At 43.3% G+C, this 66,729-nt stretch overlaps 2 protein-coding genes across 2 annotated transcripts; one reads left to right on the plus strand and one right to left on the minus strand.

Moving 5' to 3' along the window:
- Positions 1-32,730: 32,730 nt before the first annotated feature.
- foxe1 (forkhead box E1) lies at positions 32,731-33,789 on the plus strand. The gene has a single exon (XM_078215315.1). It carries the CDS (start codon positions 32,731-32,733, stop codon positions 33,787-33,789), a length of 1,059 nt encoding a protein of 352 aa, XP_078071441.1.
- A 9,658-nt stretch (positions 33,790-43,447) lies between these two features.
- On the minus strand, positions 43,448-57,168 carry trmo (tRNA methyltransferase O). Its single transcript, XM_078213930.1, has 6 exons — positions 57,044-57,168; positions 50,829-50,974; positions 49,698-49,872; positions 47,470-47,627; positions 44,902-45,672; positions 43,448-43,981 (listed from the first exon to the last, which is right to left on the minus strand). The coding sequence occupies exons 1-6, from the start codon at positions 57,109-57,111 to the stop codon at positions 43,764-43,766; spliced, it is 1,536 nt and encodes a 511-aa protein (XP_078070056.1). The 5' UTR covers positions 57,112-57,168; the 3' UTR covers positions 43,448-43,763.
- Between the last annotated feature and the right edge of the window lie 9,561 nt (positions 57,169-66,729).

A 66,729-nucleotide genomic window follows, 5' to 3' on the forward strand; every position in this document is an offset into this window, starting at 1 on the left:
CTCCAAAGTGTATAACCTCGCATTTCTCAACATTATACTCCATTTGCCATATCCTCGCCCACTCACTCAGCCTGTCCAAATCTCTCTGCAGATCTTCTCCGTCCTCCACACGATTCACTTTTCCACTTATCTTTGTGTCGTCTGCAAACTTCGTTACCCTACACTCCATCCCCTCCTCCAGATCATCTATATAAATGGTAAACAGTTGCGGCCCGAGTACCGATCCCTGCGGCACGCCACTAGTTACCTTCCTCCAAACGGAAAAACACCCATTTATTCCGACTCTTTGCTTCCTGTCGGATAGCCAGTCCCCAATCCACTTTAACACACTACCCCCAACTCCGTGTGCCCTAATCTTCTTCAGCAGCCTTTTATGGGGCACCTTATCAAACGCCTTTTGGAAATCCAAAAACACCGCATCCACCGGTTCTCCTCCATCAACCGCCCTAGTCACATCTTCATAAAAATCCAACATGTTCGTCAAGCACGACTTTCCCCTCATGAATCCATGCTGCGTCTGATTGATCGAACCATTTCTATCCAGATGCCCTGCTATCTCCTCTTTAATAATGGATTCCAGCATTTTCCCTACTACAGACGTTAAGCTGACCGGCCTATAGTTACCCGCCTTTTGTCTCCTTCCTTTTTTAAACAGCGGCGTAACATTAGCCGTTTTCCAATCAACCGGCACTACCCCAGAATGCAACGAGTTTTGATAAATAATCACTAACGCATCCACTATTACCTCTGACATTTCTTTCAATACCCTGGGATGCATTCCATCCGGACCCGGGGACTTGTCCACCTTCAGTCCCATTAGTCTACCCAGCACTGCCTCTCTGGTAACATTAATCGTATTAAGTATTTCTCCTGCTGCCAACCCTCTATCGTTAATATTTGGCAAACTATTTGTGTCCTCCACCGTGAAGACCGACACAAAAAACTTATTTAAAGACTCAGCCATATCCTCATTTCCCACTATTAACTCCCCCCTCTCGTCCTCCAAGGGTCCAACATTCACTCTAGCCACTCTATTCCTTTTTATATATTTATAAAAACTTTTACTATCATTTTCTATATTAATTGCTAGCCTAGCTTCATAGTCTATCCTTCCTTTCTTTATCGCTTTCTTAGTCTCTCTTTGTTGTTTCTTAAATTTTTCCCAATCACTTGTTTCTCCACTATTTTTGGCCACTCTGTACGCAGCTGTTTTTATTTTAATACTCTCCTTTATTTCCTTCGTTATCCACGGCTGGTTCTCCCTTTTCTTACAATCCTTGTTTTTTGCTGGAATATATTTTTGCTGAGAACTGAAAAGGATCTCCTTAAAAATCCTCCACTGTTCCTCAGCTATCCTACCTGCCAGCCTGCTCTCCCAGTCTACCTTAGCCAATTCATCCCTCATCCTATCATATTTCCCTCTGTTCAAACAGAGGACACTGGTTTGGGACCAAGCTTTCTCCTCTTCCATCTGAATCAGAAATTCGACCATATTGTGGTCACTAGACCCAAGAGGGTCCTTCACAATAAGATCCTTAATTCTACCTACCTCGTTACACAATACCAGCTCCAAAATAGCTCGTTCCCTCGTCGGTTCCATAACATGCTGTTCAAGGAAACTATCCCGACAGCATTCTAAGAACTCTTCCTCCATTCCACCCTTACCGACTTGAGTCTGCCAGTCAATGTGCATGTTGAAGTCCCCCATGATTATTGCCGTTCCGTTTTTACACGCATCCCTTATCTGCTTGTTTACAGCAGGATCATATTTACAGAAGGATCATATACTTTTCATATATCTATTTTACATCCAAACATTAAACTTTTATTTATGAAAAATTTCCGATCTTCTCATTTCAACACTTTAAATTGCCATAACCAGTATGGATAGAGGAGGTTGTGTGCAGATTCAAGACCTGAAACTCCTTGTTGCAAAAGTCCAGCTGGCACAACTCCACATTTCCTGCTCTGACAAGCCATTCAAACTTTACACCCCGGCTGTTGAATATATCTTAACTTATAGATATACATATCAACTGTGCTCGAGTTGATTCATCGCTGAATCAGAACGCTGTCAATTAAAGTTCAGTTCCGCAACCTGTACAGAAAATTCAGGCTAAGACTTCAGTGTGCTACTGAAGGACTGGAGGTGTCGTCTTTTGGATGAGATGGTACGTTGAGGCCATGTCTACTTTCTTAAGCAAACATAAAAGATCTGAAGGCCAATGCATGGGCACCTCAACCTCATAAGAGCAATCAATTATTTACCAATACAACATTTTCATAGAAGAATCATGGAATCCCTAGAGTGCAGAAGGAGGCCATTGGCCCATCGAGTCTGCACCAACAACGATCCCACCCAGGTCCTATCCCTATAATCCCATATATTTACTCTGCTAATCCCCCCAACACTAATGGACAATTTATCATAGCTAATCCACCTAACTCGCACATCTTTGGACTGTGGGAGGAAACCGGAGCACCCAGAGGAAACCCACGCAGACACGGAGAGAATGTGCAAACTCCACACAGTGACCCAAGGCCGGAATCAAACGCGAGTCTCTGGCCTTGTGAGAGAGCAATGCTAACCACTGTGCCACCGTGCCGCCCTTTGATTTGCCACATCCTTATTATCCTTTCAAGTGAGATTGCAAATTTATGTTGAACAGGAACAGGAGGAGGCCATTCGGCCCCTTGGGTCTGTTCCACCATTCAATGGCTGATCTGTATCTTTACCCCACCTACCTGCCTTGGTAAAACTTAACATCTTTGCCTAGCAAAAATCTAGCAACCTATTTTGAAATGTTTTAATTGCTTCCGGGCTTGGATAGCTTGTTATTGGTGGGTAAGGCCGATAGTTCCAGAATTCCACAGCCTGGCTCTAATTTTAAGGTTCTGTCTTCAAGTTCTGAACTTCGTCAAACAATTTCTCGCTATCTAGCCTCTCAACTCCTTTAATCACCTTAAACGCCTCAATAAAATCACTCCTTAATCTCAATGCAAACAACATTAGGAACAGAAGAAGAGAAGAATCGCATTCGGCCCCTCAAATGTGTTCCATCCTTCAACGAGATCATGTTGTGTTATGAAACAACAACAATTGGTTAGATTGAAATTGTCCTAACATACTGCACATGGTTGGATCCTTACAACCAGAAATTTCAGAGTAGATGGCGATGGAAATTGGTGATGATCCTCTATGGGCGGAGACGGCCCAATCAGGAGGCTGGAAGCACAGTCAGAAACATTGAAACTAGAAGCAGGAGTAGGCCATTCGGCCCTTCGAGCCTGCTCAGCCATTCCTTATGATCAAGGCTGATCATCAAATTAAATATCTTCATCCCATCGTCCCCCATATCCCTTGATCTCTTTAGCCCCAAGAGCGAAATCTAATTCTTTTTTGAAATCACACAACGTTTTGGCCTCAACTACATTCCGTTGTAGTGAATTCCACAGATTCACCACTCTCTGGGTGAAGAAATTTCTCCTCACCTCAGTTCTAAAAGGTTTACCCCCTTATCCTCAAACTATGACCCCTAGTTCTGGACTCCCCCACCATCAGGAACATTGGCCGCGATTCTCCCATCGCGACCCACAACTTTTCTGGCAGGTTGGGGCAGGAGCTGCGCGTTGCCGACCTTGTTCCAGGATTTGCGCATGCACCGGGAATGCATCCGCATCTCCCAGAGTCGGAGAACAGTCGCCGGTCAGACCACACTGGAAACCTGCAGGAAGGCAGGTAAGTCATTTGAATCTTTTTTAAATGTATTTTAAATATGCTTAGCAGGTCATTATCGTGAAATTTCAGGTCCCGATTGAATCTCCCACTCTGCCAGGAGTATTTCATTCTGGCGGGGCTTAGAGTAGCTCCCCATGTTTGAGGAACTAGTGGGAGACCCCCAGAATGAAGGGGGGCAATCGGGGCCCCCCTGGGGGTCTGGCGGTGGAGGGATGGTGCCCCCTGGGCATGGGCACCCTGGCAGTGCCAACCTGTGCCCCCTGGCACTGCCCAAGTGGCAAAGTGCCCATGCCCATGGGGCACCTTGGCGCTGCCCATCGGGATTTTCCAGTGCCAAGGGGGCAGCGCCTATTGTGGGTGGGGCCTAGGGGCAATCGGTGGGTGTAGGGGGGTCCCACTGCCACCCTGCAGACATGATCGGTCTGGGATGGAGGGAGGGCAGCGATTGGGGGTGGGGGGGTTTGCCTCCAATTGGGTGCTGTAGAGGCACCAATGCAGGGGTCCCGGGCTGGCATGCGATTGGGGGGTCTGACAGATCGGGACCACTGCGCATGCGCAGAGTTCCAGAACTGTCAGACTCTGGCGTGAATAGGCCCCCTGGGTTTTTAATGAGACTCACGACTGGGACCTCTTCAATGCACAGAGTGCGGAGATTAAGGTGAGAAGCTGAACTGAGAACACAGTCAGGATTTAGAACAGTTCTCCCACTAATTCAGCACTTTTGGGAGAATCGCGGCCATTCTTTCTGAATCTACCCTGTCTAACCCTGTTAGAATTTTATAAGTTTCTATGAGATCCCCTCTCACTCTTCTAAACTCCAGTGAATATAATCCTAACCGACTTAGTCTCTCCTCATATGACTGACCTGCCATCCCAGGAATCAGCCTGGTAAACCTTTGCTGTACTCCCTCTATAGCAAGGACATCCTTCCTCAGATAAGGACTCCAAAACTGCACACAATACACTGGATGTGGCCTCACCAATGCCCTTTACAATGGCACTTGGCCTGTGCTGTTCCTGAGCAAACTCACTGGGGGTATTGAGAGGAAGGTGAGCAAGGTCAGGAAGGACACAACAATGGGATTTGTGTGACAACTACCCCTCCTGTCTCCAGACTAAATTTAAAAGGAATAGTTGTTTGCCTTCTTGGTGATGGCCGTGTGTTTCCCTGGCCCCAGAACGCCAGGCTGGGAGGTGGAACTCCCAGGGAAATAGTAGTGAGCAATGCTGGACAGGGCAAATCATAGAATAGAATCATAGAATCCCTACAGAGCCAAAGAAGACCATTCAGCCCATCGAGTCTGCGCCGACTCTTATCCAAACTTACTGTGTAACCTTATGTACTTATCCAGCTAATCTCCCAACCTACACATCTTGAGACACTAAGGTTCAATTAAGCATGGCCTAACCACCTAACCTACACATTTTTGGAGTGTGGGAGGAAACTGGAGGAAACTCACACAGACACTGGGAGAACATGCAGACTCCACACACACTGTCACACAAGGCCAGAATCGAATCCAGGTCCCTGGCGCTGTGAGCCAGCAGTGCTAAACGCTGTGGTACTGTGCCGCCCTAAAAATGGAAGCAGGCATCACATTTAAGCAGTTAATACCCCTATTAGGTCAATCTTTCAGGCCAGAGCGCTCAATATCACAGCATGAGGAGGCCACCAGCTTCACGGAAGCAGCTCCCCTGCATCGGCAGGGTTGCCAACCCTCCAGGATCAGCCTGGAATCTCCAGCAATTGGAGATGAATTCCCAGGACACTGCTGAGTGCGATTCTGGAGAAACATCATCGATATTAAAAAAAGATTGGATTTTTTGTGACTCTCTTTGAATATTTCTTATTATCAGATATAAAAATATTGAAAATGGGGGAATAAAAAGTTGTTTGACTGACAGTTAAGTGTCATCTAATTGGGCAATGAATCTTTTTGTTTTCCAATTGGTGTAGGACAGCATTGGATCACCAGAATAGATGTGTTGGTTGACTAATGGTTGGAGTGTTGGTGCAAGTCACATGATGAAATTTCCAGGAATACTTTTAATCGTAGTTGGCAACACTACATCCCAGGGCTAAATGGTCTCCTCCTATCCCTTTGATTTGAAATGGAGAGGCCTGAACTAATGACCCAGAGACATGGACTCAAATCCCATCGCGGCAGCTAGGAATCCAATTCCAGTTCATTAAATAAATCTGGAATAAAAAGCCAGGCTCCATAATGGTGACCATGACAACCATCGGATTGACATAAAAACCCATCTGATTCACGGATGTCCTTCAGGGAAGGAAATCTGCCGTCCTTACCTGGTCTGGCCGGCATGTGACTTCAGACCCACAGCAATGTGATTAATTTTTAACTGCCCTCTGAAATGGCCCAGCAAGCCACTCAGTTGTATAGGGATGGCAATAAATGCTGACCTTGCCAGTGATGCCCATGTCCTGTGGATGAATGATGATTTATTTATGCAAGAGTTTCCTCTTTAGATACTTTAATATATAATAATTATGTGAATGTACAATGCAACAGAAATTTCTAATGAAAATGGGAGTGTGTGTGTGTGGGCGGGATTTTATGACCTCGCTTGGATGAAACTCGTAAAATCCCACCCGAGGCCAACAGAGAATTCCGTTCTGCAAGCCTCGCCCGCCCCTATTCTGGGGCAGGTGTGGCTGAAAAATTCCGTCCTGTGTATCATTTTATGCAAATAATAAGGAAATTGTTCAGAAGCTACAAGCTGCGGAAGTTGTTTACTGTCTAAGGTGCAATTCATTTTAATCTGTCCTTTCTGGTTATGTTTTTAACTAAATTTTTGTCATTATGAATCTCACAAGTGAACACACTTAAGAGCAACAATGATATATGCGATGGGCGTTAATTTTGGTTTGTTAAATAGTGAAACAGCTTAGCTCTTTCTGGAAGTCCTGAGATCAGTACGCTACTATCAGATCAGTGGGGCAGTTTGGGCAGTTATATACCGGTATTAATTATAGACACTTGTGTGGGAACTTTACCGCCTCGCCCACCCGAAGTTTGTAAGATCCCCCCCCCCCCCCCCAAGGCCAATGGAGAATGCCTTCCTGCGAGCCTCACCCACTCTGATTCCGGGGCGGGCATGCCAGTAACATTCCAGCATTTGGGAGCGATCTTACTACTTGTTCATGCTGCAGCGAAGACGGAGAATTTGGCGACCAGCCAAGTCCCTGTTCACGGCAGCGGAATGGAAAAATCCCACCGGCATAAACAATCAGAAAACTCCATCCGTAATTTTTTTTTTCTGGAAATCAAGTGCTGCTTGCCTTTTGATGAATGTGCTGATTTCAACCTTTCACTGAAGCTGCCACGTCAAATGAAGGACTAAGTTGCCTGTCAACATTTAAATGGCTCAGGAATGTTGTTCACCCTTCGAAGGGAAGGTGATCATGTTCACCGTCTGGGATATTTGCTAGGGTTCCAAGGATACGACCAGTCCCCAGATGATTTCCCAATTTGTTATGATCCCGGACGGGATAGCCCAATTTGCTGTGCCTCGGGTGAGGAGGGATGAATTGGCTCCCTTTCTCTATTCAACCCCCCTGGGCTGGTCGCAACAAGGTTCATTTTAAAAGATTTGCTTACGATACCTTTCATAAGAATATAAGAACTAGGAGCAGGAGTAGGCCATCTGGCCCCTCGAACCTGCTCCGCCATTCAATAAGATCACGGCTGACCTTTTCATGGACTCAGCTCCACTTACCCGCCCGCTCACCATAACCCTTAATTCCTTTACTGTTCAAAAATCTATCTATCCTTGCCTTAAAAACATTCAATGAGGTAGCCTCAACTGCTTCACTGGGCAGGGAATTCCATAGATTCACAACCCTTTGTGTGAAGAAGTTCCTCCTCAACTCAGTCCTAAATCTGCTTCCCCTTATTTTAAGGCTATGCCTCCTAGTTCTAGTTTCACCTGCCAGTGGAAACAACTTCCCTGCTTCTATCTTATCTATTCCCTTCATAATCTTATATGTTTCTATAAGATCTCCCCTCATTTTTCTGAATCCCAATGAGTATACCCCCAGTCTACTCAGTCTCTCCTCATAGGCCAACCCTCTCAACTCTGGAATCAACCTAGTGAATCTCCTCTGCACCCCCTCCAGTGCCAGTATATCCTTTCTCAAATAAGGAGACCAAAACTGTACACAGTACTCCAGGTGTGGCCTCACCAGCACCTTATACAGCTGCACCATAACCTCACTGTTTTTAAACTCCATCCCTCTAGCAATAAAGGACAAAATTCCATTTGCCTTCTTAATTATCTGCTGCACCTGCAAACCAACTCCTTGAGATTCCCCAGTTCAAATATATTTATGTTTTAAAGGAACCATTTTACCCAGGCTTTCTTGAGTTAAAGAAAGAGTGAGTTTATTAGCTACTAAAATGTGAGATGAAAAATAATGAAATGTAACATGCAAACACAGATTCAAAGTGAGACTTGAATCCAAAAATAAAAGATTACAAAAGAAATATGAGGCAGTCTTTGGCTTTTCCGTGAATTGAAAAATGCAGGTACAGTTTGGCTCTGTGTGATTGAAAGGGGAACTGGCCAATTGTTCAATTATTTTAATCCTATGTTCCATAGAATCATATAATCCCTACAGTACAGAAGGAGGCCATTCAGCCCATCGAGTCTGCACCAACCACAATCCCACCCAGGCCCTATTCCAGTAATCCCACATACCTACCCTACTAATCCCCCTGACACTAGGGTCAATTTAGCATGGCCAATCAACCTAACCTGTACACTTTTGGAGTGTGTGAGGAAACCGGAGCACCCGAAGGAAATCCACGCAGACACAGGGAGAACGTGCAAACTCCACACAGACAGTGACCCAAGGCTGGAATTGAACCTGTGTCCCTGGCACTGTGAGGCAGCAGTGCTAAGCACTGTGCCACCCTGCCGCCCCAGAGAGAGAGAGAAAGAGAGAGACTGTAGAATTACAATGTATTTCGTTGCAAATTAGATCTATTTAGACAATGCAATGTTTTTTTAAAAAGCTTCAGAAGTCCTACATTTTGTTTCATTGATATTGGGCATGTGGATGGTTTTATTGGTATTAAGTCTCACTGCTACTGGGATAGAAACAGAAAATGCTCTAAATATACAACAGGTTCATCAGCAGATGAGAAGATAAAGGAAGGCTTGGCATTTTGAGCGGTCACCTTTCATCAATACTCAGTTATCATTCTTGGTTCTGCATGCTCGAAACTCAATCATAGAAAATCATAGAAACCCTACAGTGCAGAAGGAGGCCATTCGGCCCATCGAGTCTGCACCGACCACAATCCCACCCAGGCCCTACCCCCACATATTTTACCCACTAATCCCTCTAACCTACGCATCCCAGGACTCTAAGGGGCAATTTTTTTTAACCTGGCCAATTAACCTAACCCGCACATCTTTGGACTGAACTTTAGTTTTAAGGTGTTAAACTTCATTTGTAATTCACCGCATATGAAATTTCCCAGATTCATTTCCACAGCCGCCTAATAATAACTCTTCAATTCCACACTGACTGAGTAAATCCATAGATAATCATTTGCGCCTCGCCCATTTTAATGTAACAAAGACAGCACATATTTGATCAGTTATAAATAAAAAAGACATCAGGCGTGTCAAACCTGATGAAAAAGCCTGACATACAAATCCTGGTGTTTATGTTACCTGCTGAATGAATAGCATCAGATGTATCAGCCGTGACTGATACTCCCTTCTCTTGCAGGAAAGACACTGCAAAATTCATGGGCAATTTTCATCTTCATGTAGATTGAAGGAATCAAATGGCAAAGGAAGCCTGCAGGATAAATTCCTCGAGTATATTCGGGACAGATTCTTTTAGAACAAAACATTCTGGATCCAACCAAAGAGCAGATTATTTTCGATCTGATAATGTTTAGTGATGTGGAGATGCCGGCGTTGGACTGGGGTAAACACAGTAAGAAGTTTAACAACACCAGGTTAAAGTCCAACAGGTTTATTTGGTAGCAAAAGCCACACAAGCTTTCGGAGCTCTAAGCCCCTTCTTCAGGTGAGTGGGAATTCTGTTCACAAACAGAGCATATAAAGACACAGACTCAATTTACATGAATAATGGTTGGAATGCAAATACTTATGTTGTACCTGTTAATTCTCAGATACTTTCAACCAGTTTACTTACTCCAAGGTTTTACCCCGGTGCCCTTATTTGCAAGGTGGACAAAGGACAAACACAAGTAAAGATTCAACAAGTTTATTAAATAACACTATTAACCCTTAAATTACCCACATAAAACAAGAGGATACCCCAGCAGATTCAAGTATACTACCCGTAAAGATGGCTTGGTTAAACTGCAGGCCCGATTCTCTGAGTCCCTCTGGTCTGTTGTCACGAAGGTGAGTCTCGATGGCCGCTTCTTCCTTCCTTCTTTGTCTGGTCAGTCTTCTGAATGGTCACGGCTGTCTCCCCTGTCGAGTCTTCGCTCCTTGTGCCTCTGAGTGTGTCCCTTTATCCCCAGCCTGCTTGCCTTTCCAGAAACTTCTCTGGCTTCTGGCCAATGAGGTCCCAGGAGGGGGTTCCAATACCCAGTGGGTTTCTTGATGTCTGCCTGACAGGACACCAGGGTCCGCCCCCCAGGTGTCCACCTCCATGTTGTTAAACTTGTTATCAGGTAAGGTTTCTACAGGATCTCTTGGTGACAGAAAGTCTGGCCCGATCTGGGCTTCTAACAATAGACCGATGCATTTCAATGAGGTGCCATGATCTCCTGCTAAGTCTCAAGTAGAGTGTAACGACCTTTGATGGGTGGTTGATGGGTCCGGCCCAGACACATTTGTGTATTGTACAATTGGCCTGCCTGAGGTGTGACTGTGTTTGATTTCAATATGCCCAATTCTTTAATTTAGGATATCCAATTTTATCAGCCTTAAAACTAGGCCCTGTATATATCACCACACTTACAACTAATCAAGTCTTTAAGAAACAAAACAATGTGAGCGGAGAGAGCATCAAGACAGGCTAAAAAGATGTGTATTGTCTCCAGACAAGACTCCTGCAGAGTTTCACTGGCTGTCTTGTCTAGAGACAATACACATCTTTTTAGCCTGTCTTGATGCTCTCTCCACTCACATTGTTTTGTTTCTTAAAGACTTGATTAGTTGTAAGTATTCGCATTCCAACCATTATTCATGTAAATTGAGTCTGTGTCTTTATATGCTCTGTTTGTGAACAGAATTCCCACTCACCTGAAGAAGGGGCTTAGAGCTCTGAAAGCTTGTGTGGCGTTTGCTACCAAATAAACCTGTTGGACTTTAACCTGGTGTTGTTAAACTTCTTACAATGTTTAATGAGGCAGGATAGATTGATGACCTCATTAAAGGGTCCTTTAGCAATAGCAATCATAACATGATAGAATGCCACCATTTTTAGAGTTCTTTGAGGATGTAACAAGCAGACTGGATGAAGCGGACCCAGTCAATGTAGGCCCTCATTTTTAGTGTGGCAGGCAGGGTTTCCCCCTCCTGTGTCGGAGTGAAGTTCTGCCTCAGAGAGCTGCCGACCAATTTAATTTGCTGAGGGTACAAAGAACAAATAAAGGTTCAGCACAGAAACAGGCCCTTCATGGCCTTGTCTGCCCTCTCAGGTAGCTGTAAGATGTCCCCTGGCACTATTTTGAAGAGGAGGACGAGAGTTCTCCCTAGTTTTCTGGCTAATGCATACCCTTTGACCAACAGATTATCTCCTATTTTTGCATTGTTTCTTATAGGAGCTTGTTGTGTCCAAATTGGAGACCATTTTTCTTCCATTACACCAGTGACTGCATTTTGAAACAGCTCTGCCTTGTTGGCTTGCTCAGCCCTGCTGCAAATAGGCAGTGCACATGGCAAACACCTTGTGGAGCATAAACACCATTCCCTAAAAATGCCAGGTGATTTATATTGTTTGGGGGTCATGGACAGAATTAGTTTCAGCTATTTTAATGATCTTTGCTTAGTTTTAACATTTTAGAAATAGCAGTGAGCATATCTATATATATTTTATTTTTAAAAATATACAGTGTAAACCACTGGCCAGAATTTCCTGGCTGTCTGTGTCAGCAGAATATTTTGGTCCCCCCCAATGGCGTACTTGTGTTTCCCGGTTTATGGGGTGCAGTCAATGGAAACTCCCCATGACAGCGGCAGGTCCAGAAGACCCAAACACCAACGAACGGCACACTGCCTCCTGGGGGGGAAACATGCTACAGGGAGGCCAGAAAACCCTCCTGCCACTGTCTTTAGCCCCACGGCAAACTCCCTTCCCTACCTACTGGAGATCACATGGTCTGGAATGGGGGGGTGGGGGTGAGTTAATAGGTTGTAATGAACAAAGCATCGTAGCTGTGAGGGACAGCTCGGTGGATAGGATATTGGTATGTAGATAGGCTGGAAAATTGGGCGGGGATCCTGGATTCAGGATTCATTCCTGGACCGGGGAGCGGCGCGGGCTTGGAGGGCCGAAGGGCCTGTTCCTGTGCTGTTTTGTTCTTTGTTCTTTGTTCTTTGTTATTGACTCCATTCCTCTCCCTAGAAGACTGTCTGAGAATAAACTAGACTGTTCACAAACTGTGTGTCATATTTGTCTCTGAGATGAGCTTCCGACCATTTATGCATGACATCGCTAAGACCGCATATTTCCATCTCCATTGCCCATCTCAGCTGATGAAACCTCACTAATAGCTCTGTTACCTCTGGACTTCCACATTCTATCCTCCTTAAGCTTGACACAACCTCAAATGCTGCTGTCCATGTTCTTACTGGCACCAAATCTCATTCCTCAACCATTAACGCATTCGCTGATCTAGACTGGCTCCCAGTCAACATCCCATTTATAAATTTCATCTTGGTTTTCAAACCCCACCATGACCTCACCATTCCCTATTTTTGTTATTTCCACTGTCACCACCCCCCCCCCCCCACCCCGCCCACCACTACACCCCTCTGAGGTACCTGCCCTCATCTAATTCTGGCCGCTTGAGCCTTCCTAACATTAACCACTCCACCATCGGCCATCGGCAACTGTACCTTCAGCTGCCAAGGCCCTATAGTTCTTGAATACCCTCCCTCCGCCCCCTGCCTCTCTAATTCTCTTTCTACCTTTAAGACACTCCTTAAAACCTACCTCATTGCCCAAGCTTTTAGCCGTAATATCATCTTGTGAGGGTTAGGGTTAAGATTTGTTTGATGATCTTTCTGGTTAAAGCACCTAGCAATGGTTTATTATATTCAAGGTTCAATATGAATACAAGTTATTGTTGTTAGAACAATTGCAAATTCTGAGCCAAAGACTTGCCTGGTCTGACCATACAGATCGCTTAGAGTGCTGCCTCTTTCCTGGCTGTTTCCATTGAACTTTTCTTGAACATTGAACCTTCTTCTTCACTCACCTGATGAAGGAGCAGTGCTCTGAAAGCGCCTGCTTCCAAATAAGCCTGTTGGACTTTAACCTGGTGTTGTGAGACTTCTTACTGTGTTTACCCCAGTCCAACGCCGGCAACGCCACTCCATTGAACATTTGTCTAACAAGGGCTCACCCAGTTGTTCAAAAGTTAACCCACACCAGGAATTTCAGCAAAGGATTTTCCCATTTGTCCACTTTGATTTTTGACCATGGGATTTTCTTTGTAGACATTGCCTCTCCTAGGAAATTACAAGACTTCAGGGCGTGGAGGTGGGGGAGGCAGGGGGTGGCGGATGTAAGTATTTAGCCAGAATGTTCCAGTTATCACTGTGTGCACTTCAGGCTTGATGGACCAGCTCATATTTCCTTCTTCATTTAATCTGTGTCTGTATCTGATGATTATTCCCCAACAGTACATTTATTTACCAAAGGTTTCTTGTTCACTTGTTACAAGAATAACATTTGATGGTTATCAAGTACAGAAAGCAAACCATTTAAATGCCTGACGTTATAGTTATTTCCATGGAATTATAAATGTTGTTTGTACATCCTATAAAAAAATCTCAGTTAAGATCACTGGATCCATTCATATCCGAAGATCATTTTGATTGACAGGAGACATTCCCATCTTTTTATGCTATTATTTGCTCTTATTATTCACTTGCTAATCCCTTAAGGCCCACAGCCTTAAGTGTTTTTTATATTTTTCTTTTAAACATTTTGTCAGATTTTATCAGATTATTTCTTTCAAGCGGTTTGGTTACAAATAGGTGACAAGCAATCTATTATATCCAGGAGGGCTGGATGATCCAATTCATGAAGGTAGCTGTTTTGGAGCTGGTACCTGGGTTGGCAGGAAGCAATGGAGGAAGGGAGGTGAGGATGAAAAAGCGTTTCACGATGGTAGGCCAAGTATGGAGTTACACACCACCCCCACCCACAGCAACTCTGAGCACTGCAGCTTTTTTTTATTCATCCATGGGGCATGGGCGTCGCTGGCTGGCCAGCATTTATTGCCCATCCCTAGTTGCCCTTGAGAAGGTGGTGGTGAGCTGCCTTCTTGAATCGTTGCAGTCCACAATGGTTGACCCACAATGCTGTTAAGGAGGGAATTCCAGGATTTTGACCCAGAGACTGCGAAGGGATGGCGATATATTTCCAAGTCAGGCTGGTGAGTGACTTTAATGGCTGTGGCAGCCGTCAGTTTGTGAGCAAAACAGCTGAAAGGCAATGGGCAGGATTCTCCAGCCATGTGCGCCCAAAGACTGGAAATCCCCGCCCGAGCTCAACGGGCTTTTGAATGGTCCACCGAATTTTCTGTCTCGCCTGCTACGATTCCCGCGGTGGGCGAGACAGGAGAATTTTGTCCATGGTGTCCCAGCATGCTAATTCTTGGAACATAGAAACTAGGAGCTGGAATGGTCTATTGGCACTTCAAACCTGTTCTGCCATTCAAAAGATCATGACTGATCCCTTCCCTCATGATCCCCATATCCCTTAATTCCCTTAGTGGCCAAATTACATCTCTGTGCCTTGAATATACTCAATGATTGAACATCCAGAGTATGTTAAGATTGAGCATTCTGAAGATTAACAATCCTTTGAGTGAAGAAATCTATCCTCATCTCAGTCCTAATTGATTGACTGTCCTCTTAGTCTGAGACTGCAACCCTGCGTTTTGGATTCCCCTTTACCTTCAAGAAAACTGAGTATTTTTAACTTTGTTATATCCATTCTGATAACATGCAAAATAATAGAATGTCGTTGGATGAAAATTGAATTGTAAAGTTTGGTGGATAAAGTCAGGAAGATTCACTTTGCAATACATTTCCATTTAAAGAATAAATGCAACCAACAACAGCACCCCGGCAGGCCCAGACACAAAGGGAAAAGCAACCTATGCAACTGTCTGTACACAAAGTAGGAAGTTTAACAACACCAGGTTAAAGTCCAACAGGTTTATTTGGTAGCAAAACCCACTAGCTTTCGGAGCCTTAAGCCCCTTCCTCAGGTGAGTGGGAATTCTGTTCACAAACAGGGCATAAAGTGGCAGGGCTATAATAACATTCAAATGTTTATGTTGCTCAAATGTCTGATTCTCAAGAAACCTCAGCCAAGGGACCTCACGCCTTGTTCATCAGTGATTGTTGATTGTAGGGCACAGATGAATATGTTTGTTTGACAATTGGGTTATAGGTCAGCAAAGTTTCATTGACAACTTCAGGAATCGCATCTAAAAATAGTTTGATGGATTTTGTTACTATAGTAATGTCAGCTGAGCCTAACCAACAAAAATATACACATCTCATTTGTTGTGTAATGGTAATAACTTCTTACAAGGCGTTTGCTTGCAAAATAATAGTCCAGAAATTAATGCACACCAATTTAGGGCATGTGGGGTTTCATGGGGGTGGGTGGGGGGTGGAGATGATGGTCGGGGAAGAAAGGAATGGTGTGCAGTGTTAATTGCCTGCACAAGAATGGTGATGTCTGAGGCTCCTCATTTATTGTGTAGTAAAAGAGTCTGGTACATACAGGATTAGCGTGGGACTGATCACAGTGACATAAGATGACCCTCACCTAAGGACTTGTCTAGTGTTGGACAGAGCTGTGTGTACAAGCAAGCATGAAGACAGCTCCTGGCTTGAACCCTTTACTGTATATATTTCCGTAGCCCTTATAGTTAATAATTAAATATAGTTAACCTACTTAAGACTACGAAGACTTCATTGAGACCTACTGAATGGTACCCAATGCCCTATGAAATGGTAGCCATGAAAGGAAAACCCCAAAACATCAGAAAAATGCAGAGAAAATTAAAATGCTGAAGACTAAAGAGAAATTTGAAGAAGAACTCTGACCTGAAGAAAAGCTCAAGAAGCAGGCATGCAGAGGAAAGTGACCAGGGAAAAGCTCCAAAGAAAATCTTGGAAGCTGAAGGCAGAAATTGAAAATTCTTCACTGCAGCAGAAGACTCCATAGGATCTCTTAGAAGTCCAGAATTCAGAGTCAGCCGACCTAGGAGGGGTGAACTAAAACTTTTAAATTCCAGGATACAGCAAATTCTGAGGAACTTTTAAATAGTTCAGTGATCAGAAATTGCCATTTAAAAACTCTGAGGGAAAAATCAGGTTCCTGAGTCAGTAACTGAACATGTGCCATCTGAGTTCACTCCAAAAAGGGGGTGAAAACAATTCATTAATTTGGAAGAATCATAAATAAGAATCAGCTTTAAAGACCATCAAATGCCAGGATTCAACCACAAAGTATTTAGCTGAAATGGGGAACTCTGCAGCCAGTTAACCTAAGCAGCCATTGTTTTCCTTTTTTTTCCAAGGCAGAGCATAGGCACCATTGCAATGGGAGCCCTTTAAAATGAGCAAGCACTGGAAAATATTTGTCTTCATCTTTGTGCCATCCTGAATTTCTGCAACTTCATAAGGCTGAATATGCACTTTAAAATGTATTAACAATGGATCAAAAATCTAACTTACTAGATTGGTTTGGACTTATCCAAGGACCCAAATTTAATGTAAAATTGGGCATCCTGGAGAAGAGAATTTTTACATTACTGGAAAACATCAGGTCCAAGTATAAAGTCAGTAAAAGTCCAGATCAATACATTTTTGTACTGGTTTGGTGAACTTGCTGATGAAATAATCCTAAGGCAGTGCATTGATGAATCCTCAACCAGTTTCCATGAAAAATTAAAAGCCTTTGATAAATATTTCCATCTTAAAGGTGTGGAGAGCACGGAGAATACAGACTGGCACAAAAAAACCCAGAAAAGCATCAAAAGGACAAAATATAACATCTGAGTTAATGCACAATGGTTCCAGAGAGACAGAGAACTTCCTGGAAGTCCCAAAAATAGATTTTGTTTTGGAAATTATGAATTGTAACAGTAGGTGACAGTAGAGAAACAGCAGAAAGAAAAGTCTATGAATGACAGAAAGCAATCTGATGGAATCAAAAATAAACAAACCCTGTAAAAGGAAAATGAAATAAGGTTGGCAAACATTTGTATCAGAACTGAATTGAAAGATTTGAAACTCAAGATTCAAGCTGAGTATATGCTCTCAAAACATATGAGACACTAAAGTCATCAATGAACCAAATTACATTTGGAGGTGACACAGAGATACAAGAAAGAAACTACAGAGCTGAGGCAAATGGTTGGGCATTTCAGAAAATTTGGAAAAACATTAGGGGTGAGATTTTCCGGCCGCGCTCACCCCAAGGCTGGAAAATCCCGCCCGAGGGTAATGGATCTTTGCATAGTCCGTGTCCCACACACTACGGTTCCCTTGATGGGTGGAACAGGAAAATTTTGTCATACATTTCTGAGGAGATATATGAAGACATGGAAATCACAGCAAGAGAAAGTAAAAGTTCTCACAAAAGAGTGTGAGGAGTCTCAAAAACAATTAACAGAAGCACAATTACAGAATGTGAGCTTGATTGAGAGCACAGAAGAATTATACTCTGCCAAGGAAAAGCTGATGGGTGTATCAAATCACCTTTCATGTAGGAGAAAGGCTTTTGATAAGGAAAATGAGAGCCAATGAAAACACTGGAATGGCACTGGCAGGAAGTAGAAGGATTGAAAGAGGACTTTGAATAAATGATGGACTTGTGGAAACAAATTCAACAACAATGGATCTGCAATTAAAATCTGGTGAGCTTGAAACCACCGAAGTCCAGCAAGCATCATGCAAAATGTGGGAATGGAGATGCCATTGTCCTCTTTTTAGGTCAATGGAGATGCCATTGTTGAAACGTGGATTTCTATATGCATCATGGCAAGCCACATGACAGAGGAAGAGGAAGAAACGCTTTGGGGATGAGCACAGCATTTGTCCAAGCCGGGAATAATGGGATCAATTTACAACTACCTATCACCACAACTGTTGAATCGACAGAGTGGTTCAATATCAAGGAATGGAAAAAGAGGATGAAACAATACCCAGATTCCAAAAAGTCTTCAAATCAACAAGAGTTTATCAGCAACGGCAGAGCCTACCACTCCTCCAACAGTGCTGTAAATGAGATATGGAAATGTTACAAGAACCCCAGATCACCCTAACCTATGATGTAATTGTTACCTAAGCACTCGTGAACTAACAGTAGGATGTTATTTTAATACCGCTTTGGCCATGTATGGTGCTTAGTTTTATGTGTATCTATCACAGTCTATATGTGCTATTGCCTTTTTCCTTAATTTAAAACAAAACCTACTTAGAAAAAAAGGAATACAACTGTTCTGACTTTCTTAGAATTTTTATTATTTCTATCGTTACTAACAAAGGATCGAGATTCCGCTTTGACCGCAATCCGTAACGGCCGCGGGGGAGACACCCAAAATTGCACGTCTCCAAGAGTGTTTTTTTTCTCCCTTGTGGGGTGTACCACTCAAAAATGTACCTGTATCAAAAGCAAAACCGACCATGAACCAACTCAATCAATTTTAAAAATCTCCAAGAACAGTGCTTGATATATTTAAAGGTGGGAATTATACAGTAAAAAAGGAGGATTAATCAGAAAAAAAATTAAAAGCACATTGTCAGTCCACCACGTGTGAGCAACCCGACTTAAATCCATTAAAAATAAATTTAAAAACCATGCAAAGCTATTTCTCAGTTATATTGACTCACTGTGATCAGTTTCTTAGTAAATGTTTTTTTAAATCTATTTTTAAAAGTTTTTAAGACGTGTCCTTAAAAACCCGTCTTAAAAACTTTAAATGTTAATTTTCACATCCTCTGGAAGGGCTGTTGAGGGGCGCAATTAGTCATTAATTCGATAGGAGATGTGGCCAGTTTGCTGAACAATTTTTTGGTGCTCCTACTCTATGGCTTGATTGAGGAAAACTCGATTTGCACTGAATATAACTTGCGCTTAAACTTCCGCGATCTTTTGAGATCACCACACCGATTAAGAACAAATTGCACTTGGCGAAAATACAGTGCAAATGAGCAGAAACTCCGGGTTAGATTGTCCAGGAGAAACCAATTCAAGAAGACAGCGGAATCCTGACTGAAAGTGAAAGGTGAGAGACATGGCGGTTGCGTTCTTCAGACAGGTAATATCAGTCTCCAAACGCATGTAGAACACGTGTTTCATTGACTCACATGAAACTGTCATGTCGAGTTTACTTTGCGCCTAATAAGTGGGTAGGTTTACAACTCGGTTCATTATACGTAACGGCTGCGTTTGGTTGTAAAATGTAATTGCCAACAAGCACTGTCAGTGAAAACTGTTAGAATCACCTACTTGTGTGTCACTCCACCTTGATACATTTTGGCAGCAGCCTTATCCTGAAATAAATGAGGAGTGAACAGTGAGTAACTGGGAATCATTATATTCTCCTGATGATATGATAAAAGCAAAATACTGCGGCTGCTGGAATCTGAAACAAAAACAGGAAATGCTGGAAAATCTCAGCAGGTTCGACAGCATCTGTGGGGAGAGAATAGAGCCAATGTTTCGAGTCTGGATGACCCTTCGTCAGAGCTGAGAGCAAAGAGAATCAGCAGAGATTTAGACTATGAGGGTGGGCGGGGAGTGGGACAACGGGAATTTAAGTGAGGATACAGAAGGCTGAGAAGCTGCTAAAAGTGTCTATTTAGTGACCAGAATACGAGAATGGCAGAATAGAGGCACAGATTGTTAAAAGAACTGCCTGAGGAATGTGGCAGTTGCCCTGAAAGGGGGGGGGGGGGATGTGAGGGTGTGGAAAGAAGGAGAGCTGTAATGGAGAAGTGGGAAAATGGAAGTGAGAAAGAAGGATGATAAAATGGATGAATGAGATTAAACAAAATGAAATTTAAAAAATGGAAATGGGGTGGAGGGGGAGAGTTCACGCTCTGAAGTTGTTGAACTCAATGTTCAGTCCAGAAGGCTGTAAAGTGCCCAATCAGGAGATGAGTTGCTGTTTCTCCAGTTTGCATTGGGGTTCACTGGAACATTGCAAATGGCCAAGGACGGACATGTGGGCAGGAGAGCAGGGTGGTGTGTTGAAGTGGCAAGTGACAGGAAGGTCTGGGTCCTGCTTGCAGATGGACTGATTGTGTTCAGAAAAGTGGCTACGCAGTCTGCATTTGATCTCTCTGATGCAGAGTGGACTGCATTGGGAGCAGCAAATGCAATAGACCAGATTGAAGGAGGTGCATGTGAAGCGCTACTTCACCTGAAATGGGTGTTTAGGACCTGGGACGGTGAGCAGGGAGGAGGTCAAGGGGCAAGTGTTATGCCTTCTATGATTGCACGAGAAGGTGCCGTGGGCATTGGGTGACATGTTGGGTGAGATGGAGGAGTGGACCAGGGTGTCCTGGAGAGAACAGTCCCTGCAGAATGCTGACAGGAGGAGTGTGGGGAGGATGTGTTGAGTAGTGGCATCAGGCTGGAGTTGGAGGAACTGGAGGAGGATGATCCATTGAATACAGGGGCTGGTGAGATGAAATGTGAGGGCAAGGGGGACCCTATCCTGGTTCTGGGAGGGAGGTGGGGGGAGGGGAGGGTGAGAACAGTGATCCTGGGGATGGGTTGGATGTGGTTGAGAGCCCTGTCAACCACAGTGGGTGGAAAAGCACGATTGAGGAAGAAGGAAGACATATCGGCAGTGCTATTTTGGAAAGCAGCATCATCAGAACAGATGTGGTGGAAGCAAAGGAACTGAGAGAATGGGATGGAGTGCTTACAGGATGTGGGGTGTAGTCAAGGTAGTTGTGGGAGTCGGTGGCTTGTAATGGATACTAATGGACAGTTTATCACCAGAAATGAAGACAGAGAGGTCAAGCAAAGGAAGCAAAGTGTCAGAGATGGACCAGGTGAAGGTGATAGGGGGTGGAAATTGGAAACAAAATTGATAAAATTAATCCTCGTGCAGATGAGACATCAATAAGGAGTTGTGGAAGGGGCCGAAGGAATGCCAGCCTCCCATCCATTGACTGTCTACACTTCCTGCTGCCTTGGGAAAAGCACAGTAAGAAGTTTAACAACAGCAGGTTAAAGTCCAACAGGTTTATTTGGTAGCAAAAGCCACACAAGCTTTCGGACCAAAAGCCACACAAGCTTTTGTGTGGCTTTTGCTACCAAATAAACCTGTTGGACTTTAACCTGATGTTGTTAAACTTCTTACTGTGTTTACCCCAGTCCAACGCCGGCATCTCCACATTGGGAAAAGCAGCCAGCACAATCAAGGACCCCACGCACCCCGGACATACTCTCTTCCACCTTCTTCCATCGGGAAAAAGATACAAAAGTCTGAGGTCATGTACCAACCGACTTAAGAACAGCTTCTTCCCTACTGCCATCAGACTTTTAAATGGACCTACCTCGCATTAAGTTGATCTTTCTCTCCCTAGCTATGACTAACACTACATTTGGGCCGAAGGGCCTGTTTCCATGCTGTAAACCTCTATGACTCTATGACTCTACATTCTGCACCCTCTCCTTTCCTTCTCTATGAATGGAATGCTTTGTCTGTATAGCGCGCAAGAAACAATACTTTTCACTGTATACTAATACTTCAAATCAATTTTTAAAAAGGACTGGAACAGGAAATGCTCCACATCCGAACTAACACTCACTCCACATTTTGCAAGTTCATTTACCAAGAGTTAAATAATTAAATGGAATTTTATTACCGAAAATTATTCTCGAGAGCCTGACATGTTGGTCGAATAATTGTGGCGGTTAAATGCCAATCCGAAAGCAAAATACCGCAGGTGCTGCAAATTTGAAGTAAAGACAGGAAATGCTGGAAATACTCAGCAGGAAAGGTCATGAAACTGAGACATTTCTCTCTCCACAGGTGCTGCCTGACCACCTGAGTCATTATTCTCTGATTTTGTGTCCTGAATGTTTGGCAGTTAAATTCGTTTTATAATTTGAATTTGGATTCAAATTTTGCATAAAGCTCTCACAATTAAATGAAAGGGAATTTATTTGCGATAATCATGCCAATTTGCATTTATTTTCTATTGGCTTTTTTTTGCTGAATTAAAATTACCAAACAAAATGAGACATGAGGATATATAAAAGCCTGCAATGTTATGTAATATGACGCGGAAACTATCGGGTACACACTCTGGTCTGCTCGGTGCCTTTGGGCTACACGGTGTATTACATGGTGTAAATACACGGTGTATTACATGGTGTAAATACACGGTGTATTTGGCTGTTGTTATCAAATACAACAGTGTTAACTCAAATATTTTTCATTCAAAAATATTCCTTAAGAGCTTAATGTAAATAAAAGTCCCGACTCCCAAATAAACAGGAATAGCATTTGTCTAAATTGTTTTAGCGAAGGGCGTGTTCAGTTGTCGAATCACAGCAGGAATAAAATATGCTTCAACTTTAAATATGTTCTGCAAAACTGCGTTGCTCAAAGGGCATATTGAAGGCAATGCTGCTTAAATGATTCTGATGAATAATTACTCTTCAGTGTTCCTTTCTAACTTAATGCGGTTTTTAGTCTTTGTTACTTGGAGGAATTTACAGTGAAAGTTCAGCGTTGCTGCTAAAGAACTTTCCCTTCGTTTGGGAACCTCCACACTGATGCCCTGATTCGTTTTGTGTCTTTGATCTTTCTGGTCGAATCCAAAAGCAAAATGCGACGGATGCTGGAAAAAAAACTCAGCAGGTCTGGCAGCATCTGTGGGGAGAGAAAGAGTTAATCATTTCGGGTCCAAACTCTCCTCCAGAACTGATTCGGTTGAATGTAACATTGAAATATTGATCCAGCATAGAACAAGTTTGCAAATTACCCGTAAGAGACAACGAGCAAACCCACCAGACCTTAATTTTAGCATTAAGAGGGTAGTGATTAATGCATCTCTACTCTAAATATCTAAATTTTACTCCTCTGGGAAACCCCTCTCTCCTCTTACCAAAAGAGAAAATTGTGGAAAATCTCAGCAGGTCTGGCAGCATCTGTAAGGAGAGAAAAGAGCTGACGTTTGGAGTCTGGATGACCCTTTGTCAAAGCCCTCCAGGCTCATCCAGGCTCGAAACGTCAGCTGTTTTCTCTCCTTACAGATGCTGCCAGACCTGCTGAGATTTTCCAGCATTTTCTCGGTTTCAGATTCCAGCATTTGCAAACCTTTGTTTGTACCCTCTCTCCTCTTCCTTGGACAGGAGAGTTTTAAAGATGAGAGATGCTCATCTCGAGAAAGACATGTTCAGGAGTGTGGGGTTGGCTGTTTTGCAGAGGAGAGCTCCCTCCGCCCTACTCTTCCCCGCACCCTCCCTTCACCTCAGAGCTGCCTAAACCCCAGCTGCAGTTCTTGATTCCAGAGTCTGCAAAGTGCCTCCCCCCACACACACTGTCCAAGTGAATCTATGCTGAATTGATTAGAATCTGGCGCGGAGATAAATGTCTACACTTTCATTATTGCTTTCGAGTAAATGGTCTGAACTAAATGATCGATTCAAGTTAATAACATTTTCGATGGGGAGTGCGAGGGCAGCGAATCTCACAGTGAAACACATTCGTAAAATCCAAAAAAAAACAAGCTCTAACGAAGGGTCTTCCAGACTGGAAACATTGGCTCTATTCTCTCTCCACAGATGCTGTCAGACCTGTTGAGATTTTCCAGCATTTTTTTCTGTTTTTGTTTCAGATTCCAGCATCCGTAGTAATTTGCTTTTATTTTAACAAAATCCGTACAGTTAATTTCAGGGGAAAAAAGTATATTTGGGTCTCTGTCCTTGTGAGGTGAAAGCAGTAATTATTTATTATGCCAAATAGCCACTTTAAACTGGCAGATAAACTTAACGATTGGTTGTATGAAGTTTTGGTTTTGTCTGTGAGTTTCGAACTGGGTGGTCATGTTTATTCTTCAACTGAGCTTCAGTGAAAACCTGTCCGAGTGAACTGATTTACATACATTAACAGCGCGAGTTATAACTAAAATTCACGTTTTTTTTCGAGTGTGAAAATAAAAATGCCGAAACGGAAAAAGAAAATGCAAAGATGCGAGCGGCAAACGGAATGTAATAGTTTTGTTTTGAGATGTTTCTGCCAACTCAGATCTAATTTCACACCAACCAACTCGAAATAATCGTCCCATAGTTGGGAAGATAGATGCTGAATGAGTGAAAACAAGGCAGAAGAAAAGGTTCTTTTTTCTGGATTTGAATAAAGCTTCAATTGGGATTAGTCGCTGAAATATTTAATGTTGGGAGTTGTTACAAAAAATCATACAGAGCTTTTAACCTTACTTCCAAACGAAGTTGTTTATAACCCCCCTTTAACCACAATTTGGATCGAATCAATTGTAATACAGAAAATAATCCGCCCTATGGGTGGAGCTGAGAACCAGGAAAGGTATGACCACATTAATGGGGTTGTATTATAGACCACCCAATAATCAGCAGAGAGATAGCTGACAACTGCAAGAAATACAAAGTTGTGATAATAGGGGATTTTAATTTTCCACATATAGATTGGGACTCACATACTGTTAAAGGTTTAGACGGGGTAGAGTTTGTAAAATGTGTTCAGGAGAATTTTCTACATCAATATATAGAGGTGCCAACGAGAGATGATGCGATATTGGATCTCCTATTGGGAAATGAGCTGGGGCAGGTGATGGATGTGAGTGTGAGGGAACACTTTGGATCCAGTGATCATAATGCCATTAGTTTCAACCTGATCGTGGATAAGGATAGATCTGGTCCTCGGGTTGAAGTTCTGAACTGGAAAAAGGCCAAATTTGATGAAATGAGAAGGGATCTGGGAAGTGTGGATTGGCACAGGCTGTTCTCTGGTAAGGATGTAAATGGAAAGTGGGAGGCCTTCAAAGGAGAAATTTTGAGAGTGCAGAGTTTGTATGTTCCTGTCAGGATTAAAGGCAAAGTAAATAGGAATAAGGAACCTTGGTTCTCGAGGGAGATTGTAACACTGATTAAGAGGAAGAGAGAGTTGTATGAAATGTATAGGCAGCAAGGAACAGATCAGATGCTCAAGGAGTATTAAAAAGTGCAAGAAGCTACTTAAGAGGGAAATCAGGAGGGCTAAAAGAAGACATGAGGTTGCTTTGGCAGACAGAGTGAAGGAAAATCCAAAGAGCTTCTATAGGTATGTTAGGAATAAAAGGATAGTGAGGGATAAAATTGGTCCTCTTGAAGACCAGAGTGGTAGACTGTGTATGGAACCAAAAGAGATGGGGGAGATACTAAATGGTTTTTTTCATCCGTATTTACTGAGGAAACGGACATGGAGTCTACAGAAATAGGGCAAACAGGTAGGGAGGTCATGGAACCTTTACAGATTAAAGGGGAGGAGGTGCTTGCTGTCTTGAGGCAAATCAGAGTGGATAAATCCCCAGGACCGGACAGGGTATTCCCACAGACATTGAGGGAAGCTAGTGATGAACTTGCAGGGGCCCTGGCAGACATATTTAAAATGTCAGTATTCACGGGGGAAGGTGTCGGATGATTGGAGGGTGGCTCATGTTGTTCCGTTGTTTAAAAAAGGTTCCAAAAGAAATCCGGGAAATTATAGGCCAGTAAGTTTGACATCGGTGGTGGGCAAGTTATTGGAAGGTGTGATAAGAGATAGGATCTACGAATATTTGGATAGACAGGGACTTATTAGGGAGAGTCAACATGGCTTTGTGCGTGGTAGGTCATGTTTGACCAATCTATTAGAGTTTTTTGAGGAGGTTACCAGGAAAGTGGATGAAGGGAAGGCGGTGGATGTTGTCTACCTGGATTTCAGCAAGGCCTTTGGTAAGGTCCCTCATGGGAGGTTAGTTAGGAAGGTTCAGTCGCTAGGTATACATGGGGAGGTCATAATTGGATTAGACACTGGCTCAATGGAAGAAGTCAGAGAGTGGTTGTGGAGGATTGCTTCTCTGAGTGGAGGCCTGTGACTAGTGGTGTGCCGCAGGGATCGGTGTTGGGTCCATTGTTGTTTGTCATCTATATCAATGATCTGGATGATAATGTGGTAAATTGGATCAGCAAATTTGCTGATGATACAAAGATTGGAGGTGTAGTGGACAGTGAGGAAGGTTTTCAAACCTTGCAGAGGGATTTGGACCAGCTAGAAAAATGGGCTGAAAAATGGCAAATAGAATTTAACGCAGACAAGTGTGAGATATTGCACTTTGGAAGGACAAACCAAAGTAGAACGTACAGGGTAAATGGTAGGACTCTGAAGAATGCAGTTGAACAGAGAGATCTGGGAATACAGGTACAGAATTCCCTAAATGTGACGTCACAGGTGGATAGGGTCGTAAAGAGTGCCTTTGGTACATTGGCCTTTATAAATCAGAGTATCGAGTATACAAGTTGGAGTGTTATAGTAAGGTCATATAAGGCATTGGTGAGACCGAATTTAGAGCATTTTGTACAGTTTTGGTCACCTAGTTACAGGAAGGATGTAAATAAGGTTGAAAGAGTGCAGAGAAGGTTCACAAGGATGTTGCCGGGACTTGAGAAGCTGAGTTACAGAGAGAGATTGAATAGGTTGGGACTTTATTCCCTGGAGCGTAGAAGAATGAGGGGAGATTTGATAGAGGTGTATAAGATTTTGATGGGTATAGATAGAGTGAATGCAAGCAGGCTTTTTCCACTGAGACTCGTGGAGAAAAAAAACAGAGGGCATGGGTTAAGGGTGAAAGGAGAAAAGTTTAAAGGGAATATTAGGGGGGCTTCTTCACGCAGAGTGGTGGGAGTGTGGAATGAGCTGCCGGATAAAGTAGTAAATGCTAACACTTTTAACATTTAAGAAAAACTTGGACGGGTTCATGGATGAGAGGGGTGTGGAGGGATATGGTCCAAGTGCAGGTCAGTGGGACTCGGCAAAAAATGGTTCGGCACAGACAAGAAGGGCCAAAAGGCCTGTTTCTGAGCTGTAATTTTCTATGGTTCTATGTTGAGAACGCAGAACAGGTTGTTGGACATCTGTCAGATCGAGAGAGGACCGGTTAGGTTATAGGGAAACTACGATAAAGAAACTTGTTTTTAAAAATTTGTTTAAGCAAGTTTAATTTTAATATTGGATAAAGGCAAATTACTGCGGATGCTGGAATCTGAAACCAAAAGAGAAAATGCTGGAAAATCTCAGCAGGTCCGGCGACATGTGTAAGGAGAGAAAAGAGCTGACGTTTCAAGTCCAGATGACCCTTTGATAAAGGGGCAGCTCTCATTACAGATGCTGCCAGACCGGCTGAGATTTTCCAGCATTTTCTCTTTTATTTTTAATATTAATGACTACGAACAGATAGTGTGAACGTCCCGCAATGTGTGTAAACAGATAAAGTATTCTGATAATAATTACAATACTCTTTCATTTTCTGTTTCTAATTTAATTTGTTCAATTTGTATCTCTGCTTGGTAACTAAACGCGCTTTTGTTGGTTTAAATTGTCAAAAATTTACACAAAATATTCAATGCACCATCTGTACGAACCGTTGGTTAAACGAATTTGGAAAAGTGTGTAACATTTGTGGTTTAGAAGATTAGATATCATGCTACCAAAAATAATTATAAATATTTGATTATTTTTTTTTGTGAAACATGTTTTGGTTTAAGTGACAGCATTGAGCTGTTGCCTGGGATTTGTTGACACCCGCGAGAGATTATGTGGCAATTAAAAAAGACCTTGGGTTAGAAATTGGTTATTTGACGCGGATTTATTTTTCAATCTTGTTTCTGTTCGAAGGGAATTGTTCCCTTGTTGGTGCCTATGAAAGCCGGACTCTGCGCCGCGGGCCTGGGATTGGCGAGCTCACTCTATTCCTGTGATTTGGAGCCCCGGTATTTTCTGCAGAACTCTCCCCAGCTTCCCCCACTCCACTGGAGGCAAATCCTTCATTCTCCAGAAACCCCTGGTCTCTCCGTTCAGAAAGTCTACAGCACAGAAAGAGGTCCTTCAGTCCATCGTGTCTGTGCCGGCCATCAAACAACTATCTATTCCCATCCCATTTTCCAGCCTTATATGCGTTTCAAGTGCTGATCTAAATGCTTCTTAAATGTTGTGAGGGTTCCCGCCTCTCCCACCCTTTCAGGCAGCGAGTTCCAGATTCCCACCACCCTCTGGGTGAGAAAGGGTTTCCTCAAATCCCCTCTCAATCTCCTGCCCCTTACCTTAAATCCATGTCCACTCCAAATCATTTCCAACAGCTTAAAAAAACGTATTGAATCTTCCATTCACCAGCAAACTTGGTGCTCTCTAACCTCCCGCTTCAGAATTCAGGGATTCCTTTAACTATAACTATCCTAAAAAGCCTTGGTGAGTTTTCATAGAAACATAGAAATCATAGAAACCCTACAGTACAGAAGGAGGCCATTCGGCCCATCGAGTCTGCACCGACCACAATCCCACCCAGGCCCTACCCCCACATATTTACCCGCTAATCCCTCTAACCAACACATCCCAGGACTCTAAGGGGCAATTTTTAACCTGGCCAATCAACCTAACCCACACATCTTTGGACTGTGGGAGGAAACCGGAGCACCCGGAGGAAACCCACGCAGACACGAGGAGAACGTGCAAACTCCACACAGACAGTGACCCGAGCCGGGAATCGAACCCGGGACCCTGGAGCTGTGAAGCAGCAGTGCTAACCACTGTGCTACCGTGCCGCCCCTTAAATAGTCAATTATATAAATGCAAATTGTTGTTTTGCTGCCATTGAGTAAAGTTCGCAGGCTGGTGTTGCACTTTGAAAGCGAGTGTGTTGTTGAGATAACTACATGTGTGTGTGTATATGAATGAGCGAGTGTGTGTGTGTGTATTAATGTGTATGTGTGTGTAATAGTGTATGTGTGTGTGTGTATTAGTATGTGTTAGTGTGTGTGTGACCGAGAGTGTGTATGTGTGTGCTTGTTAACTCTCACCGTTTCACTCTAAAAGATTTTTAACTAAGGTTCTTAACACGAATTCAATTTCATTCGACGGTTTATGAAAGTTTTGACCTACCCGGAATAATGGAACAATTGGTCGAGCAGTTCGCAATCGCATCGTGCGTTGAAAAATCTAAAGATTAAGTTCAAATAGACAATTGTACTTGTCCTCTTGTCCAGCCAGGTGCGATCCCCGGACTGGCTCGGCAGGTAGAGGGATTAAGTGTATTTGCAGAGCAAACTGGTAAAGCCGGGTGAGGCGGGGGGGGGGGGGGGGAGACACTGGGGTGGGGGAGGGGGCTGGGTGGCGGACAATGGGCATCGCCTGAAGTCCAAACGAGATTTTCAACCTTACAGACAGCGGAGTAGACCAAGCTAACTGCCTCGCTGCGGATTCATTTAGAATGTTTCTATAGCTGTATGAAATGAAACAGTAGGTGATGTTTCTTATGTTAAAAATTGAATATGTGTTTTCATTTTCGTCCCAGGATGATTTGTTCATTATCTTTTTCCCCAAATTTTGTCTCAGGTAAAACATTGGGCTTCCATCTCCTCTGGACCGCTCATTGTGAATGTCCCCAGGCTCTGCTTTAGGTTCAGTTTGGAGTGGTTCTCTCCGACTCCTCATTCCCTTGTAATCTCAGTATGAGACACTCAACAAATACTCATCCTGGGATCCTCTAGAAACTTCCCAGTTCTAAGACCCTAAAGCAACCCTCTTGCTTGGTGATTTTTATTTTTTACCAGTTTTTTTAAAAGTACAATATCCATCCAGTCCATTTTTATGAGATGATTAGTAAAGTCCGCCTTGTTTAAATGTTTTTATAACCAGTCTCATTGAGCCTAGTTTCCTGACAAAGTATGACTGACCCTCTACCTTTGAGGGACCGGTAGTTACTGAATTGGTTTACGAGTTTGTTAACGGTGAAATTATAAATAATATATACTTATTCTTGATTAATTAATGCAATCTTGCCGCGAAAATACTGAAATAAATAAAAATACAAAGGTTTAATTGGAAATGAAAATCAAACACACGGGGAGAAAATAGCAAACAGTAAGGGGCAAAGACATATGAATAATTTCAAGGGCAGAATTCTATTTAGTCCAAATCTTTCAAATCAAAACCTGCAGTGACGAACTTAACTGATTGTGATAGATTTTAAATATTCAGAGCCGCTTTTAAGCTCGCCTGTGTTTACAAGTTGCACCTTTGATTAAATAATATTCTACATCGAATGTTAAACCGATGTTTATCCGTGAGGAACATTTCAATATTGAACACGCTGCCTCAATAAGCTTGTGACTAACGAGAGATGTGGTTCCTTTAGGGGTTTCTATAAGGGTTTAAATCAAACACGGTGGAATCGAATCATTGTCTGCGGTTACCAGTCCTTATTATTAATCATAACCGCTTTAAAAGAAATTCGGAATTAACCCTAAACGCATCTAAGGGGCAATAAAAGCATTTCTATTTTCACGATTGAATCATACCGTGAGGCCATTCGGCGCATCATTTCGATTTGATTTGATTTATTATTGTCACATGTATTAACATACAGTGAAAAGTACTGTTTCTTGCGCGCTATACAGACAAAGCATACCGTTCGTAGAGAAGGAAATGAGAGAGTACAGAATGTAGTTTACAGTCATAACTAGGGTGTAGAAAAAGATCAACTTAATGCAAGGTGGGTCCATTCAAAAGTCTGACAGCAGCAGGGAAGAAGCTGTTCTTGAGTCGGTTGGTACGTGACCTCAGACGTTTGTATCTTTTTCCCGAAGGAAAAAAGTGGAAGAGAGAATGTCCGGGGTACCTGGGGTCTTAGTTATGCTGGTTGCTTTGCCGAGGCAGCGGAAAGTATAGGAAAGTCAATGGATGGGAGGCTGGTTTGCGTGATGGATTGGGCTACATTCACGACCTTTTGTACTTTCTTGTGGTCTTGGGCAGAGCAGAAGCCATACCAAGCTGTGATACAACCAGAAAGAATGTTTTCTATGGTGCATCTCTAAAAGTTGGTGAGAGTCATAGCTGACATGCCAAATTTCCTTAGTCTTCTGAGAAAGTAGAGGCATTGGTGGGCTTTCTTAACTATAGTGTCCCATGGGCGGACCAGGACAGGTTGTTTGTGATCTGGACACCTAAAAACTTGAAGCTCTCGACCCTTTCTACTTCGTCCCCATTGATGTAGACAGGGGCATGTTCTTCTTTACGCTTCCTGGAGTCCATGACAATCTCCTTCGTTTTGTTGACATTGAGGGAGAAATTATTGTTGCCGCACCAGTTCACCAGATTCTCTATCACATTCCTGTACTCTGTCTGGTCATTGTTTGAGATCAGACCCACTACAGTGGTGTCGTCAGCAAACTTGAAAATGTTGGCTCTTTAATAGTTACATAGAAACTAGAAACAGGAGTAGCCCATTCGGCCTTTCATGCCTGCTCCGCCATTCATTTTGATCATGGCTGATCATCGAATTCGATACCCTAATCCCGCCCTCCCCCCCCCCCCCATATCCCTTGATCCCTTTAGCCCAAAGGGCTATGTTTAATTTCTTCTTGAAATCACACAGCATTTTGCCCTCAACTACTTTCTGTGGTTGTGAATTCCGCAGATTCACCACTCTCCTTATCCTCAAACTATGACTGGATTTGATTAATTATTGTCACATGTTCCCGGCTCGGGTCACTGTCTGTGTGGAGTTTGCACATTCTCCTCGTGTTTGCGTGGGTTTCCTCCGGGTGCTCCGGTTTCCTCCCACAGTCCAAAGATGTGCGGGTTAGGTTGATTGGCCAGGTTAAAAATTGCCCCTTAGAGTCCTGGGATGCATAGGTTAGAGGGATTAGCGGGTAAATATGTGGGGTAGGGCCTGGGTGGGATTGTGGTCGGTGCAGACTCGATGGGCCGAATGGCCTCCTTCTGCACTGTAGGGTTTCTATGATTCTATGATTCTATGTATTGGGAAAAAAGTGAAAAGTATTGTTTCTTGCGCGCTATACAAAGCATACCGTTCATAGAGTACATAGGGGAGAAGGAAAGGAGAGGGTGCAAAAGAATAGTGGGGGGAGTCCAAAACTAGGGATCATATGACTGTAACACTACATCATGCACCCTCCATTCTAAAGGAGAGAGGGTGCAGAATGCTGTGTTACAGTCATATGATCCCTAGTTCTGGACTCCCGCACTATTCTTTCTGAATCTACCCTGTCTAATCCTGTTAGTTTCTATGAGATCCCCTCTCACTCTTCTAAACGTCAATCAATCCGACTCCCCAATCCCCGACAATTCCCCAATTGTTATAAATAGGGAATTCCGTAGATGCTAACATACATTATGTGGATTCAGAACAACACAGAGCACATTGCAATCCTAACCACGTTAGTTTTAAAATGCTGTGGGATATTTTGGGGATTACCATCAGGACTTATTCATTCTGCGTGGTGATTTTAAACACTCTGCGCTGTAAACACCACATCGAATTTCCTGACTGGCCTTCTGGGCTGTGCTTATTTAAATGACTCTCAGGGGGAGTGACCGCTGTGTGGAATTAAGAGCAGTTGCACCGGGCGCCGGCACAGCCGCGGCTGAATGTGGGAGAGGGAAAGGGTGTTGAGGTGATTCCTGGTCTACCCGCTGCCCCTCTCTCAGTGCCATGGACCCCGTGTTGTAGGGATGACAGCAGAGAGTCAGCAGTCACCCCCGGCAGGCTGCAGCCTGGTGAATGGGAAACAGTCAGTGGGGAAGGATTCAGGCGCTCTCTCTGAGGGCTCGGCACCCCGCCACCCTGGGGAGGCTCCCCGGGGCAGGAGGCGCAAGCGGCCCATCCAGAGGGGGAAACCCCCCTACAGCTACATCGCACTCATCGCCATGGCGATCGCCAACTCCCTGGACAGAAAGCTGACCCTGGGCGGCATCTACAGGTTCATCACCGAGAGGTTCCCCTTCTACCGCGAAAACCCCAAGAGGTGGCAGAACTCCATCCGGCACAACCTCACCCTCAATGACTGCTTCATCAAGATCCCCCGGGAGCCAGGGCGGCCGGGCAAGGGCAACTACTGGGCACTGGACCCAGCCGCGGATGACATGTTCGACAGCGGCAGCTTCTTGAGAAGGAGAAAGAGGTTCAAGAGGTCGGATGTTGCCACCTACTCCACCTATGTACACCAACACAATCCGTTCCCCCCAGGGCAAGTCAGCAGATCCCACCCAAGACCCCTCTACTGCAACATGAACTACCCTCCCCAACTCGCTCCCAATCCCTCTCTCCACTACTCGCCGCCACCTTCGGCGTTCAGCAACAGCCCGGCTAGAATGTATAGCTTCAGCAGCCTGGTTTCAGGCACAGAGATGAGTCAACACCCTCCTAGCTCTTGTCCTCCAGAGCTCAGCCCCGCTTACAGCAACTTTGGAGGCTCAGTTTACCAGAATCAAGCTTGCAATGGAGCTCTCTATTCCAACGCTGTGTCTTACACCTACATGGGAGGCAATCCACGCCTCCCCAGCAACCAGTCCACTTGCTGTTTAGCCAACGGTCAGATGCACGGTGTCTCCAGCCGCATGTCCATCTCTACCTCCCCCGTGAGTAACGAGTCCGTGGAGTCCTTTGGAAGAATGTCTCCGGCCCCCTTCCCGCGGCACTATGGCAGCAACGGACAGAGCAACTGCACAGGTACACACGTCAGGCACCCACCTTACTGTGCTAAGGTGGACGGAATTACTTACTCCACTTAAAACGAATCACCTTTCAACATCTTTCCTAGTGAGATTGGACATAAACCGAGTTAAACTGTATCGGCCTTCCAATGAAACCAAGTCGGCTTTCTGCTGGCAATACTTGTGACAAATGTAAAAGTGTGCACATTGCGGCACAGCTTAAACACTTGTAATATTTTGTCCACAGTTTCGTTTTTACATTTTAAACTTGATGAAAATTATTGACCCTTTCTGTTAATATTGACAATTGTCAGTTTTTCTGCTCATCATTTTCCACGATTCTGAAGGTGATTTTGGGATTGGGGTGGTGCTGCTGTACACTTCTTGTCTTTACTCGGACTCTGATCTTGGTTTTTAACCATCAGATGACCAATTTCTGGTCAGTTTGCAGACATTAGACAGTAATGTTTTTGAGATGGACTCAATGGCGGAAGGAAACGATTTTTAAAAAGCATTGACCTCAACTTTGGCATCACAAATATTCCAAGAACATCTTCAACAAACTAAAACACCAAAATAGAACTGTTATTTGCCGATAATTGTTGGGACGATCTACATAAAGTTTGGAAAGTAAATCTCAATACTTCCATTCCTGTATGGGCGGCACAGTGGCACGGTGGTTCGCACTGCTGCCTCACAGCGCCAGGGACCCGGGTTCAATTCCAGCCTCGGGTCGCTATCTGTGTGGAGTTTGCACTTTCTCCCCGTGTCTGTGTGGGTTTCCTCTCACACTCCAAAGATGTGCGGGTTAGGTTGATTGGCCGTGCTAAATTGACTCTAGTGTCAGGGGGATTATCAGGGTAAATGCGTGGGGTTACAGGAATAGGGCCTGGGTGGGATTATGGTCGGTATATACTCGATGAGCCGAATGGCCTCCTTCTGTAATGTAAGGATTCTATGATTCACCAGATGAGTTTCTACATGTTACAGATTTTGCAAAACTGTAGGTTGTTTGTAAATTTAATAAGAGCTGTTTTTCTCCCAGCGATCGTGTCAGCGTTTGCTTTTAGTTATACTTCAGAAAGTTTATATAAGGTTCGGTTTTCCCCATATTGGGATGTGAGTATTTACATATCATTGCATTTGGAAAAGACCCGATCAATCGCATTGGAGTTGATCGAAAGAGATTAAATAAATCACTATTTGGAGCAAATAAAGCAGGAGTAAATGAACCGCTGTGTAAACGCACAGCTCCGGGAGCAGGGGCCCGGCTTTCTGGGACTGCCTCAGGAACTGCTGTGGATTATAAAGCATATTGATTGTAAATCTTGTTAATTCGGCTTCATGTCAAATGCTGAATCTCCCGGAGTTTGAGGACGATAGAAATGTCATGGCTGGCTTGTGTCAAGATATTGATGGTGGGTAATGCGACAACTCTAATGCATATGAATGTTAAGAAGAGGGAATCAGACTATCTCCTGTTATTACCTGACTCTTAAGTGGCACAATTGTTACTTGCCAGTTATCGTCCAAGCCTGGATATTGGCCAGGTCTTGCTGCATTTGGACATGGACAGCTTCAGATCTGAGGAGTCACGTTTATGCTGAACATTGTGCAGTCATCAACCAACATCCCCACTTTTGCCCTTATGATGGAGGGAAGGTCATTGATGAAGTATCTGAAGATGGTTGGGACAAGGACACTACCCTGAGGAACTCCTGCAGGGTTATCTTGGGACTGATTGACCTCCAACCACCACAACCATCTTCTTTTGTGTGAGATATTATTCCAACCAATGGAGTTTTACCGAATTATTGGGAATATATTGAAATGTGATGATATTTCAGCTCTCCAACGTTAATCATTTTCCGTTCATGATAGAGAGAATGTTGAGAGGGAGCAGACATACAGGTGGAACAGATCCCCAAGAGAGCTTGGCAGGGTAGATGGTGAGATGTTTTCACTAGTGGGAGAGTCTTGAACAAGGGGGGCATAGCTACAAGATAAAGGGTTGGCTATTTAAAACTGAGGTGTGTAGAAATTTCTTCTTGCAGAGGGTGGTGAATCCCTGAATTCTCTTCCCCAGAGGATGGTGGAGGTCGGATAATTATAAGTATTTAAAGTGGAGGTGGATAAATATTTGATAGATCGACGAATAGAGGGCTCTGGGGAAATAGCACAGAAAAGGAGCAGAGGCCAATATATGTCCGCCATGGCTGTATTGAATGGCGGGGCAGGCTTGAAAGGCCTGTCTTATCCTGAGTATAACCAATATCAGCGATCTCTTTATTGATTGAAACGAGGCTTACTTATGCCCCCCCCCCCCCCCCCCCGCCATGTTCTTTCACAGGGTGTGGGTGTCGCTGGCTAGGCCAGCATTTATTGCCCATCCTTAATTGCCCTTGATAAGGTGGTGTTGAACCGCCTTCTTGGCTTGCTGCACTCCATGGGGTGTAGGTGCACCCACAGTGCTGTTAGGGAGTATTATGATGGAATATTTTATATATTTTTTGAAAAGAATATTGAGATGCACAGGCAGTGTGTCAACAACTCTTTTAACCAAAGGTTTGTTCTTACTGAATACTAGAATACTAAAATGTTAATATCTGGAAAATTTCTCTCAGGTGAATGTTTGTGTTTTAACATTTTGTGACTGAAAGTTTACACATGGAACGATTCGATGCAAAAACGGACCTCAAACTGATGGGAATATACAATTAAAATGACAAAATGTGGTAACTTCAGGAATATTAACTGAACTGCAATAAGATATCACTGTTGCACAATGTCCCACTTAATTTTATTTTTTTAAAATACAGAATCCAATTTTTCATAATTATATTTTAATTTCCTCTCCTCTGGTTAAACAGTAGAAATGGTTCTATCAATATAAGCAACAATAACCAGGGTAATAGTGGAAGCAGTGTTCATAAATGGACAGTGGTTAGTACTGCTGCCTCAGCGCCAGAGGACCTGGGTTCGATTCCTGGCTTGGATCACTGTCTGTGTGGAGTTAGCACGTTCTCCCCATGTCTGCGTGGGTTTTCTCCAGGTGCTCTGGTTTCCTCCCACAGTCTGAAAGACATGCTAGTTAGGCGCATTGACCCGAACAGGCACCGGACGTGGCGACTAGGGGAATTTCACAGTAACTTCATTGCAGTGTTAATGTAAGCTTTACTTGTGACTAATAAATAAACTTTAACTAAAGCAAGCTTCTTCTAATGTTAAATAATGATCGAGGGGTGCTTTCCAGATTTTGTTATCATTGTGTATTTAGTTAAACACGGAATTAAGATTTTAACTTTTACGCATTTTTAAAAGAAAAATGTTTACAGTCCTTCATGGGTTAAGAGGCACTTTCTGTTACTCGAGAAATCTACATTTTCAATAAATCCGGGTTATTATGATTTTAACCGAACATTGAATAATTTTTTCTTGTAAAAGTTTATAAGGATTGGGTCCTGAGATTCCTTCTCACATCACGCGAACAGTCTAAGAATATTTGCTGGCATTTATGATTTGACTTCAATTCAGCACACTGCCGGGAGGCACAGGGATGTTTCCCCAGCGGCCAAGGTGATTGTTCGTCTTGAGTGTATCAATTGCAAAACTCAATCCGCAAAGTTTTTTTTAACAGAGGGAAAAATATGTTTTTTTAATGCCAAGTTCCTGTTTCCCCGGTGCTTAGAGGCACGGTAGCACAGTGGTTAGCACTGCTGCTTCACAGCTCCAGGGTCCCGGGTTCGATTCCCGGCTCGGGTCACTGTCTGTGTGGAGTTTGCACATTCTCCTCGTGTCTGCGTGGGTTTCCTCCGGGTGCTCCGGTTTCCTCCCACAGTTCAAAGATGTGCGGGTTAGGTTGATTGGCCAGGTTTAAAAAAATTGCCCCTTAGAGTCCTGAGATGCGTAGGTTAGAGGGATTAGCGGATAAATATGTGAGGGTAGGGCCTGGGTGGGATTGTGGTCGGTGCAGACTCGATGGGCCGAATGGCCTCCTTCTGCACTGTAGGGATTCTATGATTCTAATCTGGCAATTATAATGGGGAATGTAAACAAATATATACAATATCCTCTAATATTTTTATATCAGATGCAAAGCACAACATAGCTGAACTCAGAAAAATCGGGTAGGCTGCTGCAGTATTCAGTAAAGGATAACGAGAACCAGACTGTATTTATCACCAAACTGCTTTATCCCATCCTGGATTCTGGAAAGAACACTTCAACTGGTTTCCAGAGATCAGGAAGTGCTGTGAAACACTCGGTGGGGCAGGTCACATTTTTCAGGGAGAGGTGTACATTTTAACTCCCATTGTACGTGAGTGGCTTTTGAATGGGTTAAAATCGCGCCTCCGGATTGAACAACCTTTCATCAGAATTTGAGATTGTTTTTTTTAAAAAGCGAATAGAAAAGCGAGGGAAGGTGGGAGTGGGGAGTCTGTGAAGTGATAATCTTGACACTTCAAAACGGAGTGGCAGCATTGCAAGAAATACATTCTTTAAATCAGATGGCACAGGGTTTGGATGGGGTAGTTGTATAATCGTGTAAGGGTTCCCTTTTCAAATATTCATTCAATTGCTCTTTTGAAAGTCACTACAGAATTTTATTTTTCACCCTCTCAGACAGCTCGTTCCAGATCACAATTTGTTACATGAAAAAATAATCTCCCCATCTTCCCCCACCGATTCTCAGTGAATTATCTTCAATCTGTGTCCCTCTGGTTACTGCCCACCCTCCACCCCCCACCCCCCATCACTGGAAACGCTTTCTCCTTACTCTATCAAAACCCTTCATGATTTTAAACACCTCTGTTAAATCTTCTTTTCATCTTCTCGGCTCCAAGAAGTACAACAGCCCCAGCTTTTCCAACCCTGCATACTGCTCTGTGCCCCCTCCGTCGCAAGGTCCGCGGGCAGGCAACCCCGGTAGACCCACTGGTGGGAATTCTCTGGTCTCGCACGCCCCTGCTGCTCGCGAGCACGGAGAATTTGGCACTCAGCAAAGTCCCCGTTCACAGCAGCTGCACTGGAGAATTTCAGCCATGAGCGACGTTGGAGAATCCAGCAGCAGATACATGGGAACACCACCACCTGCAAGATCTGCTTCAAGCCATTCACCATTCTGACTTGGAAATAGCAAGAAGTTTCACAACACCAGGTTAAAGTCCAACAGGTTTATTTGGAAATCACAAGCCCCTTCATCATGAGTGGACTCCACCCCAGTCCAACTCCAGCATCTCCACATCCTGACTTGGAAATATATCGCAGTTCCTTCGCAGTTGCTGGGTCAAAATCCTGGAATTCTCTTCCTAAGGGCTTTGTGGGTCAACCCATAGCACGGGGACAGCAGCTATTCAAGAAGGTGGCTCACCACCACCTTCTCAAGGGCAACTAGGGATGGGCAATAAATGCTGGCCAGCCAGTGATGCCCATGTTCCAGGAATAATTTTAAAAATCCTAGCCCAATTTGTTTCAGCCTGTTCTTCATCTTGACAGCTGAGCTCTTCCTATCCCCTTGTCCAATCTTTTCCATCCACATCTGTCATTCAATCGGACCCCCTCTATCATTTTAACAGTTCCCTGGCCCTAACCCTCCCTGCTTCATCGTGGATGTACAGTCCCTCCACACTTCCAGTTGCCACTGGTGCAGCCTATGAACCCTCCCTGTCGTCAGTGAATGGGGAACCCAATCTTTCCTCTCCCACAATAACCCTCCTCCACACGACTGAATGTGTTCCCACATTTAGAAGTCTCACAACTTCTCTTCTCCACTCAATTCCTTCAAATAAAAGATGTTGCTATGGGAACCCAGGAATCTTAGTTAATCTTGTTTTTTCGTGGAATGCTTGGAACATTCTTTCTCCCAGTTCTATTCTGGTTCCTGCCCTCACCTCTTTTGTCTTATATTCCAAAAGGCAAACAAAAAAATAAAATTACTAGCCAGCCAATGAGCTATTTAAGTCTAATAGTGTACTGTGGATTTTCCATTGGAAGTAGATTGTAATTCCCAGCTATATTTTATGTATGATTACATAAACATACATTCGTGTTAACGAATGGTTCAGTGAATAAGCACACTCCATGATGCACTATAGTGCCAAACAGGTCAAAAAGGTCTAGACTTCATCCCAGGCCTGTGTTGAGGGAGCAGTGTTGTTAGTGGGGTTGTTGCTGTTGGCCTCAATACCTCTGGGCTAGGGTGCAGAGAAACCAGTCTTACAAACCAGTGAGGGAGACCAATTTTAATCCCAATCCAATGAGCGCGGATGGACCCCCAGCTATTTGGATGTTGGAAGAGGGTCAGGTTAGCTTGGCTTTAAATCACCTATCAATATTCATTGCTAAGTTAGAAGCAAAAAGGAAGGTCTTGACCTCAGAACATCCAAAATGCTTTAAACACAAAAGAGTGCAGTCATAATATAGGAAACAGGGCAGCCAATTTGTGCACAGGAAGATGTCACAAACAGCAGTCTGATAAGTGACCAGATAATCTGTAGCGATGATGATTGGTGGGTAAATATTGATCAGGCTGCCAGGGGCATCTCCATTGCTCTTCTTCGAAACAGTGGCTAGTGGATCGCTTTTGTCCACCTGAGGGGGCAGATGGGAATCAGTTTAATTGGAAAGAATTGCCTCCTCTTACTTTCCAGCAAGAGAAAGGAAGTGGCACAATTCAAAATTGTCAATAATTTTCCTCAAAAAATGAAGAGCATTGAAATGAGTAAGTCAATCATTTTGATCAAGTGTTTGCAGGCACAAAGCCCAACACAATCTGAATATAAAATCCTAGTAAGAAGTTTAACAACACCAGGTTAAAGTCCAACAGGTTTATTTGGTAGCAAAAGCCACACAAGCTTTCGGAGCTCTAAGCCCCTTCTTCAGGTGAGTGGGAATTCTGTTCACAAACAGAGCTTATAAAGACACAAACTCAATTTACATGAATAATGGTTGGAATGTGAATACTTACAACTAATCAAGTCTTTAAGAAACGAAACAATGTGAGTGGAGAGAGCATCAAGACAGGCTAAAAAGATGTGTATTGTCTCCAGACAAGACAGCCAGTGAAACTCTGCAGGTCCACGCAACTGTGGGAGTTACAAATAGTGTGACATGAACCCAATATCCCGGTTGAGGCCGTCCTCGTGTGTGCGGAACTTGGCTATCAGTTTCTGCTCAGCGACTCTGCGCTGTCGTGTGTCGCGAAGGCCGCCTTGGAGAACGCTTACCCGAATATCAGAGGCCGAATGCCCGTGACCGCTGAAGTGCTCCCCAACAGGAAGAGAACAGTCTTGCCTGGTGATTGTCGAGCGGTGTTCATTCATCCGTTGTCGCAGCGTCTGCATAGTTTCCCCAATGTACCATGCCTCGGGATCAACCGGGATATTGGGTTCATGTCACACTATTTGTAACTCCCACAGTTGCGTGGACCTGCAGAGTTTCACTGGCTGTCTTGTCTGGAGACAATACACATCTTTTTAGCCTGTCTTGATGCTCTCTCCACTCACATTGTTTCGTTTCTTAAAGACTTGATTAGTTGTAAGTATTCGCATTCCAACCATTATTCATGTAAATTGAGTCTGTGTCTTTATAAGCTCTGTTTGTGAACAGAATTCCCACTCACCTGAAGAAGGGGCTTAGAGCTCCGAAAGCTTGTGTGGCTTTTGCTACCAAATAAACCTGTTGGACTTTAACCTGGTGTTGTTAAACTTCTTACTGTGTTTACCCCAGTCCAACGCCGGCATCTCCACATTATAAAATCCTACACAGATTTATAGAAGCAAAAAGTCCTCCGAGATTCTGAGCTTGAAAGGTTAAAGATTTCATTCATCTCCATGTTTTCATTATCATTGTGGGGTGCAGATATTTTTTTGACACTTTCTTTCTAATGTGTTGTCTTGTTTACCTGCTGTCTGTTGGGAAACAGGCAATAACGGTTAATTAACGATTTCTTTAAAATCCACCCTAAATCATTAAAAGATATATGATTGATTACATCTTTCTGCACAATTAGACTGTTGAAATGTCACGAGATAATTGTTGCTGGAAGGAATTGCTGAATAGAAGCAGAGTTAATTATTTAAACAGAACCACTTTTTAGCCTGTGCTTGTTAGGCTGTTGGCAGAGGTAAAGGTAAATGTTATATGATGACATTAATTGAAAGCAGAAGACCACCTGTTTTAAAAATATAGGGCTTATTTTACTAAATTGTGATCAATTATTATAACATTCAAAAAATTACTAATATTTTTGAGTCACCTTTTCCTATGCTCAATGATTTACTTTAAAAATCTACTTCAAAAATCTACTTCAGTAACTATTTCTATTAATAGGGACTTTATGACTCCTATTAAAACAACCATGTTGTAGGCTCTAACCCCAGAATTCAATCAGATCTTTTAAACGTTTTGTTCAGACACTGATGTTTGCAAAAATCGAGGTTATTCACTGTTGAATTATTTTCAGAGAAATTTCTCCGCTTGTATGACTTTAGTGAAAAGGATCCACAGAAACAAAGATTCATCATGGCCAATAACATCCTGCAGTTATATAGTACTTTTAACCAAGTAACGTGCCAAGGGCTTCAGGAGCTCTCCAAGCACAATGAATAGGTAACAGCTTGGTCAAGGAGCTTGTTTTTAATGAATATTTTAGAGCAGGATATAGCGGCAGAAGGATTCGGGAGAGAATTCCAGAGCTTAGGATCCAGGCAGCTGAAGGCACAGACACCATTGATGTAAATGTGTAACTTTGCGTAGAAGCCTTGTACAACGTGGGAGTGACAGGAGGCCAGAATTGCAGGAGAGTAGAGAAAATGGAAGGTTATATAACTAAAGTTTACAAAAACAGGGAGGTAAATAGCTATTTAATTAGTCAGCACTTCCTCAAGGTGGGTTTGGGTCTTTCAATGTCATTGCAAGTCTGACTTGCCACCATTTCCAGCCCATTTCGATGTCAGGAATTATCGCCATGCTGACTCTGCACCATTGGCTGTTTTCAGATGCGGTGCTGAGCTAATACCTTCTGGTCATCCTCCTTCTCAGTAGCAAAGGGGATGTCACAGCCCCTGGATGCATAGTTGTGTTTGCAGGACCCATTCCCATTGCCTTCATGCCCTGAGCGGACTGTTATCTTTGACAAGCTTTACCCCGAGACTAAAGAGTATCCGAACTCAGGGGTGGGTGGGAAAGTGGTGAGCTGGACACCCCTCATAGTTTATATTCCCTCATCACAGAAAACACATGTGATATGAAGGGGAGGGTGGGAGGGGGCATAAAATCCCGTACTGACTATTGAGCGGAAGTTAGACAGCCAATTCTTTTCTTTCCAGAAATCCGTTGCCATGATTTGAGAATTCAGGCGTAATCGTTCCCATCACTAACATGCTCACCGCATTCAGAACGTTACACACAACAAAATCTAAGGAATCAGGCCAAGAATTTGTCTCAGAAGTCCTAGAGAATGGATAAAGAGAATGGGGGAAACCCTTTTAAACTAAAATGCAGTAAGCACAATTCACAGTGCATTGGAAGAGATAAATAATGTTGCTGTAACGGACATGGAATTACATTTTCAGATGAAGATTTACAAAGCTAAAAATGTACAGGATCAAAAATGAATTAAGATTAAAATCACCATGGTGGACATAGGCAATCAAGATTAAATATAATTTTCAGATGAAAGACCGTTAGAGGGCAGGCAATAATTGGACAAGCAAAACGAACAAACATAATTCAATTTTGATTTTGAAGTCAGTCTTTACTTTTATTTTTCCATGATAGATTTACATGTCTGAATTTAGAGTAAGAACTGTCCATTTAAATTTACCACGTCACTGTAACACCACTACTAGCAACAAAGGTAACTATGATGTGATAAGTTTACATAGGCAGTTTCCATTATAAATTAAGGCATTGGGCCACAGAAAAGCAGGAAAAGCTCAAAGGAAATGCACTCATGCAACACCCACACCCATACAGGGCTTTTCATCAAATTAAAAACATAAGTTAATGTTCTTAACCTTATCGGGAATTTCTATGCCAACAGTTCCAATCTAAGCCCCCTCTTTCACTGGTTTTATCCTCAAGATTTCAGCAAAGTCATCTCCAAACCAGGAGGTGATATGGGCAGTGTCTACAGTGAAGTAAAACAGCATGTCCTGGCACTGTTTGCGACGATATATGGACCTTGGATCCTCTGATAGCACAGCCACAATGGCAGACTTGGCTTCCTCCACAGACTGAAAATATTTCAGTGAAACTTTGCACGGATCTATTAACAAAGAGTTGATTAAGTTTTAGCTCTTAAATTTGTCAAAAAAAATTAAGTTCTAAAGTTATATTTAGTGTTCAACAAATGCAACAAAGCTGCTGGATCAAGGTCCCCAAGATCACTTAAAAATAATCGGAAATTTGAACTTAAGCTGAACAACATTTGCAAAATGATTTGAAAGCAGCTAGTGTTAAAGTACACTGTTAAAAAATACAGGCTCACTGGCTTTATAAATAGGCAGTCACAGGGTACAAAAGTAAGGAAGTGTGCTAAATCTTTATAAAACTCGGCCTCAGTGTAGCATTCTGTCCAATCCTGAGCCCCACACTTTAAGAAGAATGTCAAGAACTTAACGAGGTAGAGTAGATTTACCAGAATAGTTCCAGGAATGAGAAACTTCAGTTGTGTGTAGAGACTGGAGAAGCTGGGATTGTTCCACTTAGCGCAGCGATGGTTATGGGGAAATTAACAGAGGTGTTCAAAATCATGAACGGTTCGAGAGAGTAAACAAGGAGAAACTGTTTCCGGTGGCAGGGGGATTAGCAATCAGAGGACACGGATTTAAGTTAATTGGCAAAAGAACCAGGGGCAACATTAGGAAACTTGTTTTTTAATGCAGCTTGTTATGATCTGGAATGTGCTGCCTGCAAGGGAACAGGCCCAACGGTAACTTTCAAATTGGATAAAAACTCGAAGGGAAAACAATTACAGGGCTATGGTGAAAGAGTAGTGGGAAGCAGAATTAATTGGTTAGCTCTACCAAAGAGCCGACACAGACACAATGCGCCAAATGACCGCCGTCTGTATTACAATACTTGAGTTTTACAATTCAGGTGGTGTTACATTTAAATGCAACGATATGAGAATTTTGGCTGCTGCTTGTATTATCATTAGAACATGCAATATAACACCATTCCTACCTGTCCCATTTGGAGCTTGAAACTGCTTCAGATCCCATTCTGCATGAGGAGTGAATCGAACGTTTAAGGGAGTTACAGGTGATCGCTTTATCCAAGTCGCAACTGTACTGTTCGATGACTGGTTCCCAGGTTTGTTAATAGCATCAAGGTCCTTTGGCCATTTATTCTGACAGACGGTGGCAGCACCTAACTGCTCGGACTCCAAACAAATAACTTTGTCTTCTGCAGTTACTTGGCTTAAAATATCGCTGTGAAACAGCTGACATTTGATTTTCTCCATAGCTAGGAGTATGCTTTCATCTGAAACATCCTCCTTTGCAGCAAATTCATCCACTTTCTCAGTTTTTAGCTCACAAACGCAGCCCTCCTCTTTGTCCGCAGTTCTGTCCGTAAAGCAGACTGAGATTGTACTTCCTACATGTATAGGGGACTGGTCTTCTCCCTCAAGAACATTATCATCTGTCTTTCTGAATGGGTGCATGTCATCTCCGGGAGCATGTCGCACCCACTCAGTAAAACAATGCCCTACTTTCTCTGAAGCCTCCTTAACATGGGCTGGTTCCTTATCCTCACTCTCCATAGTTACTGCCCCAATGATTGGAATGGATATATCCTGGCACTGCTCATCTGGCACAAGAATCTCTTGATGTAATTGACGGTTGCTTTTTGGTGGTTCAGCCGTAGGTGTGTCATAATCTGGAATGTACGGCTTAATGTCCAGTACTGGTGTTCCTTGTATCATGTCAATTCCCGAGAAATAAAGAGTGTCACCTTCAAGAAGTTAGGGAAATTAAGTACACACATTGAATTGTACAAACAATGCTGCATATTGATCATCAACTATCTTAAAATTCAAAGATTGAATCTATTGATTAACTATCACCAATTAGCACAATTATAATATAAATATTTAAAGGTCAGAAGTAAGTTTCAAGAGTGAACTGGGTTGGAAAAATCATGGAAAGTTGTCTGACTCCAAGCTAAGCTTGAAGCACATTCCGTTCCTACATTCCATCTTTTACCAGGAACACCTATTACTACCCGCATTACATATTCCTGACCTCTCCAACACTGAACATCTTACCCATTCCTTTGCTCCTGCTAGACTTGATTATTTCAATGCCCTTCCTTTCTGGCCTCTCATCCTCCCTGTACTTCAACTATCCCAAATGCAGCTCTCTCCACCATCCCCATTGATTCCTGTCTTTGCTGATCCACCTTCTACTCTCCCCCAATATATTAAAATCACAATGAATATTCAAACAATCAGTACAATCTTGCAACCTATTCCAGGTTTATACCTTTTGCCTGGTCCCTGTGCTGTAGCATTTTCAGGAAGCCCTTGCTTCTTCATACCACTGTTTGGAGGAGCCTTGACTTCAGCCTCTGGAACTCCCTCTCCAAATTCCTCCTGTTCTTTAATTTCCGTTCAAGACATTTTAAGATTATAGAACGATGCATCGCAGGAGGCCACTCGCCACGTTACGCTAGTGTCAGTTCTGTGCAAGAGCAATCCAGTGAGTCCCACCAATCAGCCCCAAGCCCTTTCCCTGTGGTCCTGCAAACTGTTCCCTTATCCAATACTTACACCTAATCGAATTCTCTTTCAAACGCCAAGATTGAATATTCCTCCATCATTCACTGCCAAAATGATTTTCCTCATATTGCATTTGGTTCGTTTGCCAAACGCTTTAAATCTCAAGTCCTCTTGCTCCCGACTCTTCCACCAATAGAAACCATTTTATCTTCTCTCTGGACACTTCATGATTTTGAACACCTATATTAAATCCCCTCTCAACCTTCTCTTTATCTTAAAAGCCAGCTTTCCTATCAAGCTTCAGTTTACCCCCATTAACTGTGCTGACCCTGGTTTAGTCGTTTTGTCTGCCTACTTCCACTGTAGGGCAAACCCTATGTTAAAAATGAGATATACTGTGGGCGACACGTGGCACAGCAGTTAGCACTGCTGCCTCACAGCGCCAGGGAACTGGGTACAATTCCCAGCTTGGGTCACTATCTGTGTGGAGTTTGCACATTCTCCCTGTGTCTGCGTGGGTTTCCTCCGGGTGCTCTGGTTTCCTGCCACAGTCCAAAGATGTGCAGATTAGGTGAATTGGCTATGCTAAATTGCCCCTTAATGTCAGGGGATTAGAAAGGTATATAGGTGGGGTTACAGGGATAGGGCCTGGGAGGGATTGTGGTCGGTGCAGACTTGCTGGGCCGAATGGCCTCTTTTTGCACTGTAGGGATTCTATGATTCCAATCTATGATATAAATGCTACCATTGTATAATTAAACCTGGAGATCAGATGATTATCACAAAATCACTTGTGTCTTAACACCATCAATGTGCAGGGATATGGGGAAAGGGCAGGAGAATGGCACTACGTCATAATCTTCATTTGGAGAACCAGTGCAGATACAATGGACCAAATGGCCTCCTTCTGTGTTGTAACGATTCCATGATTCATACAGGGAAACTGCCTGGATTCCTACAGGACCTCTACTTTTCATGGTTGGATCAAAGTTGTCAGTTTAGCTCTATAGAACATCTCTGCAGTAGCATACCTTCAATCCTGTCCAGCTTTACCAGTGTTAAACCTATTGCATTGGGTCGATGAGGACTTCTTGTGGAAAATACTCCTGTTTTTAATCCATTTAATCGAGGCGGTTTGACTTTAGCCTTATAGCTCTGATGTCCATTCTTGTGAAAAACAAAGATAATCCTGCATAAATCAAATGTTATACATTTTTTAAAATCAGAAGTTTCATAAGTTCAATAAAATTTACCTGCAAGCACAAGGCTAAAGAATAAGATTGCCTTGGTTTGTAGTTGCAGAGATGTCTTAAGGAAAATAAGGAACGAGATTATATTGCCCTTGGAGAACTACAAAAACACAATGAGACATGCATTTGGGGCAGCATGGTGGCACAGTGGTTAGCACTGCTGCCTCACAGCAGGGTTCAATTCCAGCCTTGGGTGACCGTGTGGAGTTTGCACATTCACTCTGTGTTTGCGTGGGTTTCCAGGTGCTCCGGTTTCCTCCTACAGTCCAAAGATGTGCAGGCTAGGATGATTGGCCATTCTAAATTGCCCATTAGTGTTGTGGGATTAGCAGGGTAAATACGTGGGGTTACGGGGATAGGGCCTGGGTGGGATTGTTGTCGGTGCAGACTCGATGGGCCTCTTCCTGCATTGAACGGATTCTATGATGGCTGCAGCAAGCTATGGGAAAAGTATTAATTCAGCATTCCAGTTTGATTCAAAGTTGGGCATCTCAGAGTAGTTATTACAATCAGCAAATAGTCACCATTAACAATGAACTTTTAAAAAAAGTCAAAGCACAAACTTACAGACAGACCACTTGTAAGTTCCATAACCAACAGCCATGCTTCTGATTTTGGAAAGTTTTGCAATTGTATAGAAAATTTTGAACTTCTCCACAATCAGCAAAAGTCACATTAAAATAATAGATTTTGTGCATTAATTCAGCACATCAATTGTGCAACTTGTGCCACAACAGAGACTTGTTTTGACCTTAAAACGCCAGTCTTGCCCAATACTTTGAGAAGAAAATGTAAATTCACTATAGTCAATGCCACTTTAGATAAAAGTTTATTCCAGTAGAGATACAGGAGATGGTTTTGCTTGGTTGCCAGCATGAAATCCTGCAAGTTGGGAGTGAGAATCAGAAATAGCTCCACCATGAAATGGTTTGCTGACTCACTGCTAGATTTGGTGCCAAAACAACCTCACAAAATTAATCTGATTCTCTTTCAACCAGACTTAGTACTCCCAGCAGGGAGACGTACTAGAGGGAATGCTTGTCAGAGTTAATGCTACAACAACACTGAAGTCTTCTTTAAACATGGCCCTCCTCCTGTGGGAGTGCAGGAATAGTAAATTTATACTAGTCCTAGTTTTATTGTAGATTTTTCACACTTTCTAACCATTGCAACAATTTTATAAATCAATCATTATTTTAAAACTAAAACCAAAGATTATGCTTGCTCATGGTCCATTAGCCAAGCTATGTGAAAGCCTTGATCACAAACAACACCCCTAACACAGTTAGTGTTTAAAAAAGCCTGTTTTAAGCACAGAAGAAAAAATAAAATGTGATTAGTTTATTTCTGACAGCATTGTTCATTGAACCCTACGGGGTGCAGATACTCAAATCAGTAAAAGTAGCAATGCAGGTTATTAAAAACCAAGCACTGGGGTTCATTTCTAGAGGAGTACAATTAAAAGCAGAAAAGTTGTGCAAATCATGTGAAGAATTTTAGTTAAATTACACCTGTACTGCCATGCAGTACTTTCTGGTCTCCATATTACAGAAAAGGCTATCGAGGCATTACAGAAGGTGCGTGATCATGGAAGACAGGCTTGTGTGCTTTCCCTTAAAAAAGAAGAGAAGGCAGAGAGGTGAGAGGGAGAGCAAATGTGAGAGCAAGCGAAGGCGAGAGCAAACAGGATCGAGATGAAGAGTGAACATGAGAGCGAGAGCAAACGCGAGAGGGAGAGCGAACACAATCAAGAGCAAAAGTGAGCGCAACAGCGAGTAGGAGAGCCAGAATGAACACGAGCGTGAGCGCAAGAGTGGGTGCGAGAGCAAGCGCGAGAGCAAGAGCAATCAAGAGCAAAAGCGAGAGCAAGAGTGCTTGCGTGCGAGTGAGTGCAACTTGAAGATTGGCATAGGATAAGATTAGAGAGTTGAATGGGTGGTTCAAAGTGTGGGAGAAATGGGTTAAATAATGTCACAAACATCTACCTTCGAGAACTGAAACCAACCTACCAGACATGTGAAAACTGATCCAAGCCCATCAGCGAATGTTCCACGTTGTTAAAAATCAGCTTACTAATTTTAAGTCGTGCACGGGACAAGCTACAAATAGTTGGTTGACGGGGTGTGCCGTTTTTGGCAGTGAAGCAGGATTCAATGTATCCAATGGGCACAGTTCGAATGTTTCCTTTTAGAATATATACAATACATGTAATTCTTAAATTTCATTTCATACATTACAGATAAGAAACTACAGTCAATCTATATTACTTACAATCAGCAGGCCAAGTGTGGAATGTAAAATACATTAGATACAGAAACAGACTTGAAACACTAAGCTCTGATTAAGATTTGTATATAATAAAACTATATATGGTTACAATCAGTAAACACAGGAGGTTTGATTGGATTATCAGAGTTCCATATAATTTATCACTGCCAGTACACTTTTAACAAGTATGATTATTGCTGATGAATTGCTAAGGTGCACTGTAAACGCAATTGACAAGTGAAGTTTCTCTGAATGGAATATACTTTCAATTTTTTGCCTCAGGGCATCTCTGGTCCAATCATTTGTTCAGTAAAACTGCCTCAACACAGCCCCAAATAAAGTGCTTCCACCACAGTCTCAAGAGAATACTTCATAATTTTGACGTGTTCTGCAATCTATACCAACTATTCTTGTGGTGAGATTTTAAATTAATTATCACTGAGTGTTGAGTTTTTCTTTGGACAGATGCTCAGAAGAACCTAGTCCTCTCCCAATGTTTACATTCTAACTCTACCATCTAGGACCTAGAAATGGAATAATATATACTATACATGGAATAATTCACCAACCAAACTGGCTTCAGATCTTGGTTCTGAGGTCAAAAGACACCTTACTAACTCACAACACCACACAATTTCCCTTCTCACGCCAATAATTTGTGCTGAGACCCAACATGGAACTCACAACTCGAAACACAATGATATTGAGTCATTACTTTAGCAATCAAAATTACCCCATCTACACGAACAATATCAATTTAGTCAGTTCCTGGACAACAGGGTTTGAAAAAACACATGGAAACATCAAGTAAAAACAGTTCATCACAGGCCCAAGAAGACCCTGTAACAAATTGAACAATCAGAATTTCACACCTTTCTCCAAACATAGGGACGCTTGATCATCTCGATTTCTGATTGGTACACCATTCTGGGAGGGCTCCTTTTTCGAACCATTCAGAAGGGAGTGCAGGTCCTCAATAGATTTCTTATGTACATGGACAGCTTTGTTGACTTGCTGCCTAACATTGTACAATTAAAGTTAAAGATTAGCAATGCTTTATTAGTACTCTTCTTTAGAGATGCAAAGGTTCCAGACATTTCAGAATAGCTGCATCTATTCATGGGATCCACAGCTGTGAACCAATTGGTATTTACCCCCCATCCAGAGAAACACCATCTATGTACTCTGTATAACCAAGCAGAGTAATAGTTAAAGGGTATTCTTGTGACAAGGTATTTTTCAATGCATAATAGGGGAGTATTTTAAACAATACTTGCCACCTTCAATAAATCTACCTACATAGCTTTAAAGATTTGTTAGGCTGCTCCTGCTGTTGTATGTACTCACTCTTCTACATATTCACATACCTATTTTGGTTATGTGACGCATTTTTAGAATACTGCCTGCATTTATATTGCACCTTTAACATAGAAAAACATTGAGTCATCAGATAAAAACAGAAACTGAACCTATAGAAAATAAAGAGGGTGATCAAAATTTTGATCGGCGAGGTGGGTCTTTAGGATAGGCTTAAAAAGGAGAGAGAAATTAGGAAGGTTTTTGGGAGGTAATTCCAGAGCCTAGGGCCTAAGCAGCTGAAGACATGGTGACTAATGGATAGTAAGAGTTTTAACAACACCAGGTTAAAGTCCAACAGGTTTATTTGGTAGTAATTGACATTAGCTTTCGGAGCGCTGCTCCTTCGTCAGATGGAGTGGATATCTGCTCACAAACAGGGCACACAGAGACACAAACTCAAGTTACAGAATACTGATTAGAATGCAAATCTTTACAGCTAATCAAGTCTTAAAGATACAGACAATGTGAGTGGAGGGAGCATTAGGCACAGGTTAAAGAAATGTGTATTGTCTCCAGACAGGACAGCCAATGAGATTCTGCAAGTCCAGGAGGCAAGCTGTGGGGGTTACCAATAGTGTGACATGAACCCAAGATCCCGGTTTAGGCCGTCCTCATCTGTGCGGAACTTGGCTATCAGTTTCTGCCCAGCGACTCTGCGCTGTCGTGTGTCGTGAAGGCCGCCTTGGAGAACGCTTACCCGAAGATCAGACGCCGAATGCCCGTGACCACTAAAGTGCTCCCCCACAGGAAGAGAACAGTCTTGCCTGGTGATTGTCGAGCGGTGTTCATTCATCCATTGTCGTAGCATCTGCATGGTTTCCTCAATGTACCATGTCTCGGGACATCCTTTCCTGCAGCGTATCAGGTAGACAATGTTGGCCGAGTTGCAAGTGTATGTACCATGTACCTGGTAGATGGTGTTCTCACGTGAGATGATGGCATCAGTGTCGATGATCCTGCACGTCTTGCAGAAGTTGCTGTGGCAGGATTGTGTGGTGTCGTGGTCACTGTTCTCCTGAAGGCTGGGTAGTTTGCTGCGGACAATGGTCTGTTTGAGGTTGTGCGGTTGTTTGAAGGCAAGAAGTGGGGGTGTGGGGATGGCCTTGGCGAGATGTTCTGTCTTCATCAATGACATGTTGAAAGCTCCGGAGGAGATGCCGTAGTTTCTCCGCTCCGGGGAGGTACTGGACGACGAAGGGAGCGGAGCGGAGAAGCTACGGCATCTCCTCCGGAGCCTTCAACATGTCATTGATGAAGGCAAACATCTCGCCAAGGCCATCCCCACACCCCCACTCTTGCCTTCAAACAACCGCACAATCTCAAATGGACCATTGTCCGCAGCAAACTACCCAGCCTTCAGGAGAACAGTGACCACGACACCACACAACCCTGCCACAGCAACCTCTGCAAGACGTGCCGGATCATCAACACAGATGCCATCATCTCACGTGATAACAACATCTACCAGGTACACGGTACCTACTCTTGCAACTCGGACAACATTGTCTACCTGATACGCTGCAGGAAAGGATGTCCCGAGGCATGGTACATTGGGGAAACCATGCAGACGCTACAACAACGGATGAATGAACACCGCTCGACAATCACCAGGCAAGACTGTTCTCTTCCTGTGGGGGAGCACTTCAGCGGTCACGGGCATTCGGCGTCTGATCTTCGGGTAAGCGTTCTCCAAGGCGGCCTTCACGACACACGACAGCGCAGAGTCACTGAGCAGAAACTGATAACCAAGTTCCGCACACATGAGGACGGCCTAAACCGGGATCTTGGGTTCATGTCACACTATTGGTAACCCCCACAGCTTGCCTCCTGGACTTGCAGAATCTCATTGGCTGTCCTGTCTGGAGACAAAACACATTTCTTTAATCTGTGCCTAATTGCTCCCTCCACTCACATTGTCTGTATCTTCAAGTCCTGATTAGCTGTAAAGATTTGCATTCTAATCAGTATTCTGTAACTTGATTTTGTGTCTCTGTGCCTTGTTTGTGAGCAGATATCCACTCCATCTGACGAAGGAGCAGCGCTCCGAAAGCTAATGGCAATTGCTACCAAATAAACCTGTTGGACTTTAACCTGGTGTTGTTAAAACTCTTACTGTGTTTACCCCAGTCCAACGCCGGCATCTCCACATCATGACTAATGGATAGGACAGTTGGTGTCGGACCAGAACCTAGAGTTGGAGGAACACAGTTTTTGTTGGGTTGAGGGTTAGAAGACTGGAGTTTGGATATAGGTAGAGGAGGCAACAAGAGGATTTGAACACAAATATGAAGGTTTTAAATTGATAGGTCCGAGTGACTAAAAGCCAACATAAATCACAGAGGTTCGAACAAATAAATTTGCAGAACCATCAGACCACCACCTGCAAGTACATTTGAAAGGGAAGGAAGCAAGCACTTGCATTTCAATAGCGCCTTTGACAATCTCAGGCCAACCCACAACACCTTTCAGACACCCAATTACTTTTGTTATGTTGGAAACATGGCAGACAATTTGCACACAGCCAGGTTCCACAAAAGGTAGTATCATCGTGCAGGATCTGAAACAAAGGTTCAGTTTGAGGCCGTACATCTTACTAGACCAGTTAGTAAATACACTGCAACCTCTCCAGTCAAGAATGTTTGGAACCAAGTCATTTCTAGATGTTGGAATTTTTTGGATTATAAAATTACATTACAATAATTAACCATAAGTGTGTGAACCAGAAGTTACTGGTGCATGGATATAACTATTTACCTGAAGCATAAAACATTATGGAACACTAATATGAAAAATTGTTTTCCTTATTGAATACTATATATTCCATGTTTCCACTCCCAAGTTCCTGTACTAAAATGATCCCATGAATTGTTTGGGTCTGCTCAAAAAATTTCCGGAAGATTCATGTTTCTGAACAGTAGATTTCCGGAGAGGTTACATTTTAATCTGATGATGCTTTCAAACTAAAGCAGAAGGAGCTGAGCATGACCTAAAGAAGAAAATCTTGCATTTACATAACACCTTTCACTAACTCAGCACCACATAGCAATTTAAGTAATTTTGATGTGTGATCACTGTTAAATATGGGAAACGCAGCTGTAATTTGTACAAAGTAAGCCCTCAGAAACAGTAATGTGATAATGACCAGATAATCTTGTTTGATGGATGAATGTTGGCCAGGACACCAGAGAGAACTCTCTATTTCTTCCTCAAAGTATCTTCATGACATCACTTACATCCACCCAAAGCAGCAAGTAGGTCATCAGAAAGATATGGCTTGAATAATGAAAATATGGAGAGGTAGGCAAGAACACTTGAGGGGGACCTTCAAAGCATCCTGAAGAGGTCAGACAGACCAACCAAAATGGAGAAGATTCAACCTGACTCGAGAACAGCTTCTTCCCTGCTGCCATCAGACTTTTGAATGGACCTATCTTATATTCGGTTGATCTTTCTCTACACCCTAGCTACGACTGTAACACTACATTTTGAACCCTCTCCTTTCCTTCTCCCCGATGTACTCTATGAATAGTATATTTTGTCTGTATAGCACACAAGAAACAATACTTTTCATCGTATACCAATATATTTGCCAATAATAAATCATTCAGGAAATCATAAATTATAGAATCCCTACAATGCAGGAGGTGGCCATTCGGCCCATCGAGTCTGCACCGACAACAATCCCACCCAGGCCCCATCCCCATTACTCCACATATTTACCCCACTAATCCCTCTAACCTATGCATCCTGGGACATGAAGGGGCAATTTAGTATGGCTAATACACTTAATCCACACATCTTTGGGCTGTGGGAGGAAACCGGAGCAACCAGAGGAAACCCACGCAGACACGGGGAAATCGAACAAAATCCACAGTGACCCAAGCTGGGAATCAAACCCAGGTCCTTGGAGCTGTGAGGCAGCAGTTCTAACCAATATGCCATTCCAAAGCATCAAGCACATTGAGAGACTTCATCAGGAATGTGCAGAGGAAAGTAAAGGTGTCAGGGAGCACACAAACCTCCAAACAGCCCATCTAACCCGACCCTTTGCACACCACATGGATACAGCCTGCAGATCGTGCATTGGACTAGTCAGTCATCTCAGAACCCACGGAACCCAAGTGGAAGCAATTCATCTTTAACCCCGGGGGACTGCCAATGGGGGAGGACTTTGCAGCACAGGGATATTCCCCATGGTGTGTGTGTCTGTGTCCTGTGACCAATATTCATCCCTCAATCAGCATGACAGCTAAAACAGGAGAGCTGATCCTGGTTTTTCATGGAGTGGCACAGTGGTTAGCACTGCTGCCTCACAGCAGCAGGGACCAAGGTTCAATTCCTGGCTTGGGCCTGTGTGGAGTTTGCATGTTCTCCCCGTATTTGTGCAGGTTTCCTCCAGGTACTCCAGTTTCCTCCCACAGTCCAAAGATATGCAGTTTAGGTGGATTGGCTGTGTTAAATTACCCTTTAGTGTTCAAAGAAGTTAAAGGGATTAGTGGGGTAAATTCACACGATTACAGGGATAGGATCTGGGTGGGATGTTCTGTCGGAGAGTCGGTGCAGACTCGATAGGCCAGATGTTTAAGTTTATTTGTATCACAAGTAGGCTTACATTAACACTGCAATGAAGTTACCGTGAAAATCCCACTTCAGCACTGTCGGGATTCTAGGATTGATTTGATTATTGACACATGCGGCGGCACGGTGGCACAGTGGTTAGCACTGCTGCCTCACAGCGCCAGGGATACGGGTTCAATCCCCGGCTTGGGTCACTGTCTGTGCAGAGTCTGCATGTTCTCCCCGTGTCTGCGTGGGTTTCCTCCGGGTGCTCCGGTTTCCTCCCACACTCCAAAGATGTGCGGGTTAGGTTGATTGGCCATGCTAAATTGTCCCTTAGTGTCCTGGGATGCGTAGGTTAGAGGGATTAGCAGGGTAAATATGTGGGGTTACGGGGATAGGGCCCGAGTGGGATTGTGGTCGGTGCAGACTTGATGGGCCAAATGGACTCCTTCCACATTGCAGGGATTCTATGATAGCTCCTTTAGTCTCCTCGTGTCTGCGTGGGTTTCCTCCGGGTACTCCGGTTTCCTCCCACAGTCCAAAGATGTGCGGGTTAGGTTGATTGGCCATGCTAAAATTGCCCCTTAGTGTCCTGGGATGCGTAGATTAGAGGGATTAGCGGGTAAAATATGTAAGGATATGGGGGTAGGGCCTGGGTGGGATTGTGGTCGGTGCAGACTCGATGGGCCGAATGGCCTCTTTCTGTACTGCTGGGTTTCTATGATTTCTATGCATTAACATAGTGAAAAATATTGTTTCTTGTGCGTTATACAAAGCATACCGTTCATAGAGAAGAGAGTGCAGAATGTAGTGTGACAGTCATAGCTAGGGTGTAGAGAAAGATCAACTTAATGCGAGGTAGGTCCATTCAGAAGTCTGACAGCAGCAGGGAAGAAGCTGATGGATCATTACCAGCTTGCTGTTTGTGGGATCTTGCTGCGTACAATTGTGTTCCCCACACAGTGAGTGAATTCCACATGGAGGCATTCATTGCCTGGGGGAGGGATGCCCTGAGGATGTGACAGGCGCTATAGCAATGTAAGTCTTGCTGCTGCGATGGGGGTGGTTGTTGTCGCTCTGCCGGCCGGGGGGGGATCCGCGAACCGCCGGTATGCCTATGCCTGGGCCTGGGCCTGGGCCTCGCCCTCCCCGCAGCCGGCCCCGGTACCTCAGCTTGCGGAGTTCGGCCCTCAGCACCCGGGCCTCCCGCTCCAGACCCGCGCGCCCATCGTCCATGCTCCAAGCAGCGGGCGGCCCACTCGGGGACACGTGACCCCTCGCGCACCACGTGACCGGGCCCAGCCGCGCCTGCGCGCTGCAGGGAAGCGGCCAGTTACCATGGTGACGCCTACTCCTCCTGTGGATCAACCCTGACAGGCTGTCAGTCAGGTATTATTTAATTTATATCACTGCCCCATTCCTAAAGGGCTGCTGCTATTGTTATTAGTGTCACAAGCAGGCTTACATTAACACTGCAATGAAGTTACTGTGAAAATCCACTAGTCACCACACTCCGGCACCTGTTCGGGGACACTGAGGGAGAATTTAACATGGCCAATGCACCCTAACCAGCACGTCTTTGGGCTGTGAGAGGAAACCGGAGCACCCGGAGGAAACCCATGCAGACACAGGGAGAATGTGCAGACTCCACACAGACAGTGACCCGAGCCGGGAATCAAACCCGGGTCTCTGGAGCTGTGAGGCAGCAGTGTCAATCACTCTGCCACCGTGCCGCCAAATGAACTATAACAAGAAAAATAAAACACTGAAATGATACCTAACAAGCAAATTGAAACGGCAATGCTGGAGTGATAGTGCTCTCCAATGCCCACTGTTTCTCCCTGTCTGTTGGGCTCACTGATGTCTTTCCAGTTCATTTGTTGGAGGAGTGCATCCAAAGATGTGCAGGTTAGGTGGATTGGCCATGCTAAATTGCCCCCTGGTGTCCCAAGCTGTGTAGGTTAGGGGGAATTAGTGGGGTAAATATATGGGGTTACAGGGTAAGCCTGGTTGGGATGGAGAGTTGGTGCAGACTCGATGGGCCAAATGGCCTCCTTCTGCACTGCAGCAATTCTATGATTTTGTGAGTGACTGCTGTCAAGTCCAGAGAGCAGACCCGACTCTTGGCATGCTTCTCCCCTCTCCGTAAGCCTGAGTTCATCGAAATCTCCTCCACTGGCCGATCCCAACTCGCACCAAATCCCATTTGCCCATCATCCCATTAAAACCTGTCAGCGTTGATCCACATTGAAGATATCAGAGACCCCGGCATGCCTTGCAGCATCTCAATTCTCAAATTCTCCTCCTTGTTCTCAAATCCCTCCATGTCCTTGCTTCTTTCCTATTTCTCCACTACCCCCCCCCCCCCCCGCCCCGCCCCCACCCCCCAGCCATGTAGCCTTCCCAGAGTTCTGCACTCCAACAACACTGCTGGCCCCTTCCCAATTTTAATCACTAAAGCACTGGCGGCTGCACCTCCAGCTGCGTCAGCCCCGAGCTTTCTAATTCCCTTCCTGAACCTCTACACTTCTCGATGCTGCCTAAACCCTGTCATAAGAACCAGGAGCAGGAGTCGACGATTTGGCCCCTCGAGCCTGCTCCGCCATTCAATAAGATCATGGCTGATCTTTTTGTCAATTCAGCTCCACTTACCCGCTCGGTTACCATAACCCTTAATTCCTTTACTGTTCAAAATTCTATCTATCTTTGCCTTAAAAACATTCAACAAGGTAGTCTCAACTGAACCAAAAGAGAAAGGCTTTTTAGCTTTGACAAAGGGTCATCTGGACTCAAAATGTCAATTATTTTCACTCCCTACAGATGCTGCCAGACCAGCTGAGATTTTCCAACATTTTCTCTTTTGGTTTCAGATTCCAGCATCTGCAGTAATTTGCTTTTATTAGGTAGCCTCAAGTACTTCACAGGGCAGGGAATTCCACAGATTCACAACCCTTTGGGTGAAGAAGTTCCTCCTCAACTCAGTCCTAAATCTGCTCTCCCTTGTTTTGAGGCTATGCCCCCTAGTTCTGGTTTCATCCACCAGTGGAAACAACCTCCCTGCTTCTATCTTATCTATTCCCTTCATACTTTTATATGTTTCCATAAGATCCCCCCTCATTCTTCTAAATTCCAATGAGTATAGCCTCAGTCTCTCCTCATAGGCCAACCCTCTCAACTCCGGAATCAACCTAGTGAATCTCCTCTGCACCCACTCCAGTGCTAGTATATCCTTTCTCAAGTAAGGAGACCAAAACTGTACACAGTACTCCAGGTGCGGCCTCACCAGCACCTTGTACAGCTGCAATATAACCTCCCCATTTTTAAACTCCATCATCCTAGCAATGAAGGCCAAAATTCCATTTGCCTTCTTAATTATCTGCTGTGCCTGCAAACCAACTTTTTGTGATTCATGCACAAGGACACCCAGGTCCCTCTGCACAGCAGAATGCTGCAATTTTTTATCATTGAAGTAAGTCCATTTTGCTGTTATTCCTATCAAAATGGATGATCTCACACTTACCAACATTCTTCTCCATCTGCCAGACCCTTGTCCACTCACTTAACCTATATCCCTTTGCAGACGTTCAGCGTCCTCTGCACACTTTGCTCTATCACTCATCTTAGTGTAATCTGCAAACTTTGACACACTACACTTTGTCCGCAAATCCAAATCATCTTCGTAAATTGTAAACAATTGCGGTCTCAACACTGATCTCTGAAGCACACCACTAGTCACTGATCACCAACCAGAAAAACACATTTATCCCCACTCTTTGCTTTCTGTTAATTAACCAATCCTCTATCCATGCATATACATTATCCGTAACACCATGCAGCAGCCTTATGCAGCACTTATGCAGCAGTCTTTTATATGACACCTTGTCAAATGCCTTCTGGAAATCCAGCTATACCACATCCACCGGTTCCCCATTGTCCGCCGCGCCCGTAATGTCCTCAAAGAATTCTACTAAATTAGTTAAACATGACCTGCTTTTCATGAACTCATGCTGTATCTTCCCAATGGGGCAATTTCTATCCAAATGTCTCATTATTTCTTCCTTGATGATAGTTTCAAGCATTTGCCCCACCACAGAAGTTAAGCTAACCGGCCTATAGCTGCCCGTCTTATGTCTATCTCCTTGGTTAAACGGTGGCGTCACATTTGCTGTTTTCCAATCTGTTGGAACCACCCCAGAGTCCAGCGAAATTACCACGAGTGCATTTGCTGTTTCCCCTGCCATCTCTTTTAGTACTCTGGGATGCATTTCATCAGGGCCAGGAGACTTGTCTACTTTTAGCCCCATTAACTTGCCCAACACTACCTCTTTCGTGATAATGATAATTTCTAGGTCCTCACCTGCCATAGCCTTCCTGTCATCAATTTTTGGCATATTATTTGTGTCTTCCACTGTGAAGACCGACACAAAATACCTGTTCAATGCCTCATGCATTTCCTCATTTCCCATTATTAAATCCCTCTTCTCATCCTCTAAAGGACCAATGTTTATCTTAGCCACTCTTTTTCTTTTTATATATTTGTAGAAACATTTGCTATCTGTTTTTATATTCTGAGCTAGTTTACTTTCATAATCTATCTTACTTTTCTTTATAGCTTTTTTCATGGCTTTCTGTTGACCTTTAAAGATTTCCCAATCCTCTAGGTTCCCACTAATCTTCGCCACTTTGTATGTATTTTCTTTCAATTTGATCCCCTCCTTTATTTCTTTAAATATCCATGGCTGATTTTCCCTTTTTCTACAGTCCTTGCTTATCACTGGTATATACTTCTGCTGAGTAGTATGAAAAATCACTTTGAAAGTCCTCCACTGTTCCTCAATTGTCCCACCATAAAGTCTTTGCTCCCAGGCTACCTTAGCCAACTCCTCCCTCATCCATTGTAGTCTCCTTATTTAAACGCAAGACACTGGTATTGGATTTTACCTTCGCACGCTTCATCTGTATTTTAAAATCAACCATACTGTGATTGCTCCTTCCGAGCGGATCCCTAACTGTGAGATCATTAATTATTCCTGTCTCATTATACAAGATGTGGAGACGCCGGCGTTGGACTGGGGTAAACACAGTAAGAAGTTTAACAACACCAGGTTAAAGTCCAACAGGTTTATTTGGTAGCAAAAGCCACACAAGCTTTCGGAGCTCTTAGCCCCTTCTTCAGGTGAGTGGGAATTCTGTTCACAAACAGAGCTTATAAAGACACAGACTCAATTTACATGAATAATGGTTGGAATGCAAATACTTACAACTAATCAAGTCTTTAAGAAACGAAACAATGTGAGTGGAGAGAGCATCAAGACAGGCTAAAAAGATGTGTATTGTCTCCAGACAAGACAGCCAGTGAAACTCTGCAGGTCCACGCAACTGTGGGAGTTACAAATAGTGTGACATGAACCCAATATCCCGGTTGAGGCCGTCCTCGTGTGTGCGGAACTTGGCTATCAGAGCTCCGAAAGCTTGTGTGGCTTTTGCTACCAAATAAACCTGTTGGACTTTAACCTGGTGTTGTTAAACTTCTTACTGTCATTATACAAGACCAGATCTAGTATAGCTTGCTCCCTCGTAGGTTCTATTACATACTATTTGAGGAAATTATCGTGGGTACATTCTATGATGCACAAGTCTGAGAACACGTACCAACCAACTCAAGAACAGTTTCTTCCCTGCTGTCATCAGACTTTTGAATGCACCTACCAAATGTTAAGCTGATCTTTCTCTACACCCTATCTGTAACTGCAACACTATATTCAGTACCTTCTCCTTTCCTTCTCCCCTATGTACTCTATGAATGGTATGTTTTGTCTGTTTGGCGCAAGAAACAATACTTTTTACTGTATCCCAATACAGGACAATAAATCAGATCAAATCACTGAGATGAAAGAGGGCCACTCATGTGGCCCAATCACTAGCCTAGGTTACCCATCACTGATCTATCTAATTCTCCTGTAGACGTTTATGCACCACCTGCTTCCCTGTACAATATATTCACCATCCTCTGTATTAAATAAATCTGAGCTAGCCATACCCTTTGCTGTAACTTGAAAACATGCCTCCATGCATTCCCAACCCACGCTCCCCCACTTCCTCATTCTCTCACATACTCTGTAACCTCCCAGACCCCAAAATCTCTGCTTCTAAAAAGCAAGAGCACCATTATGGCCTGCACAGGCAACAGCCCCCTTCACGACTCCCTACCACTGCAAAACCCAGCTCTTACAACATAACTCTAACCTTGTGTCAGAAATGGTGAACTCTTTGAAAGAATTGTCCAATTTAGGCCGTCACCCCCATAACCCTGCAAATTTGTCCTCTTCCAGTACTTGCACATGTCAATTGGCTTTTAAAACTTCCTATGGAAACTGCTTCCATCACCCTTTCAGGTGTGCATGTCTGATCTTAACAACCCTTTGGGTGAAAGTCCATTACCTTCAGGACCTCCAGTTTGAATTGAACTTAGGTGGAATTAATAATTTAAATCCAAACTGGCATAGGAACCTCGGAGTAGGTTGAGACAACTTAGCTTCTCGAGCCGGTTTCACCATTCAATGTGATCATGGCTGATCTGTGGCCAAACCCCCATATATCAGTCTAGACCCCATAGTGACCTTTAGTTAGCAAAAATCTATCAATCACAGATTTATAATTTACAATTAACCTTACATCAATTGTTGTTTGTGGAATAGCGTTTCAAAATCTACCATTCTTTGTATTTAAAAATGTTTCCTAATTTCACTCCTGAAGGGTCAGGCTTTAATGTTTAGATTATGTCCCCTAGTCCTAGAATCCCCAACCTGTAAAAGCTTCTCACTTCTGAGGTTAGAGGAGATTTGCAGCTTTTGTTTGCTATATACAATTGCCTCCTTAATAAGGAGAACACTCCGAGAATAGTTGCAAAGTATGGGCTAATTTATAAATAAAATCTGGGAGAAAATGTTGATAATGGATGAGTGAAGGCGGTTACATAAATGCAGCAATAAAGATTGCTATTTAATCATTTTGCTAAGGGAAAATAGCGTGATCTCTGTATCTAATCATTGCTCACCCTGAGAATGGGGCTCTTTTGTCTAGAAAAGATAAGGTTAAGATGTGACTTAACTCAAAGTTATGCAAGGGTTTGATAGGGTAGAGAGAATGTTTCCACTTGCAGGTGAAACCAGAACTAGGAGCCATAAATAGAACAAAGAACAAAGAACAGTAAAGCACAGGAACAGGCCCTTCGGCCCTCCAAGCCTGCACCGCTCACGTTGTCCTATCTAGACCAACCGTTTATATCCCTCTATTCCCGTCTGTTCATGTGTCTATCCAGATAAATCTTAAATGTTGCTAACATATCTGCCTCAACCACCTCACTTGGCAGTGCATTCCAGGCCCCACCACCCTCTGTGTAAAAAACCTCTCCCGCACATCTCCACTGAACCTTTCCCCCCTTATCTTGAAATTGTGCCTCCTTGTAATTGTCATTTCTGCCCTGGGAAAAAGCTTCCAACTGTTCATCCTATCTATACCCCTCATAATTTTATAAACTTCTATCAGGTCGCCCCTCAGACTCTGTCTTTCCAGGGAGAACAATCCCAGTTTATTCAATCTCTCCTCATAGCTAATACCCTCCATACCAGGCAACATCCTGGTAAACTTTTCCTGAACTCTCTCCAAAGCCTCCACACCCTTCTGGTACTGTGGTGACCAGAATTGGACACAGTATTCCAAATGTGGCCTAACCAACATTTTATATTTTAAATCTAAGGTAGTCATGAATAAATTCAGTCGGGAATTCAGGAGACATTCCTTCACTCAGAGAGTGGTGAGGATATGGAACTCACCATCCGAGGGAATGGTTAAGACAAATAGTGTGCAGTGTGCGGATGCATTTAAAGGAAAGTTGGATAAGCACAGGAGGGGGAAAGGAATAGGATATACAGATAGGGTGAGATGAAGAGGGATAGGAGAAGGCTCAAATAGAACATAAACACCAGCGTGGACCAGTTGGGCTGAATGCCCTGTTTCTACGCTGAAAATACTTGATGATATTTGACTTAGGCAATGCTGGATGTTGGCATCAGACCAAAATGCAAAGTGCCCTATTCCCAGCACAAAAATCTATCACTTTGCTGTGCACGAAACTCAAACAACAAAATTAAAACAGAAACCTGTATTGACATTGCATCATCAAATATTCAGGAGAACCTAAGACTATAGCTTCTTTTGTAAATTGTTTTTGTTCTTCTATACACCTCAGGAGGGAGCTACAATACTGCTAAAAGAGTAAAGTTGCCTGGTTACAAAAATAACTTGAATTAAGAGTGCTTCAGACCTTGAAGAGCTAAATGAGAGGAAAACTCCTTAACTGAAAAATTGCCATCAAAACAATGTGGAAAAGTGGACACAAATGTCACATTTTTGCTAAATGTTTTTCAAAAGGTATGTTAGGAGCTAAATAAATGGACAGCACAGTGGGCACAGTGGTTAGCACTGCTGCCTCACAGTTTGATTCCAAGCTTGAGTCACTGTCTGTGCGGAGTCTGTTCTCCCTGTGTCTGCGTGGGTTTCCTCCGGGTGCTCCGGTTTCCTCCCACAGTCCGAAAGACGTGCTGGTTAGGGTGCATTGGCCATGCTAAATTCTCTCTCAGTGTACCCGAACAGGTGCCAGAATGTAGCGACTAGGGGATTTTCACAGTAACTTCATTGCAGTGTTAATGTAAGCCCACTTGTGACACTAATGAATAAACTTAAACTTATTCTCCAAAAGGCAAAAAGTGCATGTGTGAACATATACTGGAAAAAACAGCGAAAAGAAGACATTTCTATGAGTCCGCTTTTGACTTTTTAAAACATGTGCCGGTGGCATGCTTTTTTCCACAACGTAGAGGTGCCATTTATTTTTGAGGCTCCAACATTATGTAAATTGGGCAGGCAAACAGTGGGTGGCACATAGCAAACATCACAAACACAGCCCGTGATGTTTGGACAGTTTTCGTAATCCCTAATGTCTACAACATATTGTGACGATATAAAAGTTTTATGTGGCTTGTGCATTATCATCTGTACCTGAGACAGCACTGAGGCAGAGATGGAGAGATTAGAAACCACTCACTATAGAGACTCATGTCTGTCAGTTCCATTGTTTAAATAGGTTTAACAATAATGTGACTGGATGAAGGTTTATGTATTTATATATATATTTATGGGGCGGCATGGTGGCACAGTGGTTAACACTGCTGCCTCACAGCGCCAGGGACCCGAGTTTGATTCCAAGCTTGAGTCACTGTCTGTGCGGAGTTTGCACATTCTCACCGGGTCTGCGTGGGTTTCCTCCGGGTGCTCCAGTTTCCTCCCACAGTCCAAAGATGTGCAGGTGGCTTGGCTGTGCTAAATTCTCCCTCAGTGTACCCAAACAGGTGCCGGAGTGTGACGACTCGGGGATTTTCATAGTAATTTCATTGCAGTGTTAATGTAAGCCTACATGTGACTAATTAATAAATTTTAAACTTTACTTTATATATGTGTATGATTGAACTGAATGAAAGCCAGCAAATCAATTAATTTTTTGTAAAATTCTGCAATCCACTCAGTTGTTTGCTAACTTTATTTAAACATCAATGTGTTTTTTTTATTCACTCATGGGGTGTAGAGTATTGCTGACAGGGCAGCATTTATTGCCCATCCCTAATTGCCTTTGAGAAGATGATGGTGAGCTGCCATCTTGAACCACTGCAGTTTCTGTGATGTAGGTACAATCACAAGGCTGTTAGGGCAGGAGTTCCAGGATTTTGACCCAGCGACAGTGAAGGAACAGAGGAAAATTTCCCAGCTAGTATGTTGTCTTGGAATAACCAATCTTGAAATTATTACAATTGGACCCATGTATTCCTTTTCACAGAGTTGTAGCTTCACATCTTGAAAGAATTTTCAAAAATGATAAAGTATTGTATAAAATTACATAGAATATTCAACTTAGAATAAGTCTTTCGACTCAAGAAGTCTGTGCTGGTGTTTATGCTTCATAGGAGCCTCCTCCCAACATCTTTCATCTCACTCTGTCAGCTTAACCTCTATTCCTCTTGCCCTCATGTGTTTATCTTGTTTCCCATTTAACATGCCTATACTAATCGCCTCAACTATTCCCTGTGCTAGCGAGTTCCATATTCCAACCACTTTTGGGCAAAGTGTCTCCTGAATTCCTTACTAGATTTATTAGTGACTGTCTTATAATGATACAGCCTGTAGTTTTATAATGTTATAATCTGCATAATTTTATTAAAAATAACTTAACCAGCTGCTCCTTGTGCCTGGCCTCTCATGAAATAAAAAACATTATCCATTCATATTCACAAACATTGATTTATCAGACCTTCCAAATCAGAAATTTATTCATTCTCTTTATAGTTGCCCCATGTTTGCAACTATTTTAATTTGATATGTCTACTTTTAGTGTCCTTAGGACCTAAATTCTGTATATTGGATGTAACTTGTGAATATTTTGTGCAACAGAGTGGTATACTTAGATAAGAAGCCTTACGCAGCATGTAGTCTGTTCGATTTTGCTGCGTAATAGGATACTCCCTTTGCAATACTGATAAAGATTATCCCGAGTATTCATAGTATGGTTGTTGCTCTGGTAACAGGAGAATATTCTGCAGCGTTTCATATGCGATAATATCAAGCAGCCATATGGCAGCTAGTAGCAGCCGTTTTCTGAAGTCCAGTTAACACCTTGAGCGCCTGTTTCTAACCTTCCTCAATACACAGGAATTATACTAAATGATTATAAGCATTTGAAAGTTCACCTATTCATGTTGTTGAAGTGTTTACGGTTCAGGTAGATAGAGAGGAAACTATTTC

Source organism: Mustelus asterias, chromosome 6 (assembly GCF_964213995.1).
Source record: "Mustelus asterias chromosome 6, sMusAst1.hap1.1, whole genome shotgun sequence".
NCBI lineage: Eukaryota > Metazoa > Chordata > Chondrichthyes > Carcharhiniformes > Triakidae > Mustelus > Mustelus asterias.

Excerpts from the sequence above, each read along its gene's own strand:
- foxe1 (XM_078215315.1), top strand. The coding sequence starts at position 32,731 with ATGACAGCAGAGAGTCAGCAGTCACCCCCGGCAGGCTGCAGCCTGGTG.
- trmo (XM_078213930.1), bottom strand. The coding sequence starts at position 57,111 with ATGGACGATGGGCGCGCGGGTCTGGAGCGGGAGGCCCGGGTGCTGAGG. Across the intron at positions 45,673-47,469 it reads AAAGCTGGACAGGATTGAAG|GTGACACTCTTTATTTCTCG; the intron begins GTATGCTACTGC and ends AACTTCTTGAAG. Across the intron at positions 43,982-44,901 it reads TCAAGCTCCAAATGGGACAG|ATCCGTGCAAAGTTTCACTG; the intron begins GTAGGAATGGTG and ends CTTTGTTAATAG.